Source organism: Sorex fumeus, unplaced genomic scaffold, assembly GCF_029834395.1.
Source record: "Sorex fumeus unplaced genomic scaffold, SorFum_2.1 ptg000248l, whole genome shotgun sequence".
In the NCBI taxonomy this organism is placed as follows: domain Eukaryota; kingdom Metazoa; phylum Chordata; class Mammalia; order Eulipotyphla; family Soricidae; genus Sorex; species Sorex fumeus.
The window spans coordinates 901,247-973,335 of record NW_026606305.1 but is presented as its reverse complement, the minus strand read 5'-3'; positions in this window follow the sequence as shown (position 1 = coordinate 973,335).

Sequence of the window (72,089 nt, the reverse complement as noted above, 5' to 3'; positions counted from 1 at the left end):
CTGGGTGGTACCAGATGGCTTGACAGAGAGGACAATCTCAGGGGCAAAGTGGGGGCTCTAGGAGACTGCCCAGATGAGGGATACTGCAAGTCTGTTTATGGAGTCCTCAAGGGAGATTTTGTCTAGGGGGGCCTGTGGGTCAGCTTGCAGGTTGAGGGACCACTAGTGAAGGGGTTCCTTCACCAGTTGGTGACAGGCATCTGGCACTCTGTGAAGAGGGGCTGGAAAGCAGCCTGAGTGGGGTTGAGGGCAGTGACACAGTGTTCCCGGGGCCTTATTCCTGAGGCCTGAGGCAAAAATCACGGTCCCAGGAATTCCTTCTCTCCAGGGATTTTTTAATTAAATTTAATATTTATTAAAATTTATATTATATTTATTTTTGACAGTTGTTTATTAATCATAGTTATGGTGATCACACAACTCAAAAGAAATTTTTGACACTTAGCACTAAGTTTATAAAGTAATTTAAATTTATACATATAATATTGTTACTAAAAATCAAATACTATGATCAATAAAATGCCTTACAGTATAAAAATTATATTTGACTCTGTGTGAGGAAGTATAAATGAAACTTAAGTTTAAAGGGAATGAGCATGATAGGTATATTTTTCAAAGGTTAAAGGAGAATTTTTTCATGAAATTTTTAACGGGTCGGCCATGTTGGCTGCGTGCAAGGCAAACACCCTACCGCTGTGCTATCGCTCCAGCCCTCGGGAGGGCCTTACTTTACTTTTTTACTTTTAACGGGTGATAGTGTCAGGGTTTTTTTTGCCTAGTCCCGCACTCCCTGGACTCCTTAAAACTCAGTGTCCTCCCTTGTAAGATGGGTATAGACCTGAGTGTGTTGCTCAAGGTATTTTCTGAATTCAGGGCCTGGGAGCTCTTTATTATTTTTAAGTTTATTTTTTTAATTGAATCACAGCAAGAGACACAATTACAAAGTTGTTCATGATTGGGTTTCGGCACCTGTCCCTTCACCAGTGCACGTTTCCCAACAGTGTCCCCAGTTTCCCTCCCCCCACCCTTCTCTAGGGCTGGAACTTCTGTTCTCTCTCTCTCTCTCTCTCTCCCTCCCTCCCTCTCTCCCTCTCTCCCTCTCCCTCCCTCCCTTTGGGCATTGTGGTTTGCAATACAGATACTGAAAGGTTATCAGGTATACCTTAGCTACATTCAACATTCAGTTCCTGTGCAACGTGATCATTTCCAACTGTTATTATCATACTGGTCCCTTCTCTATTCTAACTTCCCTTTGCTCCCCTCAACACACTTGTGGAAAGCTTCCACCCACTGACCCGTCCTCCTGGCTTTTCTTTTTTTTTGGCCTTGGATATTAGTCTCATACTATTTTTTAAAATATCCCACAGCTGAATGCAGTTTTCTATTTCTATCCCTCTCCTTCTGACTCATTTTACTCAGCGTGATACTCTCCATGTTCATCTATTTATAAGCAAATTTAATGACCTACTTTTTCCTAATAGCTGTGTACTATTCCATTGTGTAGATGTACCATAGTTTCTTAATTTAGTCGCCTGTTCTTGGTCACGCAGATTGTTTCCAGATTCTGGCTATTGTGAGTAGTGCTGCAATGAACATAGAAGATGGCATTTCTGCTCTGTATTTTTGGTCTCTGGGTTATATTCTCAGAAGTGGTATTGCTGGGTTAAATGGGAGCTCAATTTCTAGCTTTTTGAGAAATGTCCGTATTGTTTTCCAAAAGGGCTGGACCAGTCAGCATTCCCACCAACAATGAAGGAAAGTCCCTTTTTCCCTGCATCTGCGCCAGCACTGGTTGTTCTTGTTCTTTAGGATGTGTGCCAGTCTACAAGAGCTCTTTCAGTGTGAGTTTCCTGGGTCCTTGCCCAACTCCTTTGCTTCCCACTCAGTTTGCCGGTATTTTGCCCACCCTGTCCCCAGCATTGCTGCCATGGCTAAATAGGGAAACCTTGGGAAATCAAGGCCAAGTGTCCCTAGGGCATTCGGGCCCCCTGGAGGCCATTCCTGCTGGCAGCTTTCCCGAGGCCACCCCAGCAAAGGGGACTGACCAGAGGGCAGGCTTCCAACAGGGCACCTTTAAGGACCTGCCCAGGCACTCCCTGTTCTGCTGGGGAGGTGCTCAGTTCACAAGATGTGTGACTACAGTGTGAGCACAGGAGTCCACCCAGAGACTCGATGGCCAGGTGAATCCAAGGCAGAGTCCTCAGACAGGGATTAGGCCCAGGCGTGGTGATGATGGACGTCCACTCTGCAGGCCTTATGAAACAAACATGTGTGCTTCTTGTCTAATGGCTGTTTTTTATGGCCTGCAAATGATGTTTTCTTTCTTTCTTTCTTTCTTTCTTAGATGGTCGGCAACTACACCACTTCCGCTTTGCTGATGACATTGTTTTAATAACACCAAACATCAGCCAAGCGGCACAAATGCTGGCCGACTTTGACCGTGAGTGTGGAAAGGTAGGACTACAGCTGAATCTTACGAAGACAATGTTTATGAGAAACAGCCTTGTTCCTGACGCCCCATTCGCTCTCAATGGAACGACCATCTCCGAATGCAACAGCTATGTGTACCTAGGTCGAGAGGTCAACATGAGAAATGACCTGGCACCCGAGCTGCGCAGGAGGAAGAGAGCGGCTTGGAACGCCTTCAAGAACGTCGAAGAAATAGCTAAGAGGACGAAGAACCTCTGGCTCCGGGCACATCTCTTTGATTCCACTGTTCTTCCTGCATTAACATATGCCTCAAAGACCTGGGCCCTACGCAAACAAGATGAGAACGCCATTCAGGTCTCCCAAAGAAGAATAGAAAGAGCTATGCTTGGAATAACACGTTTCACTCAAATGAGAGAACGAATCCGGAGTTCTGACATCCGTCGACGATCAAGGATCAGGGACGCTGTCTCATATGCCAAGGTGTCGAAAATTAGATGGGCTGGTCACGTAATGAGATTTAAAGACGACCGTTGGACTAGAGCTGTTACTGATTGGATTCCACGGGATGTCAAGAGACCGCGTGGCCGCCCACCTACCAGATGGTCAGACTTCTTTGTCAAGATCATGAACGATCGGTTTGAGGCCCTCCATGTTCCCGGAGCGAAGAGATGCCATTGGGCTACACTAGCACGCGACAGGGACAAATGGAGACGTTACTGGCGCCCGCTCGAGCAAATCGACGACTAACGGGAAGTTAAGTGATTAAGTGATTAAGTGATTCTTTCTTTCTTTCTTTCTTTCTTTCTTTCTTTCTTTCTTTCTTTTCTTTCTTTCTTCCCTCCTTCCTTCCTTCCTTCCTTCCTTCCTTCCTTCCTTCCTTCCTTCCTTCCTTCCTTCCTTCCTTCCTTTCTCTCTCTCCTTCTTTGTTTCTTTCTCTTTCTCTTCTTTTCTTTCTCTATTTCACTTCCTTTCTTTTTCTTTCTATTTCTCTTTCTTTTTCTTCCTTCTTTTCTCTTTCTCTCTTTTGTTCTCTTTCTTTCTTTCTTTCTTTCATTCTTTTTTTGGGTTATTTCTTCATTTTCCTGTTTATATTTGGGCCATGACTGTCAGTTCTCAGCTTACTCCCATCTTTTCACTCAGGGATCACTCCTAGCAGTTCTCAGGGATGCTAGGGATCGAACCCAGGTTGGGTGTATGCAAGGCACATGCCCTACCCACCATACTATCATTTCAGTCCCAATGCAAATAATGTAAATATTCAAATGGACTTTGGCAGAAAAAATTTTCACCACCCCTGGATAAGGCAATCAGGGCTCAGACTCCTAGACTCCTTAATTAGACCTCTTCCTAGATGGGCTGCAGGGTCATGTGACCTCAGACCCCTCACCCCCTTCCTTGTCTTCTTCACTCTTCTCCCATAAAGGTGTGGGCAGGAATTTCACCTCCCGATCTGTGTGGGATGCTTGTAGATGGCACAGAGATTATTGATCAGGGCTGAACCTCCATGTTCTCTCATTTACATGCACAGTCCCAGGGCTTCCCTCCCCTTTCCCACTCGCCACCCCCCCCCCCCCCCCACACACACACACATAGAGTTTCCCAAGGAAAGGGACTAGAGGTAGCTTTAATTCTCAAATTTCCTTCAAGTGTTTGCTCCCTCAGCAAGAATCATTGTGGGACCCTAAGCATTTGCTCTCTGTACCCAACAGGGCTGATAGGGCCAGAGCATCCAGTTTTCAGATTCCTGCACCCACCAGTGTATCTCAATTGCTGTTTATCTCTGACTTAGAGGTTCTCCCAGCCTTCTCCAGCACAGAGAAGAGCAGGACATGAATTGATCTTGACTGAGTCTGGTCTAATGGGACAGGCCCCTTGACTCTACTTCCACCAACCAGGTCTGCCAGGATCCTGCTTCTGCTAGGAGAACTGGCAGTAGCTGGGCAGGATGGTGTGACTGCCCCAAGTCGCCCAGCAGGTAAGAGCTGGTGCCATGAGCAGAGCCTGGCGGACTTTGAAACTGGTGTTCTTTCCACGCCAGCCCATGTGTGTGACTCATTCTAAAGCATCCCTCACTCCCACAAAATGAACAAAAGAATTCACTGCATGGTTCATCCTCTGGGCTGCGTGGGACGGGACTTTTATTTATTACAACCGGCCGGCCAAGATCAAAATGACCACTGGGGAAAGCCAGTCTCTTGCAGATCCCTTTGACAACAGATGGCTCAGGAGAACAAAGTACTTGGCTGTCAGGGCCAAGAGATGCTCACTCTTACTTCTGCAATGACTGCTGAAATGACTGGGCTGAATTTAACAGGGGATTACTCATGTTCTCATCATGAAAATAATAGGCTCCTATGAGAGAAAATGTCCTACAGAGAGAATTTTGGAGCGCTCCCTCTCTGTTGAAATTGGAAAGGGGCAGGGTACTCCTAGCTTGTCATCCAGAAAGTCTATGTGTTGCTTGGTGTTTACCTCCGTAAACACTTCATTGATTTTCCAGCAAACACTGGTGGGGCTGGTGAGACTACTGAAGAATCAAAATAAATTCTGTGCTCTCAACAAGGCTCTGGTGTTCGTGCACAAAAAGTTTTTACTTTACATACTGTTCCAGTTAGTTTAGTTGCCTCTTGGATACTGCTTCCACTTGCATTCTTGCTTTCTTGTTCTCTCTCTCTCTCTCTCTCTCTCTCTCTCTCTCTCTCTCTCTCTCTCTCTCTCTCTCTCTCGGCTTCCCATTTCTGTTCTGTGACCACCTCATTGGACACCAGTTCTGCTCTGGCTTCCAGAAGCTCTGAGCTGGAGATGGTAGTCTGTGGTGATTTTCGCTGCTCCATGCTGTTGCTCTGTTTTCATGCACGCAGAACCCAGAATGCAGTGCATTCTGCTCCTGGATCACCCTTCACCAACAATGAACAGAAACCCAAGGACAATGGTGCCTCATGCTATTTCCTGGTCACTGCTGAGACATGGTTTCTAAGGGTCCATAGTTGGAACATCAGATGTCCACAGTGATGATCCAAGAGCATATTTTGTGGCATTCTTGAAAAAAAAAGGAAGCAATTGTTGGGGAGGATGCAGAGAAGGGACCCCTGGATCACTGTCAGTGGTAATGTCAACTGGCAAAACCATTATAGAAACAATACGGAGATTCCTTGAAAATTAAAGATAGAAGATCAGGGAGGGCACTCAATTTAAGTTTTAAAATTAAAAATACAGTGGGCAAGGCACTGGCCTGGCATGCACCCACCTGACTTTGATCCCAGCATGCCACATAGTCCCCCAAGCTCTGCCAAGGAGTGATCCCTGAGTGTAGAGTCGGGAGTAAGAAATGACTACCACTGGGTGTTGATACAATACCCTCCCAGTCCAATGTTAAAAATGGGGTACACTGGTGTTGGGTTGGAATTATGTACACCGTCATTAGCAGTACTCAAGTCAAAGAAACTTACTAAAAAATGCTCAAAAAATGAAAGGAATAGAAATTCCAGATGATCTTCTTGACTCACTTCTGGATATCAGAGGAATATGGAAACACTAATTTGAAGAAATAACTGCACCCTTCTGAGAATTATAACATTATTCACAATGGTCAAAAGTTTCAAATGAGTTAAGTGTTCATGGACAAATGATTGGATTAAGATGTTCCATCTACACACAAAGAAATCTTTACCAGCTATAAAAAAAATTATGAAATCCTATCATTTGCAACAGCATGAATGGACCCAGAGGGTATTACACTTAGTGAAATAAACCAGACAGAGAAAGATAAACACCTTATGAGTTCACTCAGCTCAGAAAGATAAAGAAACAAAAACTAACAAACACACAGCAAAAACAAACAGATCATAAAAACACAATAGTGGCTCCAAGCTGTGAGGAGTTGAAGGAGGTTGCATTATTTCATTAGTTGGGTCAATTATAGGGTGTCACTGTCACTGTCCTCCCATTGTCCATCGATTTGCTCAAGTGGACCCAGTAATGTCTCCATTTTGAGACTTGTTACTGTTTTTGGCATATCGAATACGTCATGGGTAGCTTGCCAGGCTTTGCCATGCGGGCGAGATACTCTCGGTAGCTTGCCGGGCTCTCCGAGAGGGGCGGAGGAATCAAACCCGGCTCGGCTGGGCTGGCTGCGCGCAAAGCAAATGCCCTACGACTGTGCTATTGCTCCGGCCCGATTATAGGGTGAAGGATGAAAATTAGACCTTTGGTGCAAATATCATGTAGTATATACAAATGCTGATTTATAAAGCTGTTTGTTTGAAGCTGATAAAACACAAACCAATATTTCATCCAAATTAAAAAGAAAAATAGATTTTTTTGTTTTGGTTTGGTGGTCACATGCAATTTTGCTTAGGGTTTACTTCTGGCTCTCTGCTCATGAATCACTTCTGGCAGTGCCTGGGGAACCATATGCTATTCTGGGGATTGAAATGGGGTTGGCCAAGTGCAAGGCAAGTGGCCTAGCCACTGTACTTTCTCTCTGACCCCAAATTCGGTATTTTTGAGTTTGCTGGCCCTTCTCCCTTTCTCATTCTTGAGATCCCTCATCCTAGTCTCTGGTAGCAATTTCTAAACTAGCCCCAGGAACGCCAGGGCTGGGATCTGATCCCAGGGAGTCTGGGTTGAGACCTTTTGATCATGCTGCATGTTCCATCTTTTCTGCTTCTCTTCCTTCAAGGTCACTGTGATGGGTATGACTCACACACTTGGTATGGCGGCACCACATAGCGCTATGGCCAGTGATTACACTCAAAGTGTGGGGCACTGCCAGGGCTACAACCCATGGCCTCACGCATGTAGTTGCTCCACCACTGAATCACACCCCAAGGCCATGGATACTGAAACGAAACAAATTTTTACTTGTTTTGGAAATAAACAAATAATAGTTCTCCGCTATAAAAAAATTATGAAAAGAGGAGGATTTCATTCCACTAAGAAAGATAAAGAAATTTGGGTTTTATGGATACAGCTTTGTCAGTGACTAAAGACCAACCCCAAGAGCAATAAAACAAGATGGTAAACAAGGTGGTCCAAGGAGAATCAGGACTGAGGTCTCCTTCCCAGCACCAGCAAGTATTCCACATAGCCAAGTGACAGTCAGACTCTGCTTGGCCTTGTGCTGGCAGGGTCACTTTCCCCGCTGACCAGTAACTTCCCCAAAGCCTGAGCTTTCACAGGAAGCCTGGAGAAGCCCTCAGAGTCAGACCCCATCATTTCTGACCATGGGCAGCTGAAGATTTCAGTACCTCAGACTGCTCTTGAGATCTTGCACAGTGATGCCGTCTGATACCAACTGTCCAGGAAAGGCGTGGAAGGAAGAAGCTTGCTGATTGGATAATATAGACTGTGCCCATAGCCTTCCACAAATCACTACACCCCAGAAAGCCACAGTTTCTACTCCCTCTGGAGAATTGGAACTCATATCGTGGAACTCTCCCCACATTGCTTCCCTTAAACTGGAAAATAAGCTTCCCCACCCCTACTCCCTGCTAAATTTTATTTAGGAAAAAAGTTTGGACATCTTGTAAATGTCTGTTTTGTTTTGTTTATTTGTTTGTTTTCTAGGCTACACATGACAATGCTCAGTGGTTACTCCTGGCTCTGCATTCAGGAATTATTCCTGACAGTGCTGGGGGTAGGGGGTGTGGGCAGGAGGGGGGAATCATATGTGATGAGGGGGATTGAACCTGGTTCAGTCAGATTCAAGGTTAATGCCCTACCTGCTGTACTATTACTCTGCCCCCCAACGTCTGTTTCTTGAGACTCAAAGATCCAGGGGTCTGTAGCTTTCTTATTCCTCTTGATCAATGGTGAGGGAATAATAGAACACATATCCAGGAAAGTATACTTATCTTTTGCCAATGTACTGAGGACTTAGTTCTAGGAGAACTTAGTCTAGGAGAACTTAGTCTAGAAGTTTCAGATTTAAAAAACAAACAGCAACAACAATTTTATTTTGCAATGATTTTCACTTTATAGGGCTGGGGCCATAGCACAGCGGTAGGGCATTTGCCTTTTGCTCAGCCAGCCCGGCCAAGTCGGGTTCGATTCCTCTGCCCCTCTCGGAGAGCCCGGCAAGCTACTAAGAGTATCTTACCTGCATGGCAAAGCCTGGCAAGTTCCCCGTGACGTATTCGATATGCCAAACACAGTAACAACAAATCTCAAAATGGAGACGCTACTGGGCCTGCTCGAACAAATCGATGAACAAGGGGAGGACAGTGTTCACTTTATAGAAGAATTTTGAAAGTAACAAAGGGAGGGACCAGAGTGATGAAAGTACAGAGGGTAGGGTGCTGCTCTCGCACACAGCTGACCCAGGTTCAATCCTCACCACTTCATATGCTCCCCTGATCCCCACCAGCAGTGATCCTGAATGAAGAGCCAGGAGTAAGTCCTGAACACTTACTCCTGGCTGGCACCAAATATCCGCTAAATATATCTCTAGGTGTGGCACCAAAACAAACAAACAAAAAAAGTAACAGAGAGTTTCTATCATACACCCTTTTGGATATTTTTTTTTCTGCTTCTACCTATACTCTGTAAGATGATTCTGCCTGTGAGCAAGAGGCCAGTGTAGGGAGCCTCAGGTGTTAATTTGGGGGCATGAGCCCCTCTCAGTTTTGCTCTCAGCTGTCTGTAACTGCAGCGGGCCACGAGCGCCAGAGAAAGTGAGCAGAGGACCCCTTGGGTTTCCGGGCTTCTGAAAAGAGAAAGTCCCTTTGCTTCCTCTGGGCTTGGTTGTATCTGGATGTGATTCATGAAGCTGCTGATGCTTCTTGCAACCCCAAACCAGATGTAGAAGGAGCTAATGGGAACATGGCCATGGAGAGCTGGAGGCACCTCTGGGCCGGGAGATCACACAGTCCCAGCTGCACACCAGCGCGGTGCCACTCTTCATAAGCATCAAAGACTGCCCGACAGTCTCCCTGATGAATGTGATCTGATGGGCTTAGCTAAACCCCCTCAGTGGCTGGGGCTTGTGGCTCCCCGTTCCAAGTAGAGCTGAAGCTGTGGCCAGCCCCTCTGTGTGGAAAGTCATTCCTGTGTTGATTCCCATGAGGCACTACGGGCTCATAAGACACGGTGTTGTCTAAGCCTCTTGATCCATATGGTCAAACTGCTCGTGGAATTACACCCATCCGCTAAATATGCATGTGTTACGATGATGACAGTGGCACACTGGGTTTTCTCATGGAAAAATAATCAGTGCTTTTGGGTAAGAAACAGAAGAGTGTTGATTGCGTTTGTGTAATTACTGGAGGTTGGGCTGCTTCCCTTTCCCTTGCTAATGGGTTTTGTGCTTCTCGTTATGGGTTGTCATGGTGGTTTCTGGCTTCTCAAGGAGGAAGATGGGGCCCTAGCACATACTGCCTTTTCTCCTGACAGGATCCCAACCTGCTCATCAACCATCAACTTTAATCACTTCCCCCAACCACCTTCCCCCAGTCTTGCCAGGAGCTTTCCTCCCCCTCCCCCAACCCCAACCCCAGAGAAGGGGAGGAAGCAGCAGCTTCATGCATCTTCAGCTTTCTTCTGGGGAAGAGAGCATGAGAAGTCTGTCTTTGTGGAGTCTGAAGGCGAGTCTCCGCTCCCCAGGGAAAGCCAGATGTGTGGACCAGGAGGCAACTGAGAGCAAGAGAACATCTGACGCTGAGGCACAGCTCAGTCCCCTCCAGACTCAAGCCGCACCCCAGTCAGAGTAGTGGTCTGAAAGAGACCAGAGAAGCATCCAGAAGAAGGAGCTCATAGTGCTCAGGGGTCACTCCTGGTTGTGCTCGGGGACCCTATGTGGTATCCGGGATTAAACTGGAGTCAGCTGCTGGCAAGGCAAGCACGTATACCCTTGTATTATCCCTCTGGCCCCTAAAATAGGTGGCTATTTTTTAAAAAATGTTTTAAATTCAGAGTTGACCTTAAAGGGAAGAGAATTTTGAGCTTCAGGCCAGAGAACACAGGCCAGGAATTTGGGGCAGCCAGGCTGATGTTCTACAATTGCCAATGTCCTTGGCTGATTTGCCTGGTTAGAGGCTGGTAGGGTTGGGGCTGGGTTTGAATGCCCAGATTGGGGCAGGAGATATGCCTTGGGACCTGAGCTATGTGGGTCTGGAAGGAGACCCTTGCCGGAAGAGGGGACACTTGAATGACAACTGTAGACCCTGAACATCCCCTGGGACTGACAGTGGGAGGGTGGCAACCTGGAAAGCGCAAGAGAATGTGCAAGAGACCCCAGAAACAGTGTCTTGTAACAGTTATAAATAGAAGGAATATATAAGTGTGCATGTGTGTATGTGTGTATGCACATGCACATGTGTGTGTGGGGGTGTGTGGGTGTATGTGTGAGCACATGCGAGTATGGTTGTGCATGAACGTATGTGTTGGTTCTTGTGCATTCATATACATGTGAATACACATGTGAATGCATGTGTGAGTATATGAGAGTGTGTGCATGTATGTATGTGTGTGCATGAATGTGTGTGTGTGTGGGTGTATGTGTGAGCACATGTGAGTATGGTTGTGCATGAATGTATGTGTTAGTTTTTGTGCATTCATATACATGTGAATGTACATGTGAATGCATGTGTGAGTATTTGAGAGTGTGTACATGTATGTCTGTGTGCATGAATGTGCATGTGTTTGTTTGTGTGTGTGTGTGTGCATGAGCATGTCTGTGTATACCCATTCTGGGCTCCGTGATGTAGCCTGTTAGGAGAAGTCCCCAATGACCTTCTTTGTTCTGTATTTCCCCATAGAACATTTTTCAGCCTGTTTCACAATTTTGATGACTGACTTCATGTCTTTTTTGACGATTCTATCAAATTCTAGCAATTACATTTCCCCCCTTCTGGGATGTCGGGACCCGATGTTGGGGCAGTCGGGGGACACAGGGCCCTGTTAATGGCCTGCCTGTGTTCTCACATCTAAGGAGTGAGCCTGGGCTGGGGAGAAATGCCGAGAACCAAGGGAGCTCTTCACAAAGGGCCTCCCCCCACAGCTCCTGGCTTTCCTGCTCTCCGCCCCCCCCACCCCCACCCCACCTTTCATCCCATCTCATCATTTTGCCACCCCTGGAACAAGCACCACTTTGGGAAACGCTGGGGTGGGGTAGCAAATGTGCCCTGCCCGGCCCAGTGTCCCACTCATGTCCTGCCCCACCTAGGACCATCCCACTCCCCCACAAAGACAAGAGTTTTTGAGCTAAGCAAGCACTCCAGCAAAGTTGAGTGTGCCCTTTAGAAATGCTTAAGAATGAACTTTATGTGACATCAAATGAAAACACTGTTTTCTGGTTCTGCCTTTTGTGTGGCCGGGGAGCCGGAATCCAGACCCTCACAGGTGCTCTGTGGGACCACACCCGCCCCATTGTAGTTTATTGTTATTTGTTTGGGACCAGAGATCAAACCCATGTGAGGTGGGTATTTGACCATGAGCCAACTCCTTGAACATGCTTCGATCACAGGCAAAATACACTTGTTTCCTGAGAAGAGGTCAGCCCCCGCTCACCCCACCCCACCCCACCCCACCCCACCATCCCCAAGCCCCCAGCAGCACTGTGGGAAGTGACTGAGCCTCAGACCTGAGAGCCTGTGTGACTTCGGGCAAGTTACTGAACTCTTCTGAGCCTTGGCTTCAGGTCTGACAACTGGCGAACACAAAGCACGGGGTGCTTTAGGGGCTGAAGATGAAATGAGATCATCCTGGTCAGGCCTTGGCGCACAGCTCGAAGCTGTTCTGTGGGCTGGTGCGCCTCTTGCACGCATGTCAGAGGGACACGTGTGGCAGCTGCCAGGGAAGGGCACCTGCCATCACCATCTCAGGGGGCCTCCCGCGACTTTGAGAGGCTGGACGTGCTGTGCCCTTTTCCAGCTTGCTCCCAGCACTGCACCACACGAGGAGCCCAGGACAGCAGCCCTTCTCTTCCCTGCGTTGCAGTGATGCTCAAGGGTCCACACTTCTGGCTGCAGGGCTGACGACACACTGAGTGTATATGAAAGGACGGTGTGTGTGTGTGTGGGGGGGGGGGGAGATCATGAGCCATAGCGCCACTGGGATGATGCTGGGGATCGAACTCACAGACTCATAGCTGCAAAGGCAAACCAGGTGCTCTATAGCCTGGGCCCCAATGTGCTCTTAAAACCCAGGAATCATTTCCATATCCCATGCTCTCAACTTCTTCCCAGACACTTGAAGCAGAATATGATCTGCTTCGGGGGCTGGAGCAATAGCACAGCGGGTGGAGTGTTTGCCTTGCAATGTGGCCGACCCGGGTTTTATTCCCAGCATCCCTTATGGTCCCCTGAGCATGCCAGAAGTAATTCCTGAGTAACCCAAGAATTACTCCTGACGGTGCTCCAGAGGCAGGAGTAACCCCTGTGCATCGCTGGGTGTGACCCAAAAAGAAAAAAAAAAGAATATGATCTGCTTCCTGTTCTCGTAAGGGTAGGATGAGCAAGTTTCTCCTTCTAGCCTCAACTCTTACTGCTCTTTCTTCACTCACTGCCTGGCAACCTCACTCCACCTCAGGGCCTTTGCTTGGGCTTCTTCTTACCCTACAACCCCCTTTCTCTAGATTTCTCCAGAACGGACCCTCATCTTTCTCCTTGGAAAAAGACGTGAGGATCTCCATTAAACACTCCAGTTAGACCCTTCTGCACTCCCTGCTCAGAATTTGTCCTTTAGAGCCCTGGGCTGGGTCCAATCATGCATGAAGGCTCAGCTTGGCCTGCTGTCCCTATGGGAGAATAGGGCAGGACCTTGCCTGTTCTATTGTCAAGCATTCTTTCCCCAGCACCTACTACAGTCTCAGTAATAGCAATAGCAACAGTACAGCGGGTAAGGCATCTGTCTTGCACACGGCCAACATGGGTTTGATCCCCAGCATCCATATGGTCCCCTGAGCACAGCCAGGAGTTAATTCCTAAGCACAGACCCAGGAGCAAACCCCTGAGCATTGCTGGGTGTGACCCCAAAACCAAAACTCAAACAAAAACAAAAAAGTAATAGCAAAGACAAACTAAAAACAACAAAGTAGTGTGTAGACTCACTACTTGGAACTGATGGGGAGGTCACAATTTTGGTGAATGGAGAGGAAAAGGCTAGTTTTATCTATTTTTTAATTTTAAAAAATGTTATTATAAAGGCTAGTTTTAGCACAGGAGAAAAGCTCAGGTGACAGAGCCTAGGCCAATGCCCCCACTCAGTTCTGCCCTGTTGGCCCTGTCGACTCCTAAACACTGCCAGGCCTCACACCACAGCCCTTGCTCAAGCACTGAAATGTCAGGCCTGGGGTGGTCAGCCTCAACCCTGTTCTTTGTGGCCCCCATAAAAATGCCAGTTTTAGTAGGTTTGGGCTACACCGGATATTACTCAGCTCTTACTCAGGGCTATGTTCTTGGGGACTGATGGCAGCACTGGTGTGTGTGTGTGTGTGTGTGTGTGTGTGTGTGTGTGTGTGTGCCAGTTTTAGAAGGGCAGGCCAGACAGGAAGCTGTTGTTTGGGGTGGGGTGGTGGGAGGCATAGGATGAACCCTAAATTGGAATCCACCCTCCCCGCATCACTGGGTGCTCTGAGCTCGACTGTGTGTTGAGCAAGGAGCCCCCTGGAGGGGTGCAGGGGTGCTGCCCCTTCCTCACACCGAGCCGACAGGGGGTACCTGGACTCTCTTCTAAGGGGAGAAGGAAGGTGGGGCAGAAATCCAGAGGAGCATGGACGGTGCTTTCTCACCTTCCAGCGCAGTAACTCTAAGACCAGATGTGGGATGTGGGTCCAGAGGAGAGAGGCCGTGTGAGCAGAGAGAGCCTGGGACTGATTCAAGGCAGGTGAGGGCTACAGGGGGCCACTCTGAAGCAGGTGCCAAGTATATTAGGAGGGAACTCCAGCCGAGTTCTGGAGGGCTGATGAGGGTGACCCCAGCTGGAAGCCCATGAAGACCCAGGGCCTGGCCCTTGAGTGAGACTCAGCGTGACCTCAGCATCACCCCTCACCAGAGCCCCAGGAGTCCTGGGGAAGTGAGTGGAGGAGGGCATCAGAGTTTGGGAACAAGCCCCTACCCCCAGAAGCTGTGGAAGCAGCCACGTCCCATCTCCTTTCCAAGCGGATGTTCCGTGGAGATCAGGCTCTGTGATTAATCGGAATCTCAGGGGTCTGAATCATGGGAGAGTGAATCACAGGAGCTGAAGGTGCAGGATCCAAGCCGGAACAGAGACCGTTTCCTCACACAGGGAGGAGGAAGCCAGGGCGAGCGAGTGCTATCTGCAGGTGACAGCTCCTTCAACAGAAATAGGAGCACGTGAGGGTCCCTATATCCTCAACATGGACTCATGCCCACACCTGGAGTCTCCAGAGGAGCTTGGAGAAAATGCACCTTGGACTCTCAGACACCCCACCCACCCAAACACACACACACACATACCCAACCCCCTGCCTGGGCTGAGCCCCCCTGCTTACTGGAAGGAGTTGTTGTGGATAACAGCTAATGGGGACAGATGTCACTAGCTGGGTCTGGAGTGCTATGTGGCTATGTGGTTTCTGTTCTGCCTCCATTACTTTGTCTCAGTTGGATGCTTTTTCGAGTCTACTGCCCCATTTCAGAGGGCTGGGGGCACAGTGGCACTGCACCAATGAGTTGGCAGGGTTTTCTACCCTCGCTGCAAGGCCTCAGAAACACTGCGTGACGAGAGACCATGGCAGTTGGTGACCACTGGGTGTTCTAAGTAGACTTTTCAAAAATGCTTTTAATCTGAGTTTTCCAGAAGGAGACCAAATTCTTACATAATGGCCCTCCATGAATCCCATTTCCTTTTAAAAAGTTATTTGGTGGGGCATGCAGAGGAGTGGGTTCATTGAGTTATTCCCAGTAGTGGTCAGGTGCTAGTCTGGGTTTTGTGCCTAGGAGTGACTCTGGAGGTGCCCCTCTATGTGGTGCCCGGGATTTGAACCAGAGTAGCAGTGGCCACAGTCACATGTAGAGTTAGTGCCTTGTCTCCTGAACCCTCTCTGGCCTGAGGATCCCAATTCCTGGTAGCCAGGCTCTGGGTTCCATCCCCTTCCACCTTGGCTCTGGACTTGGCCAGCAGCTTGCTTTGTGATGAGACATGGACCAGCATGATGCATAAATTACCACTAAACACTTGCATTCTTGAGGAGTGTCCTCTTGGGGTGTGGATGTACCACTTCAAAAAGCAGGACTAGGCTTCTGGAGAGGCCCCAGGAGAAGGTCAGGGGCTTGGACCACAGCCCTTGAGAGACCCCCTGAATTGTGAGAGAGAGCCTCACAGGGATGGCAAGACCAGTACAGTGTGTGAGGTCTGAGGGTGTGTGTGTGAGCATTGCCTAGCTGCAGAGGCAGGAGCAAACCAGGCCAAGCTAGTCACTGAGCCCAGTCCGTTTGTTACCTGGCAACAGGTAACGGACACGGTTGGCATTAGAGGCTCAAGGTTGGCTGTCAGAGTTGCCTGGTGAATATCTGAGTTCAGCGCGGGACACCTGCCCACGGGATTTACCCTGCCTTCTCCAGCTCTGCCTCTGCTCGTTCTGTGGAGCTTGAAATGTCAAGGGCCCAGGAGGAAAATGTGTGTGGGAGGGGATTCAGAGTGGCATCAACAATGAGTGGCCTTGGTGTACAGAATACTAGAGAGAAGGGAGGATTTACATGGTGTACGGGGTGATTAGCAAGCCCTCCACCTCATACCCTTATAAAGGGAACCAGGGGCCAGATAGCACAGTGGGAGGGGCACTAGCTTTGCGTTCTGCTAAACCCCGGTTCAATTCCCTGGAAACACATGTGGCCCCTGAGCATAGATCCAGTAATAGTCCCTGAGCACAGCTGGGTGTGGCACCCCCAGATATCTCCCTCCCCTACCAAAAAGAGAAAGAGAACCAGCATACAGATTGCTGGAGAAACTGGGTCAGAAGGGGGTGTGCTTCATTTTTCCTTTGCTTAGTGTGTTCCTTTGGGGGAGGGGCTGTATCTGGGGAGCCTCAGTTTCCATAACTGTAAAGTGGGCTAAGATGTACCGACTTAGCAGAAATGCACCATGTAAGACACCCCACTTCCGAACCTGGGCAACATACAGGAAATTCTTCTCTTCTGGGATCAAGTTCTCCAATTCCAGGATCTTCTAGAGCTGACAGCTGAGAGGCCACTTCCGGGGTCCTGCAAAGATTCAGGGTGTTTGGAGAAGTCAGTGTCTCAGGAAGGAGGGATCTCCTCTAAGGATGAACCTAGGTGAGGAGGAGAGAGGGGAGAGGTCAGAGGGCAGCAGGGGGCCCTGCCCTGTGGCCTGTTTCCTGTCTGTCTGTCCTGAGAGCCTGGTTCAAAGGCAGCAGCATCCCCTTGGAGGTGTTGCTGACGCGGGACCCTTGACTCTGTCAGACAGCTCGCACATGGCCACGCCTTCTGCACCTTTGATGGCTGAAGTGTGGCCAAGAGGTCAGACACGCACATCAAACAGCCACGCTCCCCGAAGTCTCACCAGCTCCAGAGCCCGAGGTCCAGTTTGCAGGCGAAGCCCAGGCCGGGCCCCTGTCAAGTCTGGCTCCCTAACATGCCCAGCAGCCCACAGGGAGGAGGAGCAGCCAGCTTCCACAGCCACCTCCCTCTGGGGCTCCTCAAGGCTCCTGGCGAGATGTGCGTTAAGCTTCTGTCTCCAGAGCCCCAGGGACAAAGTACCCCCCAGGCCATCAGGGACTCGGAACAGGAGAAACGCACCAACAAGAGTCCAGCCCCAATCAGGATGCTAAGGGACTCCTGGCTGTTCTTTCTCTGGCACTCTGGGCACGTGTCTTTCTCGTCTCTTCCCAGCTTCCAGTGTGGCCACAAGCTCCTCCAGGGACATCATCTGACCTGGAACCCACCTGGAGTAGTTCTTGTTTCTCTAAAATGTTTCCATGCTAAAATGTGTCAGGAGTGAGACAGAGAGCTTGGCAGAGGAGGTTTCAGTTAAATGAAGCACTGAGTGCTTGTGCAAGGAGCAAAGTCATGAAAACTCAAGAGTCTTACTTGACTCTGGGACCATCACAAAAGGGGTTTCCCTTCCCCTCTCTCTACTTCCATCATCATCATCATCATCATCATCATCATCATCATCATCACCATTTGCTTCTGGTGATGACAGGGTGATGACTGGGAGCCTCTCCACTTCACACATGCTGGGTGGAGGTGCTCCGGGAGTCCCTCAGGCAGCTGCGAACACACACCCTTGTCAACTGCTACGCTTACACACTTGCTCCTGGCTGCAGTGTCCACACAATTCTGTTGCTGTGCTCAAGCAGGTCACACTCCTTAGCCGTGGGGCCCCTCAATACCTGGCAGTCATGGACCAAGGTTTTGTCACCAGAAGTTCTAACTGCACAGCTGCTGGGACAGAAGTGAGGGTATATGGGTGCACTGGGACTCAGATGTATGGCTTCACACCTGCAGGGCTGATATGTTTCTTTTCTTTTCTTTTTCAGCCAGTAAGCCAACCCTAGGTCCCAGGGTAAAAATGTTACATGCATGAATTAAACAAAAGTTTAACAGCCCAGAAAGTGTTGTTGACCATTAGCCTGGATAGTCAAGGCACAGAGAAGGTATAAAAGATGCTGAAGTTCACATAGACAAGTTGTGCAGTTGGTCCAAACTAACCTTACCGCTCTCCACTGCCTCTTCATCACCGGTCAGTGTGTATGTGTGTGTGTGTGTGTGTGTGTGTGTGTGTGTGTGTGTGTGTGTTGGCAGCCTGCAGGTTTATGAAAAAGCTGAGCCCCTCTCTGTTCTCATATGTTTGTCTTTTGGTGTTGGCAGGGCTTTTTTTGTCTCTTTTGATTTTGGCTTTTGGGTTACACCAGGCAACATTGCTCAAAGCTGTTCCTGGCTCTGTGCTCAGGGGTTGTTCCTGGCAATGTTTGGGGGACCACGGGGATGACAGCAGAGCCCCTTCCATGCAAATCATATACTCTAGCTCTTTGAACCACCACCCTGGTTCTAGCCTAAAAATGTTTCATAAAAAGGATGAAGACTGACTGGGCTTTTGTGCTCTTTCTTCTAGAACTTTCCTTCCTGTTCTCAGAACTCTTGGAGTAACATGTACCCTCAAAACTCGTTATCAGTGAACTTGGGCACCTTTGAGGGGATGTGGTAGATGGGGGACATGCTTTCTTGCTCCACCTGGCTGTGCTCCTGGCATTTTATAACCCAGGTATGAAGGAGGCTTGACCTCAGAGACTGTCTATGGTACAGTCAGAGGGAAACTGAGGTCACAGAGATTGGGGTCTCTCCAGCATCACTAAACTGACACCGGGTGGGGCTGGGTCACAGGGCTCATCTCCTGAGTCCTGGGACTTCCCAGTGACATCCCCCTCCAGGGACATTTGCTTCTGGAGGGGACAGTCACTCACTGCAGACACATGACATTTTACAAAAGGCTCCTTGGAAGAAGAAAGGGGAAGGCAATTTGGGGAGCTCAGTCCAGAGATGAGGGTGCACATTGGGGGACCTCTGCTCAGGCTTCGCCCATCTCTCTCAGTGCCCGACCCCTCTGCTGTGGCAGATGTCTCTGGAGCCAGCCCTGCCATCCGTCTCCGGGCCAGGCCGGGGCTACTCAGCTGCCCTCCCCGTGGACAGGGATTCACACCCAGGAAAATCATTTCCTGGTAAAGAGATTAGAAGGCATCAGCGCTCTCGGGAACAGGATGGGGCCCGGGGAGGCAGGAGAGGAACAGCGGGCGAGGCCAGGGGCAGGCGGGGGCACGGGAGGAAGTGTCACTGTCAATCAGGGCGCTGACCCATCTAATCCAGCCTCCCTGCTCCCCTGATCCCAGGGACAGATGCCGGCTAAGAAGGTGCAAACGTGGTGTGCCGGGCCCTCCCTGCAGGCCCGCAATACGGGCTCCTCGGTGGCGAGCGGCTTAATCTTGCCAAGAGATAAGCTGTCCAAAAGGCACGCTTGCAGTCTTCCGAGCGTTTCCGCAGCGCCTCGCATGAGGGCCGGGCCGGAGCCATGCCAGGCAGGCGTTTCGCATTCCCTGCGTCCGGTGAGTCATACGCTGGGTTGGGGCTAAAATGGGAGTAGATGGGACCGTGAGGGCACTGGGTCACCTGGACCTTGTGCTGGTCACTGACCTTATGCCTTCACTTTCTCACTAGCCATGACGGATCTCACAGGTGCCTCCTGCTCCTGGAAAGAGCTGGTAGTAGGTGACAACATAGGATTATACCTCCATTGTCCGTCCCTCCGTCCATCCATCTATCCATCCATCACTGACAGATCAGTGCCGACAGACGTGGTCACCAGCTTCACCCACTTCCCACGCAATTCCTGGGGCCCAGGAGTCCCAGAGTGAGGCTGACCTTTGGGGAGAGGAGCTCTCCTCCTTCGAGTGATTCTCATCTACCTCAGTGCAGGGTTTTCCCTAAACCCACTTAACAGCCACACATGGCTTGGGCCCCCAAAGACGCATCCAGGTTGGCCTGGCGTACCCAATACCTGTCCAAAAGGAGGGGACACCAAGAATCTCAGCAGATTGCGGGGATGCCTCAAGAACAAGTCTTGAGGGGCAGGAGGAAGAGGCAGAGCAGCCTTGCCAGGCCACTCCAGCCCTGCCAGGTGCCTGGGCCAAGTCTCCTTCCCTCTGTGGATGGAGAGGAGGAGGCCAGGGAGACCAGAGGCAGGAGGAACCAGACCCGCTTTCTGGGGGTGGGGTCCTAGTGCAGACACAGAGGGTTGTGGAGGCCGCAGGGGAAAACTCCAATGCTGACCGAGTATTTTATGTCTGGGTGACTGTGAGGTCTCTGCCTGCCCTCCAGCTTTTGTCCAATACAGCTCAGGGAGGCAGGGCAGCCTCCCCAGGGGGAGGAGACTGCGGGGGGAGGTGTGCCAGGCAGGGTCTGAATGTCCCCTTGTTGGTCTTCTCAGGCTGCCCAGAGAGCAAGATTGGGTGACACCTAGGATGGTGCAAGAGAACTTGTAGAGAAGATAGCACTTCCCCTGAATCCCTGGAGCTGGAGTTGAGGTTACAGCCTACCAGGGTGTTCTGGGAGCGAATCCTGACCCAACACTTTATAGCTGGGCCCAATTCTCCTTCCTTCCTTCCTTCCTTCCTTCCTTCCTTCCTTCCTTCCTTTCCTTTCCTTTCTTTCTTTCTCCTTCTTTCTTTCTTCCTTCCTTTCTTTCTTTTTAGCAGAAAGACCACACCCAGTGGATCTCAGGGCTTTCTTGGCTCGGTACTGAGAGATTAGTTCTAGTGACTCTCAAGGCCCATAGTGGTACGAGGGATTTGAACTCAGGTCAGCTACATGTAAGGTAAGCACCTTCATGGCTGTACCATCTGTCTAGCCTAGTTGGGTCCATTTGTTAACTTCTCTCTGCCTCTGCTGATCTATCTGTAAAATGGGAGCACTAGTATGTGGGTCTTTTTTTTTTTTTTTTTTGGTGAACAATCTAAAATACCCACATCACTGTTCTTTCTGGTTTTTCCTTTTAACTAAAGATGCTTTTGGATGGCATGGGCATGGTCACAATAGGAATGTTGTGTGCCCTGCTTGCTCTGAACATACGCGAAGCTTTGTGCCCACCTTTAGCCATGTGCTCCAGGCCCCCTTTCCTAGGCTGACTCATGCAGTGAGCAAGGAAATGAGCAGGACACAGAGTACCTGCCAGACGGAACACTGGTGGTCTGAAGCCACTGAGATGTGGGGGGCTGTGTGCTGCCACCACATAACCCAGGAACCTTTAACATGGCTGTGGCCTGAATTCTGTCCTGTCAGGATCTGCTGTGTGGCAGACCTTCCCACAGTAGGGTGGTATTGGGGAACCTTTGGAAAGAGGTTCAGCTTGGATGAGGGGGGAGGATGGAGCCTGTGATGAGACCTAGCGCCCTAGGAAGACAATGCAGAGTCCATCCTCCCTCTCCTTCTCTGTGTGCTAAGTCTACGATGACACACAGGCACTCAGCCATCAAGAAGGAGGTCATCTCCAAGGCAGGAAGGGACCCCGCTCTAGAGCCTGCCTGTGTGAGTGTCCTCATCATGGACGGCAGCTTCCAGAACCTGATAAATACCTGTTATTTAAGCCACCCTGTCTATGGCATTCTGTTATGCCAACCCAAGCAGACCATGCAAATACCTCTGTAGTGATGGTGTTGCAGCTATTAAATGGGTGACCTATAAAGTGTTTAGAGAGGTGCCCGGGATGGAGGAAGCAGTAGGTGGGCACCCACTAGTGCCATTAGCTACAGACAATGGAATGGTCCTCGAACTGGAACAAGACCCATGTCTTCCCCCTGCTGCAAGCTTCCCACTCCCATTTCCTGGAAGCTTCATTCATTCACCCGTTCACGCAATCACTCAGTCAACTAACAATTGCTAAGAATTAACTTTATTCCTGGCCCAAGAATGCCATTCATTATCCAGGCAGACATGTCTGGACCCCCAGAGGTGAGCCAGGCTCCCAGGTGCTGGAGCTGAAAGGAAGGAATCAGACAATGAAGCCCAGGTGAGGATGAGGGGCGAGACAACCTCCCTGGAGGGGTCCAACTTTCCCTGGAAGAGCTGACATTTGCTTGAAACCATGAGCACAAGGATTCATGAGGGCAAAACCAACACAATGGAGGCTCCAGGCAGGGGGAAAGTTGTGAATCGTGGTGAGGTGGGAAGATGAAGGTGCCATTACCTGTACTGGAGAGTCCAAAGCCTACACGAGCATCCTGGCAGGCAGCAGCTCCTTGCGGGCACATCCTGTAATGGCTGTGACCGCTCAGCTCACATTCATAAGATGCCAGTGCTCTGGAATTCTTAGCACAGAGTAAGTTCCACCAGACCCCTTCAATAGAGCCAGGGGAACTATGGGGTTCTAGTCCTTCAGGGGTGTTACGGGTCTATCCAATAAGTCTGGATAATCCACTCCAGCAGGAAGTTGCCTACAGCCAGCACAGGAGTGTCCTAAAAGATCCCCAGGAGGACTTTGCTTTCAGGAAAGCCAGTGGTTCAGGTGCTCTGAACAGGATGTCTGAACACGGGGAGGAAACTTAGGGAGGGCAGAGTGTTGAGGGGACTCTTGGGGCTGTCTCTAGGGCACAGAGAACCCCTCTTTATTAGATACAGGAGAGAGCCACAGAGACCCCAAAGCTGACAGCAGAGAAGATCCTGATTATCACCAGCATGGGACGAGTGGGGATGGGCATCTGTGGGGGAGATGTACTGAATGTGGCCCCCTTTGCTCTTCCCCAAACTCTCCCAGCATCACCTTACAGAGACCACTGAGCCCAGAGCAGCTGCTTGTCTGAAGTGCCCTCTAAAGCTTGGAGAGACAGTACAGAAGAAGATAGGGTACTTGCCTTGCCTGCTGCCAACCTGGGTTCAATCTTCATCAACCCGTATTGTTTCTGAGCACTACCAGGAATGATCCCTGAGCGTAGAACCAGGAGTTGCCCTGAGCACTGCCAGGTGTGGCCAAAAAAACAAAACCACACACACACACACACACACACACACACACACACACACACACACACACACCGTGCTCTCAAAGTCTCAAAGCTCAAGGGGCTGGAGTGATAGCACAGTGGACAGCGAGTAGGGCATTTGCCTTGCACATAGCCGACCCGGCTTCGGTTCCCAGTATCCCATATGGTCCCCCGAGCACTGCCAGGAGTAAGTCCTGAGTGCATGAGCTAGGAGAAACCCCTGAGCATTGCTAAGTGTGACCCAAAAAGCGGGGGCGGGGGAGTCTCAAAGCTCAGTAAATGCCCCCGAGTGAATGGGATGAGAAGATGCAGGATGTGATAACTCTCCTGTCTGGCCAGGAACAGGGACAAAAGGCCACTCCGGCTTGGGAAGGGGGGTGGGAAGAGGACCAGGGGGCCCGGAAGGCATGCGACCTGCTCTGGACACCCCCTTTCTCCCACAGGCCAGGCAAGCAGCAGCTTGGGGACTCTTAGATTTAGAGGCAATAGTGCTCTGGGTTGGTTGGAGCAATAGCACAGCAGGTAGGGTGTTTGCCTTGCACACGGCTGACCCGGGTTCAATTCCTCTGTTCATCTCGAAGAGGCTGGTAAGCTACCGAGAGTGTCCTGCCTACACAACAGAGCCTGGTAAGTTCCCCCAAAGTGTATTCAATATGCCAAACACAGTAGCAACAAGTCTCACAATGGAGACGTTACTGGGCCCACTTGAGCAAATCGATGAACAATGGGAGGACGGTGCTACAGTGCTACAGTGCTTTGTATGAAAGTGTGGTCAAACGCTAAAGCAGACCCCAGCACAGTGACCCAGTTCTGCCCCTGTGCCAGCTCTGACCCAGGCTCAGGCTCTGGCCTCTTCTCTGCTGCTGCTCTTTCTCTCCTGACTTGGTACCTGGGTGTTGGAGTGAGACGAGAGGGTACTCATAGCATGTGCCTCGCCCCTTGGCAGCTGCCTTAGCCAGTTCTCAGTCGTTCTCTTCCTCTTCTCCCCAGTGCTACCTCCCTCCAAGGTGCTCCCTGGCTATTCCCTGGTGCCCGTGCTGGGAGTCAGGGTGCCAGTGACCAGAGCCCGGGTAAAGATGCAGGGGTTCTGTGCAGGGAGTCTGATGGTCGTGGAGGCCCCTCTCAGCACTGTCACTGCTTTCGTCACTGCGAGAATCACTTCCCCACAACTGTGAGGCAGGCGAAGCAGGAGCCAGGTGGTTCCTGAGGTCTTTCTCTCTCTTTCTTTCACAGGGGTCACACCTGGTTGGTGCCCAGTTCTAGAAGTGCTGGTGGGTGAATGGGGACCAAGGTCAAATTTAGCAGTATGGCGATGAAGGTGGAGTGACAGAAAGAAGTGGTTGAACTCAGGTCCTCACAAGCGCTGGGCATGGGTTCTGCCAATCAAACCACAGCTGGGTGTTTTCTAGTTGCAAGAAGGGGGAAATAAACACTGGTGATGGATGTCGAGGCACACAGCTTCACACTAGGCGATACCCCTTTAATAAGCTATCACACAGGATGGGGACATGTCTTTGTCCAAAGAGATCCGTTCTTCCCTCTTGCGGGACAGCGGGTCACTGGGATTGAAGGCTACATGTCTTAACTTCCCTTGCAGTGCAACATGACTATTGAAGGAACTGGATCACTGTCACTGTCACTGTCCTCCCATTGTTCATCAATTTGCTCGAGCGGGCCCAGTAACATTGTGAGACTTGTTACTGTGTTTGGCATATCGAATATGTCACAGGGAGCTTGCCAGGCTTTGCTGTGCGGGTGAGATACTCTTGGTAGCTTGCCAGGCTCTCCGAGAGGGGCAGAGGAATCAAACTTGAGTCGGCCATGTTGGTTGCATGCAAGGCAAACGCCCTACCTGCTGTGCTATCACTCCAGCCCAAGGAACTGGATAATTTCAAATATTAGGAGGTAGCCCTCACTTCCTCTGCGGGACAGGGATGTGGTGTGAAGATGAAGGTGAGAATAGCCCTTGGACATGGGGTTGTTGACAGCCAAGCCTACCACCACCCACCTCTGCTCTTGCACTGGAGAGTCATCAAAGTCTGTCTTACTGGGCTCTGACTCGCCCTTAAAACTGAAGAGTGACCCTACCAAGGGCTGCCTGGTCTGCAAAGAAAGCACACAGTTGTGAAGGTGAGAGGCAGATGGGGCCTTGATGAGACCAAGAAAGCCCTCAGTGCTTCACACCTGTTGATAGGCACATATGGGGAATATCCAGGTGTGTCTCATGCAGTGTGTGTGAATGTGTGTGCATACATGTGATTCTCCTGTGTCAGAATATGCTCTGTACATGCAGGTGTGTGTGTTATGTGCTTTGTGTATTTGATTATGCTTGTAGACCTGTATAGCTGAGATGGGCTCGTGTTTGAACACATGTTTTGTGTGATGTACATGTCAGTACATGTGCATTGGCATGTGTGTTGTGTGTTGCTAGGTGCCTAAGTGTGCATGTACATAATATGTGGTGTGTGCGCTAGTATGGGCATGTGTATATGGTATGTCATGTATGTGTTGGTATTGCCTGTGAGCCTGTTGTGTTGCTTTTGTGGTGTACATGTCAGTATGTTCATGTGCATGCACACATGCCCATGCATAATTGTGTGTGTTGGTGTATGCACATGTGTGTGTTGGATGTAGGGATGAGGCTGTGCACCTGTGTGGTGTTCGTGTGGTGTGTATGTCAATGTGTGTGTGTGTGTGTGTGTGTGTGTGTGTGTGTGTGTGTGGCCTCCTAAGAACCCATCTGTTCTGCTCTAAACAGAGGGAGCTTTCTCCAGACTCTGAGGATGGCCCAGATACCCCACGTGCTACCCTGAACAGCACAGTAAATTGACTCAGTTACTAGAGAGGAGGAGTTGGGGGCTGAGGGAATGCTGGCTCATCTCTTCCGATTTGCATTTCAGTTGACCCCCAGAGCTAACTGGCCCCTCCCTGCCAACACTGCTCATTGTCCTCTCGTGAACAAGAGCCTTGAGCCACGTGTGTGCACAGCCAAGGCCAAGTGTCCATGGTCAGGGATGATGATTAGCAGTTTCTGTATGAAGACCGTGTTTACACTTTGATCGTCAATAGTGGTCATTATTTATTTGATGTGAGTCCTTCCTCATTTAATGTTGAAGGCTCAGTAATTCTCACTTGGTGGCACTGAAGCAGAGGGCATTGAGGATCCCTTGTATTGACCAAGAAAAGGGGCACCCCAGGGGGGGGCGGTAGCCATCTTTTAGGGGGGAATCATAGCCAGGAGACAGGAATGGGGAAGGGCAGAGATGCCTGGTGGCCTCCTGTATAGCTTCGGCTTCTTGACCCAGACGAATGACCTCCCTGTATCGAAGGGGAATTTGCAGATGTGAACCCAGACTCTCCTTCAGGAATCTTGGAGGACTCATGAAGAGCGGGGGGGGGGGGGGGGCAGGACACATGACCACATTTGTCATCCCCCAAACGGGAAGCAAGGACATTTTTAGCAACCACAGCTGGTGGAGGCAGCGTGGTGTTAGAGGAAGAGGAAAGGAGTTAGAACTAGGGAGAGCTGGAAAAGAATCTCTGCTGCTTTGTGTTGCCTTGAATGCGTTGCTGGGGCTGACTCTGTTCATCTGTGAAATGGGGAAGTATCACATAGCAACAGGCTGTTCCTGAAGTCTGGGAAATGGTGTGTGTGGGACTTTCTAAAGGGACCCCATAAAGCTATACTTGCCTATTGTCCCTGTGAGCCAGCTATATTGGCTCCTAAAATGTACACTGGAAAGAATGTGGAAGGAATTTTTTCTCCTAAGGGAAGAGCTAACAAATACCTCTCTTTCCTCTCAGAGGCACACACATTTCAGAGGTGAGACGAAATGACTGAGATGCCCCTCAGCCCCCACCCCTCCCCGCCCAGCTGTCCAGGAGGGGCTTCCCCAAGACCTCTCTGTTTGGTATGTGGATTATTTTGAGCTGAGGTCAATCAAGGTCCTTTGGGTCCAGGAACAAATTTTACCTCTTTCTTCACTACCTAGAAGAATGAATCAGGACTGTTACCCAGAATTAGGATTTTTACCAGAAATAAGTATTGTATCAGGGAAAATTAGGTGAATAACAGGGCAGACATGTAATTACAGAACATCAGGCCTTCGTCCTGAGAATCCCCTCTCCTCTCTTTGAAGCATCAGGCCCCTGGCTCATTCCTTAGCTCAGGATGAATATCTTTACCCAATCCCATTTATTTTAGAATTTACATCTGCACAGACTTTCTGAATGTACATAAATAAATATCTTCTTCAGGCCTACAAATATGTCTGATGTTAATTTGATGACTTGAACAGCTGGAGAAGAACTGAGAAAGTAAGCAAGCATGTGTAAGAGTCTCTTGAATTAGAAGGACTGGAATCAGAACCCTTCAGCGGGATGGGTCTGGAGCTCCCCTTGGTGCTGGGAGGAATCAGGAAGCCTGGAGGGAGATCACAACCACTGAACTTCGATCGGCTATGCCTTTGATTAGATCAGAGCAATGACCACAGCCCCCTTGCCCCCCGCCAGCCCATGCCCCCTATCAGCCTGGTGGAAACCTCCGGTCGTCAGTGCTGTGCCGAGTCTGGCTGTCTTTGGTCATTAATTCTGAATCATCCCTTAAAGACTCAGGATATGTGTCTGCCTCAGGCACAGACAGCTCTCAACCAGACCAAGGTGTGGGAACAGTTCTATTATTCTCACTAGACACCTGAAGGACCATTCAGGAGAGATCACTCTCATCTCACCATCATGGATGGCCCATGAAGACAAAAAAAAAAAAGCAAAGAATTGCTTTAGAAGCAGCAGCAGCCCAGCCTTCAGAGGTTGCAGTTCTCTCCAACAGAGAGCAGAAAAGATGAAATGCCCACACACATAGTCGTATGATGTGTGAGATGAGAGTGATCTCTCCTGAACAGAAAAAAAAAAATGGGACAAACAGAGAGGGCTTCCAGAAGGAGGTGCTGATGAGGTCAAAGTTTCAAGAAACAGGAAGTACCTTACTTGCAGCTATGAATGGCCCAAGGGAGAAGCTCCTGTCCTCCGCCCCCAGAGTGGCCGCACGCCATGTCACAGAGGAACAACACCTGAGCAGAGGGCAGCTGAGGCATCGCAGGGCAAGTGGGGGTGTAGGGCCCCATTTCTTATGCCTCAGGGTGTCTAGGCACTGCCAAGGCCGCACCGTGGCAGGTGACCCAGCCAGCCACATAATGCAGAGGTGCTGCATCGTTATGAAACAACCCTTCCCATAAAGAAATCCAACAGGCACCCAGATCTGCTCATAGAATCCTGAGCTATTTCGCCATCCCATTTGTCAATGAAGGAGAAAGAGCGATTGTTTGACTCTTTCCCTGGAGTGGCGGCTGTTGTAAGATGGGTTTTTGCGCTTTCAACACCTACTTCTGAGAATCGTGTTTCTTGGCAAAGGGGCTGATGGAGACATGGAAACGTACATCGTCATCCGATGTTCGGTGGGTTTCCGGCCTTGGGTAACAACCTCAGGTTACACAAGGCCTGGGTCTGTGGGAAGGTGAGTGACAGATAGGACGTTCCCTCCATGTTTGTGTGAGTCTCTCATTTGGGAATTCAAATATTTCAAAACCATCAAAATGCCCCAGTCTCAGAATTGGATGTGTCCATCCCAGGCATGAAACCTGACACAAAACCAAAATTTTGCCATGGCAGCCACTGTTGAATTTTTCTGCCTATACACTTGTTTTCTTTTGGATACTCCCTGATACGATGTGTTATTGGATGTTGAATTGGTTTTGCTGTGGGCATGGTGCCTTGGGTGGTCTACCTTCTTGGTTGGGACACCAGGGCTTGTACCAATGGCACTGGAACATGTGGGGAAGTTCTGTCTTGCGGACAGTGTGGTTTGGGGTCCCCCGGCCCAGCAGTCTGAGGGAAGGGGACAGGGGTCATAGAGGCTGCCGACTGAGTTCTTTGTAAGGAAAGACCTTACAAAGCAGGAGACTGGCTCACTGGTTTGCAGATGATGTGGAGAAGGGAGTGGGCAGGATGAGATGGGGGCCCAAGCAGGGCAGGGGGGTGGTGGGAGTATAGAGAGACTTCTGGGAGCTGTGGGGAGGGGCAGCTCCAGACGGGCTACATACCTACCTTGCCCTAGGATTCTCCTCTGATCAGCGGCATGCCTGGATCTGAGATAGAGGGAGAGTGGAGAGAGACAGAGACAGAGACAGAGACAGAGAGTCAGAGACAGTAAGTCAGAGAAAGAGAGAAAGGGCAGAGAGAGGGCCAGAGTGACAGTTCAGCAGGTAAGACAGACCCGGGTTCAATCTCTTGTATTCCATATGGTTCCCTGAGCCCCAACAGTAGTGATCCCTGAGCACAGAGCCACAAGTAAGTCCTGAGAATCACTAGATGTGACTCAAAAACCAGAGAGAGAGAGAGAGAGAGAGAGAGAGAGAGAGAGAGAGAGAGGTGTCTTCCTGTCCTGAAAGTTGGGTCTCCCCTGGACTCACTCCCAGTATTCCAGAGAAGTTGTAGGGAGATCTGGGGTCCTGAAGGACCCCACCACTCTCCTGTCAGGACCAGGACTGAATCCCAGGTGGTGGGGTCTCAAGAACCTTGGCCAAGCACTGGACCCCGTGTGGCCTGGCCGGCATGTCCAGGGCCTGGTGGGAACTTGTCTGTGAAGTGAGTCCTCAGCCTGTCCTGGAGCTGGAGTCCGAATGGAAACACGATCACAATTTAATTACCTTTCACAAACACAGCCCGAGAACTCCCCTCCTCGGCCACAGTGTCAACCTCAGATGAAGCCAGGGGTGAGCGGAAGTTGTGCCCCTCTAGGGCAGGGGGAGAGAGCCCCTGAGGTGCAGCACACACTTTAATGGGGTTTAAAACGTGACCCACAGACCCCGGTCCGCATGGGGTCCAGCGGCATCCCTGGGGCCAGGGGCTGGCCCGCTCCAGCCGGGAGCACAAGTTGTGTGCGTACATCCTATGGGGTACTGTTTTCTCCCTCCTTCCCTTCTTTCTTCTTCTTCTTCTTCTTCCTTTTTAATAAAATGGGTGATAAAGGGTCCTGCCAGGAACCATTGTCTTCCAAAGTCTAAAGTGTTTGAAATTAATTTATCCGCTTAGGATGGTGTATAAATTTCTCATTACGAGTGTCAGTGATGAACAAGAAACCATTCCAAGAAATGTCTCGGGCCCTTGCCAAGCCGCGGGCCCTGGGTCCCTCGCGGAGCCAGTGCCTGCGACAAAGGGTTTCACACAGTCAGGAGCGTTAACTATGCATGCTTTCGCGTTGCCCGGGCTTAGCCAAATGCCCTGTGAGAACGACACGTCCACACCCGGTGTTATTATTCCACACAGATGCTGGCTCGTTGTGTGTTTCCAGCTTTGTGGAACCTAATGTGGGGTGTTGGGGGGTTTTGTTGTTGTTGTTGAGCATGAGCTTTTTTTTTTTTTGCTTTACTCCTCCCAGCCCCTGAGTTCTGTGCCCCACCCCCCTGCTATCCCCAAATGGCTGAGGCAGGAGAAGCTGAGGGCCTCTGGGAAGGTTCTTGGAAGCACTGGGGGGAAGGTGGGGGAGGGGAGGAAGTGAATTGTGCCACTTTGAGGTGTGTGTGTGTGTGTGTGTGTGTGTGTGTGTGTGTGTGTTGAGGGGGCAATAAAAGAGAAGGGAGGGGAGAGGGAGGTTAAGCCCTGGGAGTCGGTGGGGGGAGAGAAATGACACCCCTTGGCCCTGCCTCAGTCCACAGACTGCCAGCCACATAGGGGCGGTGGCAGCAGGGAGAAATCTGGCCTTAGCCACAGGGCCAGCCATTCTTGCAGCTGCCCTGGAGCCCCCAGATACTGGACCAGAGACAGGGGTTCTCAAGGGCACCGGGATCCTGTGCCCCCCTCCCCCCATAATCCCTAACTGGAATGACAGCCTGAGACTGGAGAGGCTGAGACTGATGGGTTTGTCCTAGCAGGAACTCATCTTTGTCCACTGAAGACCCAAGTGAAGACTGACCCATGGCATGTCCTCTGGTCAGTTCAGGACCATCAGGGTCTCTGCTCTCACGGTGAGCACAAAGTTCAGGGGAAACTAGACCTCAGCCCAAGCTGGGGGTCCCAGCAAGGGTGCGACAGACCCGTTACCCTGGTGCAGACAGAGTGAAACCTGACGGGCAGGGCAGGGGGCCTGATGGGACGTTGGAAGAGCCCAGTGCAATCCTGCCTCTGTCACCATCTCCCTGGGTGACCAGGCCCTGTCCCTCAGTCTGCATGAAGATGGCTTCAGCATCACCAAATGACCCAGTTGTAAGCCTGGGCCGGAGAAGGGAAGCAGAGCCTTTGACTCTACAGCCGGGGATGGGAAGGGGGAGGCGTTTGGGTTCTTCCCCAGGCTCGGGGCTGGGGGGATACCGGTTCAGAAGCAGGGCCCCACCTTCGGCCCCCGAGATCTTCCTGGCCCTTTCCCAGACACAGCCCTCTTCCTTGGAGGTCCTGGTCAGAGCACTGGGGCGACTCGGACCCGAAGTCACCTCGTGGAACCGTGGTGGCATTCACTTCCCCACTCTGTGCGTGCCCTGCCACCCCGGGGCAGGGCCTCTCGGAGGAATGGCTGATTGGGATGCCTGGCAAGTCAGCAGCCCCGGGCGGTGGGCCAGCCCCAGCCCCTGTGGAGGTGGCCTCATTAAAGGCCTCATGGTCCAGTGGGCAGGGCATCAGACTGGACATCTGGAGGATTGGGGCCCGGTCCAGCTTGCTGCTGCTTTGCTGGGTGACCTTAAGCAGATTACTTGGCCTCTCAGTGCCCCATCTGCCCCCTGCCTTCTCCCTGTCTGGCAAAGCTTCCTGGAGGGAACATGGATGGGGCGACTGAGGGCTGGATTCTACAGCACCTGGGGGCTTGCTCTCCTCCCAGGGCTGCGGGTGCAGAGACACGCAGGAACCCTTCCTCCCCAACACTCTACTCGCATGGCTGTTTGGGTGGGACTGCCCAACTGTCTCAGGGCAGGCAGGGTCAAGAGGGACCCCCAAATCTCTTCCCTGTGCAGATGCAGAAATAGAGACCAGGATGCACATCAGGGGCTGATGACTTCGCTGGTCTGGACACCTATGCACCCGGGCCCTTCTACCTCCAACCGCCTCCCAACTGATGCCTCCAGATTCTCCTTCCTGTCCTGGTCCTCAGGGAGCTGCCTCTCCCCTCTCAAGGCTCCTGGGCAATGCCACCCATGATCCCCTGTCTTCCAGGGGACTCCTGGGAACACCTTAGCCAATACCCTAGGATCCTTTTCTGCTGCCTTCCTCCAACCAAGCACAAACCTGCCACCTACCTCCTTAGGGTGTGCCATGACCCCCACCGACACCCCCCACCTCATCAGCATGCAGACCCTTAGCCTTGCACAGGCCCTTCCAACCTCCTGAGGGTCACAGGTGGCCTTTTATGAAGGCAGTCCAACATCTCCTCTGGGTGATGCCCATTCCAGGCTCTCCTCAAGGGTGACCACCCACCTTGGTCTTTTTTCTCCCAGTTTTGGGGCTGCACCCAGCAATGGTGGCCTTATGCTTAGGAATCACTCCTGGTGAAAATCGGGCATCCATATGTGGTACAGGAGATTGAACTCTGGGCAGCCAGGTGCAAGGTGAGTCTTGGTCACCATCAGGCCATCAGGCCTATCAGGTCACACTTGGTCTTGGAGCATATAGACCCTTCCCCAACCCTGGTGGGGGTTTTGCAGGCCAGAGGCTGCCCACAGTTATGAGGGGAATCATAATAGGTTGAGGATTTGGCCTGGTGGTAGGTGCACAGTAGGTGTGAGTTGAACGAAGGTCAAGGAGGACAGAGCCACAATTTGACCCCCTAGGACCCTCTGCAGGCTCCCTTCCTGTCCTCTCATGCTAACATGCTCTTGCATAAAGACCGATAAATTTTGGGCCTCCCCAGAGTCCCCCTGGAGCTCTGCAGGAGGGACACCAGGCTAGCCTGTCCTCCCCAAGGTCCTCTTTCTTAGTTGTCTGGGGTTCCAGACACACAGTGCTCAGGCTTCTGCAGTAACGCTTCCTGCGTATTATGACTTGCTTGTATTCAGTCCTCTCTCACGGCCTCCCTGTCTCCATTCATTCATCATTTATCTATCCATCTATCTGCAAACAACTTTGCAGCTCGCTTCATCACTGAGACAGGCAAGGTTCAAGAGGTTAAGTGGCTTTTCCAGGGCCACACAGCTAGTGAGACAGAGTTGGGATCTGTGCCCACGCCAGCAGGCCCTGACACTCCTCCTCCGGCTCCCACCAGTACCTGCTCTGCAGCCCTCCCGCCAAAGGGCTGGTTTGAAAGCACATGAGCTGCTGAGCTTCTGAAGGCCAAGAAGGAACTTCTGCGGTGGTCTCTTGCCTTTGGCATGTTAACTAGTTTTTCGAGTTTATTCCAAGGTGGACTTGAGGAGGGAACTTCTACATCACTATGGTTGAATGGGACAAGGACTGTTTGAATCTATTTTGTATCTATTCTTACAATGTGAATGGTGTATTTGTAAGGGTGAACCCTCCTTCCCATCTTTTTCTACTATTGCTCTAGTTGTTGTTGTTATTATTATTATTATTATTATTATTATTACTACAGTGCTACATTATTATTATTAAGTGCTACGGTGCTACATTATTATTATTATATTTTGAAATTAAACCTTTCAAGGACTGGGGCTTATGGACAAAAGTAAGATATTCACTAAAACTATAAGATATCTAATTGATCTATAGATTGAATGTGATTTCAACCAAAGTTAGAGCAGGATTTATGAAAAAAGACCAGGAAGAGTTGGCTGTGAAATTTGTATAGCAAAGTAAATGATCGGAAGAGCCAAAACAAGTTGAAGAAAAACCACAAGGCTGAAGGACTTACATGGCCCGATTTCAAGCATTACTATAAGCAACAATAATCCAAGCTATAATCAATAGAAAGACGGATATAAGTGCCAGAGGCAAGTAGTTCAGATGGTATCAAACAGATACAATCAGCTGATTTTTAACAAAGACTGTTCAATCTTTTCAACAGAAAAACATTACATGCCCCTATTCTCTTTTCTTTTACAAAAATTTAACTTAAAATATATTATATTCTACAGTAAGATATAACTCCCACACAAATTCTAGAAGAAAACAAAGATATCAGAAAAAATCTTCTTATCTTGGGTTAAGCAAAGATTTCTTAAATATGACTCAGACGTACAGTCCATAAAAGAAAGCAAAAAAGATACAAAAGCCACACAAGATTTCACTGAAATTTACCCTCTGCCTTTGAAAGATGCCCAAGTTTCAACCAGCAGAAATAGCCACGCATCCTTATTCTGGCAGAACGGGTGTGAGAAGCCAGGCGGCTGGACTGCTAGATGGCTGGACAGCTGGACAGTGGAGGACAGGCACGTGTGTGCTGGGCCTGACTACAAATCTTTGCCGGTGCTGATGTACAAGCTAAGGCACCTTCAGTCTGATGCTCAGCTTCTCTAAGCCTCAGCATCCTTATTCCTAAAATAGCAGCATCTAGAAAAGTCACTTCAAGGAACAAGTGAAACAGGAATGGGCACGCTCAGCGTGTCAATTCCTTTCTCTTCCTCTTCCTCTCCTGCAGATACCAACCAACTGCAGAGTCAGAAAGCATATGCGTGAAAGGACCAGGAATGTTTCTATTGAATAAGTTACTGAAAGGGCAGAGAGGGAGAGTGAGCCTATCTTCTGGCTTAGAGCTGTCCATATTCTCCATTAGGATGTACTAATCTATCCAAGGCCATGGGCTGTTTCACTCTTTCTTTATTTCACTTCATTTTTATGAAATTGTTCACAATAATTTATTTCATTTAATATTCCAACACAAATCCCACCACTATTATACCTTCCCACCACCCGATTTCGAATGTTTCCACCCTGAGTTCCAAATTCTGCCCCAAGCAGGACCTAAGTAATTTATTTTGTATTGCTTGTTATGAATAATCCACTAAAAATGATCAAAAAAGTTTCGTTAGAGGAAAGTGGGTGATGGTTATTGTAATTCACCCTGAAGCCATTAAGCCCTTGTATAAGAGATTACTAACATATTGTTGAAAGTTGAGCCTTGGATTGACTCTTGTCTTGTTTGGAGATGGCGGAAGGCACTTCCAGCCAGTCTGGGGCCTGGAGGCACTCAGGGTCCACCAGGGCTATGTGTAGCAGTCCTAGGAAGGGAAAGGCAAATGTCCTACCCGCTGTACTATCGCCCCAAGCCCCCAAGGATGGGAAAAGGCATGGTGATGTAGTTCCAAGGACCACTCCAGAGCCTGGCCTGTGCAAGGCAAGTACTCTATCACTCGAACTATCTCCCTGCCCCTGAGTCACCATTTCTACAGGGCTTTTGAATCTAGAAGTCAACATCGAGAAGTGAATAAAGGAGAGGAATGGGGAGGGGTGGGGGGACAGAGGAGTTGGTTGTGGAAACGAATGGAAAAACTAGCATGAGAAGGACTAGAGACAGGGTGATGGGGAGATGGCAGTGATCACAGAGGAGCAGGGGGACTGCCAAGAAAATTCTCAAAAGCACAACCTGGGCTGGAGAGATAGCACAGCGGGTAGGGCATTTGCCTTGCATGCTGCCGACCCAGGTTCGATTTCCAGCATCTCATATGGTCCCCTGAGCACCGCCAGGAGTAACTCCTAAGTACAGAGCAAGGAGTAATGCCTTTGCATCACCAGGTGTGACCCAAAAAGCAAAAAAAAAGCACAATCTGAAGAATGTTCACTTTAGTGACTCATTGGCTCATCTCAAACCTCAGCCTCTTCTTCATGCCTGTAGCATGAAGCTCCTTAGGAAACAGGATCCCCGTTGATTAGCCGCGTCTGTCACAGGTGAAGCATTGGGGGAGCATGGCATGTGCCCACAATGGGACAGGAACCCCATCACTAGGAAGGGTTTGCTCTAGCTGCAAACAGGGCCCCTGGCTCTCAGTAGTGAAACTCTTTTATGGGGGGGGGCGGGGTTTCACATCCAGTGATGCACAGGGGTTACTCCTGGTTCATGCACTCAGGAATTACTCCTGGTGGTGCTCAGGGGACCATATGGGATGCTGGGAATCGAACCCACGTTGGCCGCGTGCAAGACAAACCCCCTACCCCCTGTGCTACCACTCAACCCCTCAGCAGTGAAATTCTTGATTGGTGCAAGTGTCTCAGCCCAGCATGTGGTCCGACCCCAGTCATCACAGCAACCTCAACCAACAGCAGCAAAGGAAGGAGGTAGGCAAGGGAATGAAAAGAAGAATTGAAATGCTTTGGCTAAAAGTTTTAAGTGGCTGTTGGAAGCTAAGGAGACAGCTCAGCGGCCATGGCACAGGCCCTGCCTGAGTTTGAACCTGCGATCTGAGCACCACATGGCCCCTCCAGCACTACTGGATGTGGTCCGAGTTGCTCCTGAACACTGCCAGCCCTGAGCAGCATGCTGTCACTGATGGCCCTCCTGCTGAGCCATCTGGCCCAGGTGTTTGAGAAAGGCCAGGCGTGTCCAGAGGGGCCTCAGGTGTCTGAGCACTGTTTTGGAGCAGCCTAGCAACACATTGAACATTAAGTGATATATCAGTAATTATATCTAGTTCAACTACCTTTGGGTTAGGAAAGTTATGTTTTAGAAAACATATTTAATGCAAAATAGGTAACAGAAAAGCTTCTGGCCTAGGAGGGTAAAACTACTTCTAGCTAGATGTCACAGAATGTGTCCGCTTTCAAGAACACCCAAAGATAAGGGTGCTATAATACAAATGGCGAGGAGACCCAGGGCCTGGGAATTGATCAGACTTTGGTAACAGACAGCCAGGGTCGTGAATTGTTAAGGAGAAGTGGGGAGACACCACTTAGGGATGCCAGTGTCTTTAAAGGACTCAGGTGGGAAGGGGAAAAAGAGGCCCCTTAATCAGTGATCATCAATCTCTGGGCCACAGAAATTTTGCTCTAGACAGTTTGCATCAATTCAACAAGCATGGATTGGCCTTTTCTCTGACAGGGCTTCAAGCCAGACACCAGGAATAAAGAGAAAACCTACAGGGAGAGAGAGAGAGAGAGAGAGGAGAGAGAGAGAGAGAGAGAGAGAGAGAGACAGAGACAGAGAGACAGAGAGAGACACAGAGAGAGACAGAGAGAGAGAGACAGAGACACAGAGAGACACAGAGACAGAGAGTCAGAGACAGAGATAGACAAAGAGAGACAGAGAAAGTAGTAGGAAAGGCATTTTTGTACAAATTCCCTCCCTCCCCTCCCCTCCCCTTCCTTTCCCTTCCCTTGCCTTCCTTCCCCTCCCCTTCCCTTCCCTCCCCTCCCTTTTCCTTCCCTTCCCTTCCCTTCCCTTCCCTTCCCTTCCCTTCCTTTCCCTTCCCTTCCCTTCCCTCCCTTCCCTCCCTTCCCTCCCCTCCCCTCCCCTCCCTCCCCTTCCCTCCCTTCCCTTCCCTTCCCTCCCCTCCCCTACCCTTCCCTCCCCTCCCCTCCCCTCCTCTCTCTTTCCCTTCCCTTCCCTTCCCCTCCCTCCCCTCCCCTCCCCTCTCCCCTTCCCTCCTCTCCCCTTCCCCTCCCTCCCCTCCCCTCCCCTCTCCCCTTCCCTCCCCTCCTCTCCCCTCCCCTCCCCTTCCCTTCCCTTCCCTTTCCTTCCCTTCCCTTCCCTTTCCATCCCTTCCCTTCCCTTCTCTTCCCTTCCGTCCCCTTCCCCTCCCTCCCCTCCCCTCCCCTCCCCTCCCCTTCCCTTCCTCCCTTCCCTTCCCTTCCCTTCCCTTCCCTTCCCTTCCCTTCCCTTCCCTTCTCTCTGAAGGGGTGAATTTGGGTCATATCAGTGGTGTTCAGGGCTTACTCCTGTCTCTGTGCTCAGAAATCACTCCAGATGGTGCTCAGGGAATCATATATGGTTTGAGGGGTGGGACCGGGGTCAGCTGTGTGTAAGGTGAACACCTTCTCCTATGCACTATCTTTTGGGGCCCCCAAGTGTTCCCTGGAGTGGCCTTCCTCTACCCCGGGGCACAGGGTGCCTGCTGTCTTCTCAGGTGCTCGCAGCAGAGGCTGTACTCCCTGTGCAACTTCATCTTTGATGGTTGAGTCTCTGAGACCACAGGAAACTTGGGTGTGTGCGTTTGTGGTTGCTCAGCTCCCCAAGGGCCTTTGAGTGACAGGGTCTGCTCCCTGGAAGTCATGAGCCCTTCCAATACCCACACCATTCTTCCTCTGCAAACCTCTGAACACCCACAAAGAGGTGGAGTAGGAGTGCTGCGGGAAGAGAAGATGGGGCAGTCTGCAGCTTGGATCCTCACTGAGGACGCTCAGGTGGATACTCCGCCCCCCCCACACACCCCACACACGCACACCACATGCACACACACACCACATGCACACACATACCACACACACACACATACCACACGCACACACACGACACACATACCACACACACACCACACACACACCACATGCACACACACCACATGCATACACGCCACACGCACACATCACACACACCACACGCACACCACATGTGCACACACACCACACACCACATGCACACACACCACATGCATACACGCCACACGCACACATCACACACACCACACGCACACCACATGTGCACACACACCACACACCACACGCACACACACCACACACACACCACATGCACACACACCAACGCACACACACACGCTACACGCACACACACCACACATACACATACACACATACACCACACACGCATACACACTTGTGAGTGTGTGGAAATGAGGGCAAGGCTGTGTCAGTCTCATGGCACAAGGGTACGAGGGGGCAGGGCCCCGGGGGGACAGGCACCAGGCATAACAGGAATACCTGGGTGTAGCTGGCTCAGGGCCTGGCTCACAGCTGATGCTCATCATGGCCGCCCTTGCCCTTTCCTTGGGTGCCCTGCTAGTGTGGCCAACACAACATTCTCAGGTCATAGGTCCAGGGGTTCAGGCACGTGCCCTCTTTCTCCTGACTCCCAGCAGTGGGTCCTTGAGGTGTAGCACACCCCAGGGACAACAGGGTGCCAAGGGGGCACTCACCCAGACTCCTCAGGGCTCGAGAGGATGTCAGGGAGCCCGGGTGCCAAGTGCACTGCACAGGGACATTCTGTCCAGAGGTGGGGACCATTGATGACCCCTTGAGGACGAACCCCGGTGAACCCGATCGGCTCTCCCAGGTCACCCCCACCCTGCCTGGCCGCTCTGACCCCCAGATGCTCCCAACTCCAGAAGCCGATACAGCGTGGCCAAGTCCATGCACTGCTTCTGGGTACCACACAGGCACATCAAGTCACTGCACGTCCGCCTTATTTGCCAATCTGTTGACTGTGCCCCCTAGCCCTCAAGTCCCTATTCACTGGGCCTAAACATGTTGCCTAGCAACCGAGTGTCAATATCAACAAAGGCTCCGATGAAGTTGTTAATGTGGGCAGGAGAGAAAGGGGGGAGGGTGGCTGCGGGGACCCCAGGCTCACTCCTCCGCTCATTAGACGGGTCCACAGCGATATCAGTGCGGCAAAGGCCCCTGTCTCCCTCCACTATAAAAATGCAATGAAGTGTGTGTCCCAGGCAGGGAAGAGGCACCAGCCCGAGCCCGCCCGGGGATCTTGTTTTCCTGTTTTTCTTTCCTCCCCCTGCAGCCCCTGAATTGCCACACTGGCCCCTGAAGGCAGAGAGCGAGTGCTGCTAATTTTCTGGAACAATGCAGGGACATTTGGGGGCCACTTGTGGCAAGCTCAGAGGCCTGCCTGCCGTGTGTCCTGCGTGCAGGCCTCCAGGTGGGATGAGCAGGGCTCTGGGCCTAGGCCCTGTGCCAGGCTCAGGCTGTAAAGGGGTGGTGGACAGATGAGGCTGACCACGTGGTAGCCCCTTTGAAGGGACCCCAGGCCCGTCACAGTGCCTCCTGTCTGGATCTCCCAAGTGTGGGGAGGAGGTGGTGAAGCCAGAAGGTCAGAGCGATAATGCAGAGGTTTGGGTTCTGGACTTGCATGGGGCTGACCCAGGTTTAGTCCCTGGCACCACATGGTCCTCCTCTAAGCCTGGGCTCGGAGCGATCCCTGAGCACAGAGCCAGGCAGAAGTCCCGAGTACAGCCGTGTGTGGTCCCAAAACAGAAATGAAAGAAGAAATGGGTCTGTCATGGCATGCTGCTGAGGAAGCTAGCAGAGCAGGGGCTTTGTCCCCGCATGGCAGGAAGGCTGCGATCACCGGATTTCTCTCGGCAAAACCACACCTGTGTGAGACCCTAGCATTCGATGCCCCACACTGCCAAAGAAGAAAAGATTCTGCATGGAGCCAAGAGGTTGGGTCTGGAGGGAACTTCGGTCTGGGTGAGGGGAACAGAGCATGCTGCCTCCTGTTAGGACGAGTGTTGTTAGTTTTCCACACTTGGTATGGATGGAGAAGCTTCTTTGTAAAAATAGATTCATCTAGGACCCGCAAGATAGCTCTGCAGTCTGCTTCTTGTGCAGAAGGCCTGGGCTTGATCCTCAATTCTGCCTGGTCCCCAAATCCAGCTGGACATGATTGGGTATCACTGTCACTGCATCACTGTCATCCCGTTGTTCATTGATTTGCTCAAGCAGGTGCCAGTAACGAATGCAGTGACTGGGTCTCCATTCGTCCCTGTTGCATGCTAGTTGTAGCCTGATGGCGTATTGGGGGCTCTTTCAGGGTCAGGAAAATGGGACTGTCATTGTTACTGTTTTTGGCATATGGAGAACATCACAGGTAGCTTGCCAGACTCTGCCATGTTGATTGGGTATGTCCCCCAAATACACTCATTGAGGGGCTAGGGAGATAACTCAAAAGGGATGGAGCACATGGCTTGCATGGATAAGTCCCCGGGGGTCGATTCCAGGCATTACATTCCTCCTCCCCAGCACCCTGGAGCACTGTGAGGTGTGGCGTGTGTGTGTGTGTGTGTGTGTGTGTGTGTGTGTGTGTGTGTGTGTGTGTCTGGGCTCTGCACATAGGGGAGAGGGTGGCCACGGCCTGGCTGGAAACTGCCGTAGCAGCTGCTTCACTGGGAACCAAGCAGGGAAAGGCAGAACAGACAGGCAAGGTGGTGAGCTGGCTAGACAGATGCAGTGACGGGGTCATAAAAGGGGGAAGGTGTCGGACTGGGGACTCAGAGCGAAGTCAGAAGGTGAAAGAGGAAGAAGCAGGTGCAGTCAGCAGGGTGCAGGGGGTGGGCAGGGCGCCTGACCGTGTTGAAGCTCCCTCCCCGCCTAACGCAGGGGGAGTGGACCATCACCCCCTCAGTCCTGTCATCCTGTCCTAGCATGGGCCTTGAAGGGGAGGGCACTGGTGTCAGCCTCCCCTCCCCCCAGTGTGCCCTCTCTCCTCTGAGCAGAGTTCAGGGGAGAGAAGTTGAACCCTCACTCTGGTCCTACTCTGGCTTTCACTCCTGAGGCCGGGACCTGCCAACCCCCACCCTCACCCCACAACACCGCCGCTGGAGAGCACCCCTATCACCAACCTCGGCCTTGGGCCAGCCTGCGTCCTTGTTTAATCTGCCTGGGCCCCGGGGCCTGGATCAGCCTCAGGGTCTGGGTCAGAGGTGCCCAAGAGGCCCAGCGACAGCCTCCGAGGACCCTCATCTGGCCCTCTCTGGCCTTCACCCTGTCTTCTCTTGCCTGCTGCCCAGCGCTGTCTCCCTAGCCCTTTCCCGGCTGGCAGCAGAGAGGGGAGTCCCCTGATTGCAGCACTAGGCAGGAACAGGGGTTTAATATCTCCGTGGCTTCATGAGTTCTACCAATGCAGCACTTTGTTGTGTGGCATTCAGGTCCATCTTCTTTTGACTCTCACCTTCTCTTGCAGGCTCATCTCTAGTGTCTGAGCCTGCAAGAGAAGGCTGAGGGGGTGTTTGGGCAGGACCCTGAGGGGGATTGTGAGTAGGGCCCAGCCTCTCCAGGAGAAGTCTCATTGGCTTTGATTTGATGTCACCCAGAATTGTCGCTCAAATATTAAACTTGCAGGACTGCCCCTTAGACCCCTCTTGAAGGCTATGTCCACAAAACAATGGGTCAGAACTTCCTTCATGGGTGCGGTTAGAGGGGAAAAGGACAGTCAGAGGGACAGTCCAGGTTGCAGGCTTCCAAGGAGATGCGAGTTCTCACCCCAGAATGGGAGTGTCGGCTCCTGCAACAGGCAAAGAACACTTGAGGCCACAGGCCCAGAAGAAGCCCCCTAGACTGGTCAACAATGTCACCTTTTGCTCACTATACCACATCCCTTTGTGTTGGCTGTGACGACTTGGGGTGTGAGGCATGGGGGGGGGGGGGTCACACACTGGGCTGCAGGGCGTGCACATTTCCCAGCTGTGCCAGAGATCTCACACATAGGGGTGCAGCCCTGGGTACCCAAAAGCAGAGCAGACACATGAAACTGCTCCGGGGATTGAACTCAAGGCCTCATGCTTTTGTCACTGAACCTTCCTCAGGGCCCCCTAGGATGTGATCCCAAGGGTGGGCTGGGTGCAGGGTATGTGGGAACTTCGACTCTTGACACAGTATTTCTTCAAGTCCGAAATTGTTTGGACAATGAAAGTTTAGAAATAGGAAAAGAGATAGCATCTCCTTCCCAAGTTCCGTGTGAAGTGTTGAGGGTTGTCCTGGATGCTATTACTGCCTCCATGGGGGTCCCTGGACCTGACCCTGGCCTCAGGGAAGCACAAGGCCATCTCTCACCATCTATTTATTAATTGCTTTTATCAATGATTTGGCAGAATCTCCTGCTCCCGTGCCAGGCTATCTTCATGGGGCCCCCTCAGAGGGAGGCGGGTTTGAGTTTCTCTCCTGCCCCGAGTAGAACCCTGGAAGCCAAAAACCTCCAGAACCCAGCCACAGCCATGCTCAAAACACTCTCCACATACTCGGAGTATCTCACGCATGAAGGAACCGGCAGAGGAACCCAGGTATGCAGGACCCGAGGCTGAGATCTCCAAGCCTGCTCGGATCCAGACTGGGCCTCCTCCACTCAGATCCCTCAGCTTGGCAGTCACACTCACAGACTGCTCCTCAGCCCCCGGCACCATGTAATCTCATCAACGGCCAAGATTCAGAGACTATAAAACAAAGCTCCCAGAGGAAAGCAAGATTCTCCCTCTCGGAGAGCCCGGCAAGCTATCAAGAGTATTCCGACCACACAGCAGAGCTTGTGGTGTATTCGATATGCCAGAATCAGTAACAATAACGGATCTCGTTTCCCTGACCCAGAAAGAGCCCCCAATATGTCACTGGGCTATGCTATCATGCAACAGAGATGAATGGAGATGTTACTGGCACCTGCTCTACCAAATCAATGAACAACGGAGGATAAGTGATACAAGTGATCAATGATTTGGGCTTGCGGCCACATCTGTCAGTTTAAAAGGAAGCACACAGAAACTTTCGCAAAGAAGAAATCCGAATGGCAAAAAGGCACATGAGAAAATGCTCTACATCACTAATCATCAGAGAGATGCAGATCAAAACAACAATGAGATATCATTTCACACCACAGAGACTGGCCCACATCCACAAGAACAAAAGCAACAGGTGCTGGCGCGGATGTGGCGAGAAAGGGACCCTCCTTCACTGCTGGTGGGAATGCAGGCTGGTCCAACCCTTTTGGAAAACAGTATGGACGATTCTCAAAAAATTAGAATTTGATCTCCCATTTGACCCAGCTATAGCAGTCCTGGGAATATATCCCAGAGAGGCAAAAAGGAACAGCCGAAGTGACATCTGCAATTGTTTGTTCATTGCAGCACTCTTTACAATAGCCAGAATCTGGAAAAAACCTGAGTGCCCGAGAACAGATGACTGGTTAAAGAAACTTTGGTACATTTACACAATGGAGTACTATGTAGCTGTTAGAAAAGATGAAGTTATGAAATTTACATACAAGTGGTACTACATGGAAAGTATCATGTTAAGCGAAATGAGTCAGAAAGAGCGGGATAGACACAGAAAGATTGCATTCATCTGGGGAACATAAAGCAACAAAACGGGAGACTAACACCCAGGAATGGCTCAGATTAGTACCAGGAATTTTGCTCCATGACTTGAAGGCCAGCCACATGTGCTAGGTGAAAAGGAAGCTCAGATAGAGAAGAGAGCACCAAATAAAGGGTGTTGTGAAGACCCTCCCAGGGTGGGAGAGACATGCTAAAAGTAGTCTATAGACCAAACATGATTGCCACTCAATGCCTCTCTGGCAAAACACAGTACCCAAAAGAAGAGAGAGAGAACAAGGGGGAATGCCCTGCCACAGCGGCAGGGTGGGGGGGGGGGGGGGATGGGGGGGGGGAGGGATGCTAGGACCCATGGTGGGTGAGGATGGGCACTGGTGGAGGGATGGGTACTTGATCATTGTATAACTGAAACCCAAGCACAAAAATTTATAAGTCTATAAATGTACTTCATGGTGTTTCACTAATAAAAAAAATGATTAAAAAAATTTAAAAAATAAAAAAATAATTAAAAAAATAAAATAAAATAAAAGGAAGCCTCCGGCCAGTCTCTCTCTCTCTCTCTCTCTCTCTCTCTCTCTCTCTCTCCCCCCTCTCTCTCTTCTCTCTCTCTCTACGTGTGTGTGTGTGTCCATCTCTGTCTCTTGTGTCTCTGTATGCCTCTGTCTCTATCTGCCTGTCTATCTGTCTGTAACTCTCTTTCTGTCTCCTATCTCTCTCTGTCTGTGCCTCTGTTTGCCTCTCTTGATCTATCTATCTGTCTGTCTGTCTCTACACTCTCTCAACACTTACTTATATCCAGGTGGACTGCAGGATCAGGCAGGGCTACACTCCCGACAGATGGCCAGGTACAGGCAGGGCCCCTAGAACCAGAGAGGGGCAGAATACAGGGCTTGCATGCCCAAGAAAGCTCAGGTTCGGGTAGGGTTTGGATGCCCAGGCAGTGACAAGGTGCTGAGCACAGGAGTCTCAGCCACATGCCATGGCCAGAGACTAAGGAGAGCTGGGACAGACGTCAGGAACTACTGGGGTGTGGCTTGAGAGAGGCTCAGCGACAGGTATAGAGCACTGGGATGTGTCAGCCAGGGCAGGACATAGGGAACTGTTGGGGTATAGTCCAAGAAAGGCTCAACAGCAAGATTTCAGACTTAGGAAAGAGAGAGAACGGCGTAGGCACGGGGCCAGGTCATGGGACCCTGGAGGCGAGTAGATGGCGAGAGACAGGGCTTCTGAAGTCCTACACTGGCCTGGATGTCGTGAGACCTGACGGGTGACATGACACCTGGATAAACTTACCTTTTTAATCTTGAAGTTTTCTTTGCAAATCTTTCATAGGGTTCTCAAGGAGCCACCAGCTCAGCGAAATCCACTCTGGCGCTAACACCCGGCGAGGCAGAGCAGAGCCGAGGCCTGGTTCCTCAGCACTCCCCACACCCCGCGGAACAGAAACAGGGGGCCGAGAGCCACATGGCTCAGAGAAGCAAGCAACGGGCTTCGCACTTAACACGAAGGCGGGGGGGGGGGGGTTGACTTTTAAAAGCTATTATTCGAGGGAGAAGAAGTGCACAGGTTCTGATTCTGTTGTGTGTGATTTGAGGCCAGAGTCAATCTGGCAGCTTTCAGAGGAAAGGGTGCCCCGGGGGCTCTCGCTCAGAAAAGCTGGACCCCAAACAACAGCGCCTTCTGTCTTCAGACGCTGGCCAGCAACCCCAGCACGGTTTCACAGCATCTTCGCACCTTACCAGGGGCTGGGCGCGAGCAGATGCCTTGGCTGGGCTGTTTGCAGGCCCCGGGAGGGAATCTGGGAGCTGGATCTGCCCGCCCAGAGGCTGTCCATGCCAGGGCTAGGGGCTGGATGAGCTGCAGGGAGTCAGGACCGGATGGGGCAGAATCTTCCCGTCCACCTATCTCACCTCCTTCAAAGAGCAGGTGCAGCCTAGTGGTTAGACCAGGCTCCTTCAGCAAGGTGTGCGAACCCCACATTCCTCACTGAGAAAAGGAGGTGTGGGCACACATCTCTGGTGAAGCCCGGGGGAGCCCCAGTGCTGTGTGTGTCTAGACGCTGTCTTATTGCAGTGACCCAGAGGTACCCAGTGAGGGGACCTCATTTCCTTTGTGTAGGGATATCTTGAAAGTACATCCAAGGGGAGTGCGCTCTGACCCAGACCCCCTGGTCTTCCTCTCGCCCCACTGCCAGTGATCCCCACAGCCAGCCTCCCAGGGCTGGGGCTCAGCAAGCCTTCCTTCACATCCTGGGTCAATTCCCGGCAACCGCGCCCTGACATACAATGACACATTTCTTCTGCAAAAAGCAGTTTCCTCATCGCCCCGTGGGCGTAGACCAGAGGGCTGTTCCTAGGGCCTGCTCTGGTCTCAAAAACATGACCCAGCGTTGAAGGCAAGACCTCTAACAGGAAACAATTCCTTGCAGGCAGTCATCCATTTGTTTTTCCATCCCATTCGTTCCAGTGCAGCTCATGGATGGCCGGAGCCTCTCCCGGCTGGGCTTCCGGAGGGAAGAGGGACCCACCCGGAGCAGGACACTGACCCCCACTCACTCAGGCCGGGACCACCCATGGCTGCAGCTCTCCTCTCTGGGAGAAAGGGAGAAAGATGGGGCTCCCAGGAGGAAAACTGCCATGGACAGGGAGTGGAGCAGAGGACTTCTGCAGACTCGGAAGAGAGTGCTCTCAAGAAGGTGGGAACAGTTGCTTGTTTTTCTCATCCACATCATCAGGAAATGCTATTCCAAGACCTACTCTACTTATTCATTTAACATGGATGAGGGGCGGGCCACAGGCCAGTCAAGGGGTCCAGGAGGATGGCCTCTGAGTAATTCCTGGCCACACCCCATGATGTGGGCACACAGACACACATGAACACACACACAGACACACACAGACACACACATCAAAGTCCTTACCCCCAAGTCCTCGGAAGGCAGAACATCCTCCAGAAAGTTTTTTTTTAATTAGTGAAACACCATGAAGTATAGTTGTAAAATTACAAACTTTTGTGCTTGGGCTTCAGTCATACAATGATCAAGTACCCATCCCTCCACCAGTGCCCATTCTCCACCACCAATGATCCCAGTAGCCCTCCCCCCCACCCCCCACCTGATCCGCCCCAGAAAAATTTGATTGTTGGTGGCGAGAGCCAATACGAGGCTGCTAGGGTAGCTCCCTTATTCCTTATTCAAAGAGGAAACCGCGACAGAGACATGGTACTCAGGGAGAGCAACACTTGAAGATGGAGACAGGTGCGGGCACAAGGAACATGAGAGATCCTGGAAACCTCCAGGAATGGGGGAACAGCATGAAGCCCCATTCTCCCTGCAGCCTTCAGAGGACCTCAACCTGATCAGAGCTCTGGGTTCAGTCTTTCCACATCCTGGACAGGGACAAGATGCATTCCCATGCCTGAGCCAGGGGCCGATCTTCTGGTGCATTAAGGTTGAGGACCCCTTGGCCTGCTACCTGCATTCCTCCTGCCATCTGTGGACAGATATGCAGGACAGCGGCCGGTCTGCAGTGGCCAAAGGGCCAAAAACGTTGGGGGAAGCTATCTGCTTGGTGGCAGTCTTAAGGAACTGAAACTTTCCCAGTCATCCTCTAGCATTCCCAGAAGAGATTCTCCCTCAACCCAGAAATATTACAGTAAGTCCATCCTATTAGAGCATTCAGAATTGTTGATGGTTTGTTCTTCACCTGAGACACCTCTGGCTGTGTTCTGTCCACTCTCACTGGCCGTGGGGTCAGCTGGGATGGGCACAGTGAGAGGAGAAGCTGGCAGCAGGAACAGGCTCTGCTAGGCATCATCAAAGTACCATTCCCAGGGCAGCTCCTGCCTCAACAACGCTCTTTTCCAGAGGGCACAGAGTATAAAGACAGGGAGCTCTTCCGACAAGATGATGAGCACACTGAGTGCTTTCCAAAGAGAATGGTTCACCTGCTGACACCTTCAGATGTCGCCCAAATCACACACTTAGTCACATCTACAGATTTGTACATACACACACAGACACACTTGCATGTTTCCTTCCTCCCTCGCTTCCTTCCCTTTCTCCCTCCCTCCTTCCTTTCTTCCTTCTTTCCACCGTATCTCCTTCCCTCCCTTCCCTCCCTACCTCCTCCTATTCCTTCCCTTCCCTTCCCTTCCCTTCCCTTCCCTTCCCTTCCCTTCCCTTCCCTTCCCTTCCCCTCCCTTCTCTTCCCCTCCCCTGCCCTTCCCTTCCCCTCCCTTCTCTTCCCCTCCCCTGCCCTTCCCTTCCCCTCCCTTCTCTTCCCCTCCCCTGCCCTTAAAGGTAAGGTTTAGTCAAACTGGTCCTGAATTCAGGCTTTAATGTTGCAAAGTATGGAATATGAGGAAATGTCAGAAGATGAATATTAGATGAGATTAAAGACTTCTAAGTAATTGTTTTGGACTAATAATAGTATTATGGGTTTCTTCTTTAAAATATTACTAATTTGTTTTTTGTTTTCTGGGGGGAGCCATATCTGCTCAGATATGGCTTACTCTTACTATTTACTCTTGTCTCTGTGCTCAGGGTTCACTCTTGGTAAAGTTCAGGGGAACATATGGGGTGCCAAGGATGGAACCCAGGTTGACAGAGCACAAAGAAAGTGCCTGACCCATCTATCTCTCCATTCCTACCTAAAAGTACTATCTAGAGTAGTATTTAAAGTACATAACTATCTAAAGTACTATCTCTCCATCCCTCACTAAATTTTCTAGTCAAAAATAAATAAGGACACTGGATTTTCCTGGGACTGGAGAGCATGCACAATGAGCTGAATGTGTGCTTTGGAGGCAAAAGGCCCAGGTACAACCCCCCTAATACCACCAAGAGCACAGGACTAATCGCAAACCCTGGGAATGTCCAGGTGTGACCCCAAAGCTAAAATAAAATAAGACACTGAATGCACTGTAGGTTTCTTAAGAAAATCCTTATGTTTTAGAGATTATACATCTACTGTCTAAGGTACATGTCAGTGAAACAGGACAGGAGATTGGGGTGGTCACAAGAGAGAATTGTTAGAGCTTTGTGATGGTTGCAGAGGAGGGTTCTAGGCTGTCCTCTCTGCAGGTGCATATATTTGGCATTTTTACAATACATCATTTTTGACCAAGTTCTCCAGGCATCCTCTTGGCGGAGGGTCCCGCTCTGCTGGTTCCTCATCCCACTCTTGCTGGAGTCTCCGTGGTTTTCACAGCAGTCTCAGCCTAGGGTCTGTAATGGGAGGGGGGGGGAAGAAAGGGGTTGGTCAGGAAGCCTTCCTGGAAGAGGTGATACCTGACCTGAGTTTTAAAGTAAGTGTAGCCTCCCTCACCCCCCACCATAGAAGACAATTCCAAGGTTGGGTCCATGGGAAGGGAGCCACTAAAAAACTCCAGGGGTGAGGATATCAAAGAAACCCATAAGAGAGGCACAGAGGTGGGAAATATGACACTCACACTGGGGGAATGTCTTGCTGGGTTCTGGGGAAGAGCCCACTTAGCTGCCGAAGAGTCAGAAATGGAGGGTCTGGTGGGCAGGGAAATGGGTGGATGCTGCAGGGGGCTTGCAACTGGCAGGGAACAAGGCTGGGCTCACAACAGGTACCCCAGGCATTAGCACAGAGGAAGAAGCAGGACCACTCTCTCTAAGCAGTTCTGGGCTTTTTCTGTCACCGCACCCCACCTCTAGCTCTGACCGAGTGGAACTGCTCATCCATATCCTCTTGTTTTCTTGTTTCTGATCTCAGAGCGAACAGCATTTGATCTTTGCTGTAAGGGTGAAACTGATGCCAGGACAGACTGCAGTTAACATTAAGTCTCAGCTAGGCCTCGGTTTCTGTTTCCCCAAAGCAGGACTTGCAGTTGCTGGTAAACTCCCAGTTGAGTAATTTGCTGAGATAAGGAATTGGCAGTTGGGTCTGGTCAGTCATGAGGGGGTCACTATACCCTCCTTAGAAACTGTTACTAACCATTGCCTAATTACTGACCACCATTGTAATAGGGCCGATGTTAAAAAACGAACCAGTATACAAATCGCCTCTTAACTCTGAACCCTATATAAACTGCTTGTGATTTGGAGTCGGGGTCCTTGTCAAGAGTCCACTGTGTTGGATGAGACTTGGACCTTAGCTTGAGCTAGCACTGGCTAAAGTATCATGTGTGGACTTGGTCTCTTTGCAATTGGGGATCTGAAACTCAGGCACAACATGCCATTTAGTAGAAGCTGTGGGTATTCTGGAAAATCAACTTTCTATGTGTGAGGATGTTCCTGTCTATTCCTGCTCACTGAGAGTCTTTGCAGGTATGGATGTGGAACTCAGTCTCACGGGATTTCTGAATCTCTCGAGATGCTCCCATGGTTCTTCTGGTTTGCTTGGTGCAGTTGGTGGAATCCACTGGTGGAATTTCTCGTATTAAACCACCTTGCATTTCTGTGAGGCCCCGATTTAGGGTTGCCCATTATCTTTCCTTCAAATCTGCTCTTCGATTCCATTTGATTCAAGTTTTTAGAGAATTCTTGCATTTATGCTCATGTGGGATAGATCTACAGTCTCTGATGTCTGTTTGGTTTTGACATCAAAGGCATACTAGCCTCGTAGAATAGGGGTTTAAAAATATCCCTTCTTTAGTGCTCTAGAAGAGTATGTTGGGTTGGCCTGATTCCTTCCTTACATTTCAGCCATTAATCATGTGCTAATCACTACCACCACTACCATTTTGGGTGGAGCGGGGGGTCACATAGCCCAGCCACGACTCTAAGTCTTTTTTTGAAATGACTCACATTTTAAAACAGTCCAATAAAGGCACTTTATAAGGAGCCTCTAATGGGAAACACAATGTGAGGAGTCAGCGGCATGAGCCCCAGCACCGTGACACGTTAGGGCCGTCTGCTAGAGTCACCCCATCCCAGCCCCAGTCCCAGCCCCAGCCCCAATGGTGAACCTTTTCATGAGCACCTTTCCCAGATGTCTAGGTTGAACTTCAGGGGTGGTATTTGGGGACCACACAAGGGAAATATGTGGCCCAGAATCCTATGGGTCTCAGCTAGGATGGCGGGGGAGGCCAAGTTATTCAGACAGACCAGTGAGAGTCACATGAAACTCTGCCTGCCCTGGGATGAGAATGCTCTCACCCTCTCTCCTTAAAGCAAGAGATTCTCTTGGTCCCTCCACTCCCTAACAGCCCTTTCATCCTTCTGTCTGCCCAGAAAGAGGCCCTGGAGAACACATCCCGGGCCCCATGCCTAGTGGCTCCCAGTAAGCTGCAGCGTGGGAGCGTGGGGAGGGTGGGGGTAGAGCTCCGGGCACCCCAAATAGCCCCTTTGCTCTTGCTCTAGGACGGACCCAATGACGTCTCTGCAGATAGACTGTCAGGTGACTTCATAGATTCCAGCCAAGCGCTCCCTGCCCTCCCAGCTGTCCCGCAGTACCAACTTTCTCCATTTGGACACAAGACCTTAAGGCCCTGCTCACAAATCGTGGGCATGGAAGACATCTCTTGCAGATGGCATTCGCCTGCCAAGGAAGGTATGGTTCTTCAGCCTGGGGACAACATAGGCACCTCGGGAGGTGCTGCTGGCAAGGAGAACCTGCCTTTGCTGCCTCCAGGCTGGCTGGCCCGACAGACATGCAAGGGTCCTGTGGTGGGAGGCAGCCGGGTTCCTGTGTCTGAGCTGATAGTGAAGGCGTGTTGCCTTCAAGATGGTTTCTTCACACAAGGGCCAAGAGGCTGTGATGGTGGCAAAGCCTGTCCTCTGGTGAGTTCAGCAAATACTCCAGACTCTGAGACTAGGACAGCCTGTGAAAACTAACACAAACACACACAGACACACAGACACACCACACACACATACACACCGCACACACACACAGACACACCACACAAATACATCACACACATACAGCATACACACCACACACACTACACACATACCACACACATATCATACCCACACACCACATACACACCACATACACACACCACACACACATTACACACACACCACACCATACACACCACATCACACACACCACACCACATACACAAATGCACACATACCACACTTTACACACACCACACCACATACACACCCCACACACACATTACACACTCACCACACCATACACATCACATCACACACACACCACACCACATACACAAACCACACACACATTACACACACACCACACCACACACACATTACACACACACCACACCACATACACACATACCACACTTCAAACACACCACACATACATACCACACACTCTACACCACACACCACATCACACACACCACACATACATACCACACACTATACCACACATACCACATCACACACACCACACATACATACCACACACACTACACCACACACACCACATCACACACCACACATACATACCACACTACACATATACACACACATACCACGCACACACCACAACACACACATCACACACATACACACCACAGACATATGCACATACCACACATGCACATGCACATCATACACACACCCCACACATACTATACCACATGTACACACCACATCACACATACACACACATACCACACCACATACACACACTCATTCACGCCCAAAGTGAACGAGCAGCACCCAGCATGCTGTCTATGTGCCGCCATCATCACGAAGTCTTCATCTTAGTCAGGGAGAGACAAATGCAGCACCTGGCTTTCAGTGGAATCCATGAAAGATATTGCGTACTTGGATCAGAAGAGGAGAAAGAGAAAGAAAGATGTGAAATCTGTGATGTCTTTAGAAGGGCCTGGTTAGCAGAAGACATGCTGCATGTGCCCCCTGAGGTGACACTGTGTTCTCCTCATGCCAGAGGAAGCTGGGCCGGAGGTCCTTGTGGTGCCCTGTCACACACCCGGAGCAGGACAGGTAGGAAGGCAGCTGGCCTCGCCCAGGGCAGCCCACCCAAGCCGGCGTGCTCAGCTGGCGGACAGGTAAGAACATTGCTGGGCGCCTACTCGGATGGGCGAGTTCCGGAACATCACGTTAGGTATTAACTCCTCCTTCGGGCAGTCATTGCCAGGCAAGCGTCTGTTTACCCACCAACAAGGATACACAGGAGGTTTGGAAGGGCAAGAAGGGAAGAGAACCAATATTTACTGCAGTCGCCTGCAGGCCAGTCCTGCCCCCATGGGGTTACTCTGGGCTCAGGTCACTTCCAGTCCTCAGGCCCTGCTATGGAGGCTTTGAGCAGTGGGGAGGAGGCTGAGTTCTCGCATGGCTCTGGGGACCTTTCAGGGCTTGCAGGTAGCAGAGCATTGCATTTAATTATGCTTGCATAAGAATCCCTGTGGTAGGAATGCCACCCACTATAGTCACCACTTTGCCCAATGAGAAAACCAAAGACCTCAGGGAAGAAGGGGTCAGCCCACACCTGGGTTCAATCTTCAGTGTTCCCTATGGTCCCTTAAGCACTACTAGGAGTGATTTCTGAGTGTAGAGCCAGGAGTAACCCCTGAGCATCGCCCAGTGTTGCCCCCCAACCCACAAAAGAAGTGGTTGATCTACGTAGACTTCTATCTTGAGTGCCAGAGCTGGAACCCTAGTCCTTGTCTCTAACTTTGTGGCTCTTAGTATTATCTCCAGGACCTAAGAGATCTTCAGCTCCCAAGCTAGAAAGGACTTTTCAGGTGTGGGGCAATGGCTAAACGACCACTGACCTCCAGAAGCTGGTCACAGTACCAGGGGAAAAACAAAAAGTCAATGGGCCTATCCTATGAATTCCCACGGCCGAAAACCTCCAGAAAATTTCAGTGAAAATTCCAGTTTCGCGGGACCAGTGACTGAAAACTCCAGGCCTCAAGGGATCGGAGACAGGTTGCTCTTTCTCACTTCCCGGCCCCTTTGGGGTCCTGGCTGTCACACCCACAAACTGCCTCCGGGTGCCATTTAAGCGCATTAATGACCTCGATCCTGAGACTCACGAATGAATCTCGAAACACATCAGTTTGCTACAGAGATGTCTCTGGACCCTAATTATTTAAAATTTTAGAACTCCTGGAGCGTGCAGCTATGACATCTCATGCTATCCATGACAAGCAATGGAGAATAAATTATCTAGCACCTGCCTATGGGTGGAGCAGGCTTGAGTGGTGGTGGGAAAGTTTGAAATGGTGCTGGTGGGAAGGTGGAGTGGTGATCGGATTGGTCTTGAAATATTGAATGTAGTCAATTATTGTGAACAACTTTATGGAAAAATAAATTTTTTAAAAAAAATCAATGGGCCTGCTTCCTCTCTAAGAAGGGTCCTGGTGGGTGCTGGCACAGATCCAGGGCAGCATGATGCTAGGCGGGGGGCAAGGAAGGAGGTTTGGTTCCAACCGCCAGGGCTGTGCCCTTGGACTCTGCCACCAGGGGGCGCCCCTGAGAGTTGCTCCCTGGTGGGGCCTGTCCTCTGCAGGCTCCAAGGGCAGTGTGAAATGCCGGGATGGGGCGGGGGGGAGTGGTGGAGGAGGGGAGGATAGGTGAGGGGCCCCATCTACAGTGTGGAATTGCGTCTTCAGGTCCTAGTATCAGTGTGCGGTTACCAAAGGACCCGTGTTCTGCATGGGGAGCATCAGACGCGGCTGTGACTTGGGCATGTGGAGAGCCAGGTCTGGGGTCTGCAGAGTTGTGTAGAAGAAGGGACCCCTCAACTTGGTTATCCTTGATTCAGTAGGTGGTCTGGAGTGAGGGGTGGGGCAGTGGCCCAGGGAAAGGATGAGGGCGGTTGCCATTGCCTCTAAGATGCCGTGCTGCCTTGCCCAGACCAGCCCAGAGCAGAGAGCAAGGAGAACCAAAGGTGGCATGGAGCGTGCATAGGTGGAGAGAGGTGAGCGAGGGCCTGGAAGGTCCAGGGGACCCCGGTTTTGTGCCAGACTCCTGCTGAGCAAGTTCTGCTTCTAGTCTTGCCACCACCCTCTGGTCCAGGTGTAGGTTTGTCCTGCAGGTACGATGGCCTGAGGGAGGAAGGAAAGAGATGGAAAGAGATGCTTCTGAGGACTCGAGCGAATGGCCCACATAAAATTATCGGAGAGGGTGGAGAACAGCTAGTAGGACCCACCCACCCCCACGCCTCCCCTGTCAATCCCTCACTCTGCATGTCCCTGCTTTCTCTGGGTGGAGGGTTCGAGGGTGCAAGACAGATGCCAGGAGATTTCCTCTGCATGGAGATCACTAACGGTGGAGTTGTGGGGTGCCCAGAGCAGAGGGAGGGACACAGGAGAGAAAGGCATGAGCAATCCATGCTGGGAATACAGGAATACAGGGTTCCCGGCACGTTGAGAATGCCTGTCAGGAAGGTCATCCCTCAAGTCAGGTCCTTACATGCCTGAGGGTGAGGAAAAGGTGCACCACCTCATCTGAGGGCAGCAGGCAGAGTGAGGACTCAGGCATTGGGGTCACAGGAAGCGGTCTTCACCTCAGGGCTCAGGCAGCTCCTAGTCTCGCATCTCTTACACCACAACCTGACTCGCCAGCCCCTTGGCTCTGGAACTCTGGACCGTTAGTCATGTCCAGCATCAATGGTGGGCAGGATTCAAACATCCAGTACCCCACTCTATGCCCTCACTTGCCTGCCATCCTGACTTGGGAATCATCATCGGGCTCTGGGGACAGAGGCCAGTAACCCAGGAGACAGTGGTCCCTGTCTGCTGAGCAGCTCCCGTGGGCTGTCTGAAGTATCAGGAAGAGAAAAGCACCAGGCCTGAGATCAACAGAGGGAACCTTGTGAAAACAAGACCTCCTGACAAGGCTGACCCACTCAGTTTCCTCCAGCCCTGCGCCCCAGAGCTCACTGTGTATGCGAAGGGCCTCAGAGGTGGGAGATGCATGGAAGATGCATGGACGCAGGCAGGGTAAGGGTCTCCCCCCAACCCAGCGAGCAGCCTTGGAAACCCTCCATCTCATTGCATTTTGATGGCAACTTAAATGCAGAAATAGGCCCTGCTGATGGACAGCAGGAGGAACCTCCCAGGTACAGCTGGCTTGTCCCCCATTGCCCATCACACACCCTGCCAAGTCCCTCAGAGCTGCTCCTGGGTGGCTGAGCACTGGGCCCACTGTCTGTATTCGGGAGTTTAAGTCTGCTCTGCCCTCTCCTGAACCCTCTGGAAGTTTAATCCCAGAAAGCAAATGGGGTGCCAGTCCCCACCTGCCTTCTGACCAGTTCCTTCCTAACACGCGCCTGTAGCCATCAGAAAGACCAGATTGGCACTGTGGGTACATTGAGGATGTGGGGCCCTCAGCTGAGCCCTCCCCTCCCTAGCAGCAATCCCCTGTTTGTCAGCGAGAGAGTGGGGTGCACGCCCCAGCCTCCGGGGCGGCTGGAAGATGGCTGAGGGAAGGAGATGTCGGTACAGGAGAACAAAGACCCTCTTCGTGGTTCTCATCGTCAATTTGCCATCGAGGTTCTGTATGCCTTGCTCAAACACCCTCACCGCCTGGTTCTCTGTTCCACCCTGGGAGCATGACCAGGAGCCGAGAATTTTAGATGCCATGGCATTGTGCTGTCTTCTGTTTTCTTCCATGCAATGAAATAAAAGGAATCAATATCCCCTGTGATCCAATGAGCCTTTGAACTATAGCCAGGGGACCTGAAGCTTCTCCCACCACTTCTCTGGGGCCATAGGGGAACAGACAGCCAGGTTTAGGGTTAGGGGACTTGAAGACTTCACCTCACCAAAAGATTATAGTCTTTGATTGCTGAGAAAATATGGGCCTGTGATGTCTACCCTCCCAGGTATGCAAAGAAGGCCATGGAACATGATCTTGTTCTCTAATCGTTCCTGTGTGCCACGCTGAGCTGTCTTGCGAGATGGCAAAGAGGAGGAGGTAGTTCCCTCTTGCCAGAGCTCCTCTGAGACATCCTGGCTATATTAACATGGGTGGGAGCAGGGTGCTGAGCCCATGTCTGTCCTGGATTGTCTGATCCTCACGTCTTCACGGAGTATGGAGAGTGTGGTGGGAGTGGACATGCTCACATATGCCTCATCCCGTACTCCAGGCACAAGCTTTTCCAGGAGAAGACGTTCTGTGTGGTATGGAGACCATGGCCGATTCAGAATAGGAGTCTAGAGATGGAATAGGGTCTTAGGCGGGGGGCAGGATCTGTGGCTGGCTGGATCTCAGGCTTTTTCTGAGGTCACAGGGCTTTCCTCATAGCAGTGATGGGGACCCCAGGTCCCAATCAGAGTTTCTTAATGAGAAAGGGTCTCCATTAATCTCTCTTGACACAAGGCAGGGAGTCAGCATAGCTCAGGGGAACATCTGTGAGGTCCAAACCCCTGGGTCCACATCTTACGAGCTTTAACTCATTGGGTCATCCTCACAACCCAATTTTCCTAAAATCAGAGCAAATCAGAATTCTATTAGTTTCAGTTGTTGCAAGAGATCATTTGACATTCTTATAGATATTGTAAAATAACTGCCACAAGAAGACAAGTTGATATTTGTCACTGGTGGCCAACTATTCTCTGTGAGTTTGAGTTTTTTTTTCTTTTCTTTTCTTATGGATTTCACAAACAAGTGAGTTTTGTTTTTAGAGACTCCACATGTGAGTGAGACATGATACAGTTGTTTGTCTTTCTCAGGCTCATTTATTTCTCTTAGTATAAAGCCTTCAGGGTTCACCCATGTTGTCCTAAATGGTTAGTTCCCATTCCTTTTTAGTGACTGGATAATATTCTATTGTGTATATACTGTCACACACCACTTAGCGATATCATGGTTGATGACACACTCCATAGTTGATGGTGTAGCTCCAGTAAGTTATACAATGAAGCTGGGGGGGGGGGGTGCCATATTACCTCCAGATCTGTGTAATTACACTCTATAATGTTCAGAGGGTGACAAAATAACCTCATGACACACTTCTTAGCATATATCCCTCTCATTACACAATGACCAGCTATATTTATCACATTTCTTTACCTTTCATCTGTTGATGAACACTTAGGTTGCTCAATGTCTTGGCTATTGTGACTAATGCTACAATGAACATAGAGTACATATATATTTTCTAGTTAGTGGTTTACTTTCCTGTGGGTAAGTACCCAAAGTGAAGTTACTGGGTCACACCACACTTCTGTGTCCTCTTGTGAGGATCTTCAAGACTATTATCTAAAATAGCGACTACTCCACATTACCTTTGGCTCCCCCTTTGTGTCTCTGTTCTTGCCAACACTTGTTACTTCTTTCTTTTTATAATAACTGTCCTAATGGATGTGAAGCAATATCTCAATATGATTTTGATTCGCATTTCCCTGATGATTAGTAATGTTGAACATGTTTTCATGTACCTATCACTGTCACTGTCCTCCTGTTGTTCATCAATTTGCTCGAACCAGCCCAGTAATATTGTGAGACTTGTTACTGTGTTTGGCACATCGAATACGTCATGAGTAGCTTTCCAGGCTTTGTTGTGAGGGCAAGATACTCTCGGTAGCTTGCCAGGCTCTCCGAGAGGGGCAGAGGAATAGAACTCGGGTTGGCCATGTTGGCCGCATGCAAGGCAAATGCCCTACCTGCTGTGCTATCACTCTATCACGTACCTATAGACCATCTATATATCCTCTTTGGGAAAGTGCCTATTCAAATCCTCTGTCCATTTTCAAATTGGATTTTTTGTTCTCCTTACTTTTGAGTTGTAACAAGTTAATTATGTGTTTTAAGTATTAGTCTTTTAAAAACATAGGATTTTGAAATCTTTTCTCCCATTCAGAGATGGACTTTTTCATTTACTTTATGAGTAGTTTCCTTTGGTGCAGTGCAGAAGCTTTTTGATTTGATACTGTTCCACTTTATTTCTACTTTTGTTGGCTTTGATTTGGGTTTTAAATTTTTAAAAGTATTATAAAAATCATCACCAAGAAATAAGGTATAGATCTTACTACCTAGATTTTCCTCCTAGGAGTCCTCTATTCATTTAGGTCCTATGTTCATTTGTAATCCACTTTGAGTTAATTGGGTGGGGGTTGAGTCACATCCAAGTATTCTTAGGGTTTACTTCTTACTCTGTGCCCACAAGAGTCACTTCCTTGTGGTGCTTGGAGGACAACTTGCAGAGATGGGGCTCTAACTTGGATTAGGGGCGTGCAAAGGCCCTGTGCTATCCTTAACCCCTGTGCTATCACTCTGGCTCCAACTCTGAGTTAAATTTTTTTATGATGTAAGACTGTGGATTAATTTAACTCTTTTGCATCTGGTTTGCATTCCATTTTCTTCTCTTTTTGAGGAGACTGTTTTTCCCTCCAGTGTATTGTCTTTGTTCCCTTATTATAAACCTTGGACTCATATGTGTGGAAGTTAATTTGGGCTTTGTATTCTATTCTATTGATTTATGCTTGTTTTAATCAAGTACTATACTGAAGAGACTGCTACAGTTTTGTGACGTGATTTGAAATTGAGGAGTTTGTTGCATTGTTTCTTTTCTAGGCTTCTTTGACTTTGGAGTTTTATAGTAATATTTAACAAATTTCCTAACTTGTTCTAGTAAATGCTATTGGAATTTTTTCAGGGATTGAATTAAATCTGTAGACTGCTTTGGGTAGTTGGATATTAGAACATAGCAATACTTCCAATTTCCTTTTCTATTTTTTTCATCAACATCTTATAGTTTTCATATATAGATATTCTCCTTGTAGGCTAAATTTATTCCTAGGTATTTTGTTCTTTTTAATGTTTTTTTCTTAATTTCCTTTTGCAAAAATTTGCTATTAGAAAACACAACTTTAACATATTATTTTAATATTTATTTATATTCTAAAACTTAACTGAATTTATTAATTAATTCTAACATTTTTGGTAGAGTCTTTAGGGTTTTCTAGATATAATAATACATCATTTGCAAACAGTGACAGTTGCATATCTTCCCTTCCAATTTGAATGTCTTTTATTTCTTTTTGTCTAATTGCTCTGGCTAGCATTTCCAGCTCTATGTTGATTAGGGGTGGGAAGATTGCTCATAATTGTCTTGTGAGTATATTTATCCTAGAGGAAAAAAATTCAGCCTTTTACCATTGAATATGATGCTAGCCATGGTCTTGTCATACGTGTCTTTTGGTATGTTGAAAATACCAAAGGCCAGAAATTTTCATCAACCCCATTTAAAAACATTTCCATTTCAATAATAAAACACTAGTATATTATGGAACCCCCATTAGAACCCAGTTACCAGGAATTTGAAATTAATGTTTTACTCAATGTACTTAGTAAATTCCCCTCAAACAACCTGAGACAGGGGCAGTAAAATAGCACACACGTGTGTGTGTGTGTGTGTGTGTGTGTGTGTGTGTGTGTGTGTAGGGGGGGTGGTCTGAATATTCAATCCAAGGTTTCACTTTTTTTTTTTTTTTTTTTGCTTTTTGCTTTTTGGTTCACACCCAGTGATGCTCAGAGGTTACTCCTGGCTCTGCAACTCAGGAATTACTCCTAGTGGTGATCAGGGGACTAAATGGGATGCTGGGGATTGAACTTGGGTCAGCCGTGTGCAAGGCAAACACCCTACTAGCTATACTATCCCTCTGGCCCAGTTTCCATATTAAGACATGCATTCTACCACTGAGCTGCATTCCTGATCTGTCTAAAGATTTTTAACAGGTGACTTTGTCATCTAAATGTATATCTCTGAACCCCATACATTACTTCTGTGTACTGAATTAATTATAACATTTTTTGTAGGGTCTGTAGGGTTTTCTCTGTGTAACAGTACATCACCTGCAAATAGTGACAGTTACATAGCTGCATGCAGGGGAGGAAGCCACTCATAAGCCCCACACAGCATTGCTCACCTCAAAAAAAGTCGCAGAAACTGTTAGAGGAACCAAGCATTAGCAGTCCCTGAGCAAATCCAGTTGCTTAGAAAATTGACCTATACCTATTGGATTTGCGAACAGAAGACAAAGCAGGAAGGCAACAAGAAATGTTTCATTGCTTTCCCCCTGGTAATAGGTTCTGTTGATCTCCTCCAGGCAGAACAATGAGCAAATCCCTCATCTGGAGCCCTGTTTACCCTGCTGCACTTAAGGTCAATACCTTGTTTGTTGAAACTAGCTTTCCTCACTTCCATTACTCATTAGAGGCTGTCAGAAGCTGGTAATTGCTTGGCTGCTCAGTCAACACAGTCCCACGTGAGCACCCAGGGTCTTGGGGGGTGAACTGGTGGAGACTAGGCATGTGACTGGAGCCTAAGAGCCCTGGGTTTGTGAGTCTTGGGGCTTTGCTTGCTCAGTAGATATAAATTCCCTTTGCCCTCCACCCTACAGCACAGCCTGTGTGTGCTCCCATGGATGTGCTCTGTTGGGGCAGGTGGGAAATCAGCCCTCACCACCCTCCATGCCAGTTCCCCAGGGGGGCATCAAGGATGACTTCAAGTGGCAGGGGGTCTGTCCACCTGTCCTGTACACAAACCCCTTCCAGCTGGGCAGGTGATTGTTTGATCCCAAGATGTAACTCCAGCATTCCTTCCCATTCTTCTGTGTCCCTTTTCTAGGACCCCAGCATCTTCTGAGACCCCTGTGGCTTCCTAAGGCCCAGTCTCTTCTTACTGCCTCCTTGATCTCAGAGCTGCACCTCAGTCACTTCACCTTGGTGCTTATAGATCAGTCAACTCCCTATCTTGGGAGATCCTCAAATACAGATTGCTGCATAGTAGAGAGGTGGAGGAAAGAACCCCCATATCCAGCAGAGCCAGGGGAAACGAAGATATTCTAACATTTTTGATAGGATCTTTAGGGTTTTTTTTTTTTTGAGTCTTTTGTTTGTTTGCTTGCTTGTTTTGGATCATACCCAGAATTGCTCAGGTCTTTCTCCTAACTCTATGCTCAGAGATCTTATGCTGGTGGTGCTCAGGGACCATGCAATGTCAGGGATCAACCCAGGATCAGCTCTGTGCAAGGCAAGTGCCTTAGGCCCTGTATTCTTCCTCCTTCCTCTAGCCCCAAGGAAGACAACCTCATTATCTGAGAATGGCTGGGAGAATTAATCTACCCCTTGTCCATGAGTTGATTGACATTTACAGAGAAAGGAAAATTAGTAATGAATTCTACTTTTGCCTTGACTGTCCAGTGCTTGTCTATAGCAAGGAGCTTCCAGAGACACAGCTGCCCCTTTGCCTTGAGGCCTACTTGCCAGGAATTCACATCAGTACTGCTCAGTTCTGCCACCTCTGAAGGGGCGGGTTCCAGAAGAAGAGGTGAGGGGGGTCTCTGATGGTGCAGAGACTGCTTGTGTCCAGGGGCCCTGCAGCCACACGTGCACCCAGGCACTGAGGCTGTCCTGTCTCTGCATCCCCTCCCCTTAGCCTCACGAGAGCTCTCTGGGACCTGACTGGAGCTCGATAAATATTTGTTGAAAGAATGGAACTGCTCACTGGAGCCACCCGGAGTCTGACTGGGCTGCATTCCCACGAAGGCCTCGCTTCTGCTCTCAGCATTTACCAGCTATGCAAAAGCTCAGGCACTTTTCAGAACCCTGCCCCATGCCTATCTGAGCCCGTAGAGGCACTCACCTGCAACTAGAACTCTTATTCACTCCCTGATACCTGCCCACCTGCCTGTGAGACGGGGATTCCTGCCTTCTGAGACTGGTCCTGCAGTAGGATTATTGTCATACATGACAGCTGATCACAAACCTTTGGAGGTCCCTGCTCTAAGAGTGAGATTGGAACCTTATCAACAGCCACACATGCCCCCAGCCATGGGGAGGGGGTCGCAGGAGACGGCCCAGTCTTATCCCATGCCCACTCTGTGAAAGGCTCCCCAGGACTGTGCTCCCACTAGTTGAGTTAGGCTTCAGCTTCTCAGCACTAGGCTGTGTGCAGGTGAAGAGTGAGTGTCAGCAGATGCCCAGTGTGAACCTCCTAGTGGGTCAGCACTCTTATCTCACACACATACATACACTCACACACACAGACATTCACATATTCATATACACTCACAAACACATATTCATTCATATTCTCACACACTCTCACAACATACACACACTCACAGACATTCACATACACAGACTCATCCATACTCTCATACACTCTCTCACACATTCAGACACATCCTCACACACACTCACAGACACTCACAGAGCTATTCACACACACTCACATACATACACATATTCATACACACACACACATACTCCTACATTTCCTCACACACTCTCACAACACTCACACTCACACACTCAAAGGCATTCACACACATAGGCTCATCCATACTCTTAATACTCTCACAACAGTCACATACTCAGACACACCCTCACTTACACTCACAGACACTCACACACACACACACACACACACACAACCCTATGTTCTTTCCCCTCATCCTATGGGAGTTGGCTAGGAATATGTCCCCCATTCACCCACATACTGGGAAAGGGCCAGTCCTCTTCAAACCAGGGGCTATGAGACTACTGCCCCTACCCTTCCTTTTCTGTGCTAAACTTAACTCAGGCCCTGCCTGAAATCTGGCATGGGTTAGGATCAAATGTAAATAAATATTACATTTATTTGCAATTACCCACTTCTTTCTTCTAGTAAACCTAGGTGCTGCCATCCAGAATTTAGGTAGGGAAGGTTCAGCAACTGGGTTCAGCAGATGAGGAACCCCAATTTAGACAAGCCATAGAATCCATGTGCCCACCAGGCTTCTGGTGACCTGGTGCCTTCCTAGGACTGGACATAACATTCTGGGGTGACAGGACCAGCATTTCCTCTGCCTTGACAGGAAGAGAAACGGCTTTCTACCAAGAAAACTCCATGAAGTGGTAGCGCCTTGATCAGTTGGGGCCAAAAAGAGCAACTTCTCAAGGACTGTGTTCAGGGCTACTCAACCCAGCAGTAGAAAGCTGAGGACCAGCTCAGCACAGGCCCGGGCGTGTGGGAGACTATCCTCCAACCCTAAATTTCCTGCAGGCAGACTCTGGGGTTCACAGCACCCAGCAGAGCCCACATATTTCAGACACAAGTGTTCATGTTTGCCAGGCAGGTGACTTTTAGTTTTGAATTCATGGTCTTTCAGTTGGTAAAAACTTGTTATTCCTAGGCCCAATCTCTTTTGCGCCTCTGGGATTCCCTTCTCCACCTGGGAGCTGCCAGGACCCATCCATTAAGGCCGGGTGCTCCCCTCACCCGTCCCCACTCACCACACTTCAGTGTATGTGGCTCGACTTCTACCCAGAGCTTCTGTTCTCTCCTTTGAGGATAAGAATAATGAGACTAGCGGATGGGAATTTTAATAGAGGAAAAGTAGACGGCCCAATTGGAAAGCCCTCAGGCATGATGCCAGGGCAAGACCGATGGGGACAGAGCAAGGAGTCCGGGCACAGACTGCACTGTCACATGACTTGGAAGAGGGCAGAGAAGACTCCTCGACGGCTGCCATGGCTAAAGCTGTCAGCCAGGGCAGGGAGAGTGGAAGAAAAGGGACATCTGTGTCCTTCCATCCTCACCCATCCCCTCAGGGGGCACCGTCCAGGAGAAGCCTTGGCTTGCCTGGACAACCAGGAGCGTTCTCCAGTCGTGCTCCTGCAGCACAGAGGAACTTGCGGCAGCATCAGTGGGTCCAACTCAGGGAACACCAAACAGGAGGAAAAGGTCTCTCCACTGCCAGTTCCAAGTAACTGCTCACTGAAATGGCTCACATTGAATCCAAGGCTGGAAATATGCTCAAATGGCAACGATCTGCTCATCTAACATCTTGCTCTTCCCAGGGCTGACACAGTGCTAGGCATCGCCTCTTCCCGGCTTCCATCCCAGGCTTCATCAAGCACCAGCCCTGGCCGCCTTCAGTCCAGGAGACAGACCAGTGCTCCACCTCTTGGGGACTTTGCTGTCCCTTTTGAGCTAGAACAAACCAGAACAATTCCAATCCAAGGATCTCATTGAAATGGTGGGAAGTCGGGGCGGGAAGAGAGAGCAGAGGAAAGGGCATGTGTCTAGCTTGGCCCTGACCTGGATTCAATTCTCTGGCACTACGTGTATTCCAAACAACCAAATGCAGCATTGGGGGTCCCCAGAACCACTAGGGTGGCCTGTATCTCCAGCATCACAGTGCCTGAGCAGCAATGCAACCTCGGGACCACCCATGTGACTGAGGGAATCACCAGAAGACCCCTCAGGCCTCTTAAGTACCATCTGGGATGCTCCCCACATCACCCACAAAAAATGAGAGAGAAAGAGACAGAGAGGGACAGAGAGAGAGAGAGAGAGAGAGAGAGAGAGAGAGAGAGAGAGAGAGCAGAAAATTCCAGAATGGTTTCCAACTGGTAGGGGCGATCCATGGAAATTCCCAGAACTCTGGCACAGGTGCCCAATATCTCACAGTTCTTCTCTGGAGAGGGATGATTTTCAATTTTTTAAAAAGGTAAATGTGAGAACATTAATTTTAAAATGATGAAAGCAGTTTTAAGTTCCTTTCCCAATCTTCACTTTTCATGACCTCTAAAAGCTACTGATTGGAGGTTTTTGTTTTTCTGGAAAGCTCTGTGTGTGTGTGTGTGTGTGTGTGTGTGTGTGTGTGTGTGTGTGTGTGTGTGTTATTCTCAGGGAACACATATGCAGACAAGCAGACAATAGTGCCAGAGAGAGTGCCTGAGGATGGGGAGAGCCTCTGGGAGAGAGCAGCTGGAGGGGCAAGACTTGGAGGAAAGAATGGAGAAGGAGTGGAGGGGTAGGAAAGATTGCCCTAACCTAGAGGAGCAGCAAAGTCCTCGAGAGGTGGAGCACTAGTCTGTCTGCTGGACTGGAGGAGGCGAGGGTTGGTGCCTGATGATGCCTGGGAAGGGATGGAAGGAATACTGGAAGAGGCTATACCTAGCACTGTGTCAGCCCTGGGAAGAGCAAGAAGTTAGATGAGGGGCTGGAGCGACAGTACAGCGGGTAGGGCATTTGCCTTGCACGCGGCCAACCCGGGTTCGATTCCCAGCATCTCATATGGTCCCCTGAGCCCCACCAGGAGTAATTCCTGAGTGCTAAGCTAGGAGTAACCAGGTGTGACCCAAAAAGCAAATAAAAAATAAATAAACAAATAAATAAAAAAGAAAAAGTTAGATGAATGGATCGTCACCATCTTAGCACATTCCCAGGTGATCCAGGAGTTTCCTGGAGTCTGGGTCAGGGGAGCAGCACAGTGAGATCCGAATTCTTAGAAAACCATGACGACAGCTGGGGAGAAAAAATGGCCAGAGTGACTGAGGGTGGTGGGACTCTTTGAGGCCGGGACCCCTGTCCAGCAGGAGGTAGTGGGAGAAGTTCTAGAACATAGTGGACACTGAACATCTCAGGTTGAACTGCGCAGGTTGTGTCTCCAAGATTGATTCTATCCATGGGCTCCTTTTCCCCAGATCCACACCCTACCCCCCTCCCCACCAATGCTTTCACCTGTAGGGGATGTGAGTCTCTAATGGTGTATTTGGTGGGTGGTGATGGTAAATCTCCTGCAGTTATAAGAGGACTGTAGTTCTATTTGTTTCAGGAAGCAGATAATCAAAAGTCATTTTCCAGTACACAAGGGTGGGTGCCCCTCGGCTCATCTCTATAGTATTGAGGGAGGCTGGCAGAGTGAGGACAAATTCTAAATCTAGCACCTGAAAATCTCCAGATGCTGCCAAAAGTCAGCCAGGACTCAGGGCCCATAACCTTCTTCTGAAGAACTAGTGACAGGTGTTGTGTAAATCCCCTGTGAGAAGCTGTGTTTTCTGCAGTGTGCATTATATTCATCAACACCTCATTCTAAAAAAGAGATGCTGTGTTTCAGGGGGGTAAGTCCCGCTGTGTCGCTGAGGGTCAATGATGTTGATTCTTTCCAAGATTTCTCCCTTCTCACATTAAATAAAGAAGAGGGGGAGCTTGTTAGATCCTGGGCAACACGCAAGATCCCCTGAGCATGACCAGGAATGAACCCTGAGGGCCAGAAGTAGTCTCTGAGCACTGCCGGCCCCAATATGATAAATAAATAAAGGTGGGATGGAGGCCACCACTGTCCCAGAGCTCATCCCCCTACCCTAAGACCTTGTGATTCCACCGAGAGCATCGTCTCGGGGAATTAGCCAGATTTGACCCTGATTTGACCCTGGCGGTCCAGGGTGCCATGTGTGAGAAATGAGAAGCTGCATAGCAGAGGGAGATGGGAGTGTGCCTGGGGAGCCCGCACACGGCACCTCTCTTGCTCTCACTAAACGGTTCTTCACAGGAGGATCTGGGTCTGGGGAGAGGTTGAAGCCAACGCCAGAATCTGGAGCCACCCCGGCGTCGACAGTGCCAGGCAGGGCTGGCCCCAGTGCTCAGGCACTTCGCCTGCAAGTCCATCTCCACCGCTTTCTGCCAGCAGCAGCCTCAGTTTGTCAAGCTCTTGGAACTTCTGTCTGTGCGTCTATAAAGCAAGACGAGGGCCTGGAGCAATAACAGCACAGCGGGGAGGGCGCTTGCCTTGCACACGGCCAACCCGGGTTCAGTTCCCAGCATCCTATATGGCCCCCGAACACTGCCAGGAGTAATTTCTGAGTGCATGAGTCAGGAGTGACCCCTTAGCATCACCAGGTGTGACCCAAAAAGCAACACACTGTCCTCCCATTGTTCATCTATTTGCCCGAGCAGCCCAGTAACATCTCCATTTTGAGACTCGTTACTGTGTTTGGCATATCGAATACATCACGGGGAGCTTGCCAGGCTCTGCTGTGCGGGCGAGATACTCTCAGTAGCTTGCCGGGCTCTCCGAGAGGGGCAGAGGAATCGAACCTGGCTCAGCCGGGCTGGCTGTGTGCAAGGCAGCTCCAGCGCTAGTTCGAAAGTAGTGAGTGGTCGCAAGGTCAACCTAAAGTCAACCTGCAGCAAACCAAAAAAGCAAAAAAATAAAAATAAAAATAAAAGCAAGGCGACATCCTCCAAAAGCAAGGATAGGTAATGCCCCGGGATTGCCCAGGACACGGGGAAGGTGAGGGTGAAAACAGCTGTGCACAGCCATCGAGGCGCCCATGGAAAGGGCTGGGAAGAAGTTCTGGCATATCCAGCAACCTTTTTCTCTACCGAAAGGTCTCTAAAGAGCATCATGTGCTAGAGCAGGTGAAGCCAAGTGATCTTTCTTTTTTGATACATGTTGTGGTGGGAACCCCCTCGGCCCCCACCCGAGAACAATAGGTCCCGCTGGGGTCCAGTGAGGGTTCTGTGAGTGACTCATTCCTCCCACCCCACCCCACGGGCTCACAACCCTCTAGACACGTGCTGTGCTGTGTTGGCAAGAGGCCCCTCCTGCCAGCCCTGGAGGTGCTGGGTGCTGGGAAGGAAGTGAGTAATGCCTCCTGGGCACCGAGGCTCAGATGAAGTGCGGGTGTTGTTTTCTCGCACAACTTCCTGATGAGTGCCTGCTTGCCACTCACCTGGCATGATGAACAGCCGAAGGCCCGCCAGGCCTCTCGCCGCCCCAGGTGGGTGGCAGGAGCTGCCAGCCAGACCCCTGACTCATGCAGGGGCCAGCGGTTCCTCCCTCGCCACCTCTCTCCTACCTGGGCCAGTTAGCTCAGCCTCAGACCAATCCCTTTCCAGAACCGCATTCCCAGGGCAGGGGAGTGATGCCCTGGCAAAAATGAGAAAGTCGTTCTGAGCTTGCGTGCACCCGCCCCCGCCACGTTCACTGTGTGGCCCAGGGCAAATCTCTCCACTCCTCTGCGCCTCTGAGCCTCACTTCCTCCTCCCCACAAGGGCCTGGAGAGCATGCAAGGAGGGAGCACACAGAAGGCAGAGCCAGACCCTGCTTGGCAGCACGCTGATCAACTTTGCTTCTCAGGATGGCAAACCTGGCTCAGGACCCCCGCCCCCCGCCCCCTCCCCACCCCATGCTATTCCTCTACCCATCCACTCCAAACTTCCCACACCAGCCCAACACAATGTCCCCGGTGTGAAACTCCCTTCTCAAATTACCAGAGCTAAACATGTCCCTGGGTAGAGGGGCCCTGGCAGCTGACTGCACTATACCTGTGGCCTTGCACATGTGTTTGGGGAATAACCATAGCGGAAGCAATGACAGGAGTTTAGGGTCCTTGGCGTAGGGGGAGTCAGAGGAAGAGCCCTCCCCCGCTCACTCCCCATTGGTGGCTGCCTCTTCCACCTGCCTCCTTCGCCCAGCCTCCTCCAGCCTCGCACTGGGGGGCCAGGCAAGTTGGGGCACCCGGAGGGGGACACTGGAAGCCCTCTTGCCTACAGAGAGGACTGATCCTGGGGGAGCATCAGGGCATGTCCACGGCTCTGCCTTTATCAGTGGAGCGTGCTGGGACCACTGGCCTCAGGCCATGGCGCCTCCTTGTCTGCAACATAAGCAAAGGAAGGCGCTGGTTGGACACGAAAAGTCACAGCTCAGTCAGTTGTGCGGCCGAGACTGATGAGACTGATGGGATTGACCCGCTGTTCTGTGGGTGCTTCCAACACAGGCCCCTTGAGTCTAGCCTCCCAGGGCTGCTGCTGCTTCCTCTATTTCTCTCGCTCTCTTTCTTTCATTTCATTTTCTTTTCTTCTTCCTTTTTTCTCCTTCCTCTTTTCCTTCCTTTTTCTTTTCTTTTCTTTTCTTTTCTTTTCTTTTCTTTTCTTTTCTTTTCTTTTCTTTCTCCTTCATCTTCTTCCTTCCTTTCCTCCTTAGTCCATCCCTCCCTCCCTCCCTCCTTCCCTTCTCTCTTTCCCTTCTCTCTTTCCCTCCCTCCCTCCCTTCTTCCTTCCTCCCTCCCTTCCTTTCCTTCCTTCCTCCCTCCCTTCCTTTCCTTCCTTCTTCCCTCCCTCCCTTCCTTCCTTCCTTCCTTCCTTCCTTCCTCCCTCCCTTCCTTTCCTTCCTCCCTCCCTCCCTTCCTTTCCTTCCTTCTTCCCTCCCTCCCTTCCTTCCTTCCTTCCTTCCTTCCTCCCTCCCTTCCTTTCCTTCCTCCCTCCCTCCCTTCCTTTCCTTCCTTCTTCCCTCCCTCCCTCCCTTCCTCCCTCCCTTCCTTCCTTCCTTCCTTCCTTCCTTCCCTCCCTTCTTCCTTCCTTTCCTTCTTCCCTCCCTCTCTCCCTCCCTCCCTCCGCTCCCTCCCTCCCTCCCTCCCTCCCTCCCTCCCTCCCTCCTTCCTTCCTTCCTTCCTTCCTTCCTTCCTTCCTTCCTTCCTCTCTCTCCATCTCTCTCTCTCTCTCTCCCCCTCCCATTATTTGGGGTCTACACCCAGTGGTGCTCAGAGGTTATTCCCAGCACTCGTCTTATGGGACTATGTGGTGCCGGGAATCAACCCAGGCCTCCCGCATACAGAACATACGCTCCAGCCCACTGAGCTACCCAACCCCCAGTCCAGTCCAGGCCTTTCTACTCCTTCTCAAGGCCTCCAATTCCCAGCCTCCAAGGATCAAGGTGCTGGCAGGCTGGGGGTTAGATTTGCTGGGGTTTGGTGGCCCCTGAGCTGGGAAGTCCCTCCTTCCCCCCCCCTTTCATCACCCCGACCCAATTCCAGCCCTCTTCTCTGTCATCTGATGTGGCTTCCTGACATGGCAGAGACAAGGCCTCCTGCGTCTTGGCAAGGTGCCTGGGCTTCACTCTGACATTGCAGGCAAACATCCTGCTGGGGCCCTGAGGCCAGGGGACCCTGGAGAAGGAAGAGGTGCAAAGAAAAGGGGTGTAGGTTCTGGCTGTCTGCTATACCTGACCCTAGTCCTGCTGCGTTCGGCTGGGCTACCCGTCATGCAGGGTTACAAGAAGCGAGGAAGGAAAGGCCCAAAGGCAGACCCGGTTCGAGTTTACAAAGGTGTGGAAGGGCCAGGAAGGTTCAAGGGGAAGCCAGACTTCCAGGGCAGGGGCGGGAGGTGTGTTCAGGAAGAGGAAGGGACGCTTTATCTGCACATCTGCCCCATCTGTTCCTGGAGGGAGTCTCAGGAGGGGACTGGTAGGGTGTTTGTGGGACCCTTCTAATGTCGTCTCCCAAGCACATCAACATTTCACCTGCTCCCTGGCAGTGGGGCAGGCTGGGTGATAAGAAATCCAGGAAGTTTAACAAACCAGGAGAGCTTGGCCATTCCCGCGTTCTCTGCCAGAACAAACAGGGCTGGCTGAGGCCCGACCTCAGGGCAAACACGGCCCGTGGCCAAATAGGGAATTGTTTTGCAGAGGCCCAGTGAGTGTGAGAGTCAGTGTGAGTGTGTCGGTGTGAATGAGTGTGAGTGTATGCGTGTTTGTATGAGTGGGTCTGTGAATGTGGGGGTATGTGTGTGAGTGTGTGTATACATGTGTGGCCGTGTGTGAATATGAGTGCGGGTGTATGTGTGGGAGCGTTTGTGTGGGTGTACATGTGTGGGAGTGTGCGTGCATGTGTGCACTTGGGAGTGGGGGAGAAGGCCAGCACCTTCAAGCCCTTTGATGGCACCCTCAGACCATGCGTCCTCTGGGCTCACCCATCTCTTCTAACTGACCGTGTGGAGTGGTGGGCTTAGGGCAGTGAAATGGTTGGAGACTCTCACAGCCATTAAGGTTATCGCAAAGAGAAAGAGAAAAGAGAGTAGAGGGGGGAGAGTGAGGAGAGGGGAGAGAGAGGGGGAGAGAGGAAAAGGGAGAGAGAGAAGAGGGGAAGGGGCAGGGGAGAGGGAGGAGAGGGGAGGGGGCAGGGGGGAGAGAGCTTTTACTGTTTCCTCATGGTCTAGGCCTTGATCTCAAAGGGCCCTAGGAGGCTGACAGGGAGGGGAGAAAGTGCCAAAGGGGGAAACTGAGGTACAGAGTCCTCAATGACTCCTACAAGGTAGCTGGAAGCCCACTTCGGGGCCAGAGGCCAACTGCACCGGAAGGACACCACTGTCACGTGGCACGGGAAGGTCCTGGGGCCCTGGAGCTCCTGGTGGGTCCAATCGAGATGCAGAACTTCAATCCCTCCCCACACAGCAGCCCTGCATTTCTGGCGCACCAGAGCCTTCCTAGCCCTTGGCCGTGGCACTGGCCCGGCCCGGACTCTCAGGAAACCTGGCCCACGTCTAGGAGCCAAGGGACCACACCAGGCCGAGACACTTCCCTGCACTGCTTCGACAGGCCAAGGGAGCCCAGAGTGGCCTGCTTGAGCTCCTGGAAGCGAAGTGTGCGGGCACACACGTGGGTCATGGCGCCGTGTCCCTGTCATGCGAGCACACGAGTGGGCCTTGGCGCCGTGTTCCTGTGGACGCCCCGGGAGGCCGGGGCCACCGCTGGCCACACAGCATGGGCAAGTCCTCTGGAAACTGCAATAAAGTAATTTACGGCTAATGATGAAATCGACGCCCTACAATTCTCATTATTAATAGGAATTA